The 72,089-nt window shown below is 37.9% G+C and overlaps 1 protein-coding gene, 2 long non-coding RNA genes, 1 other non-coding gene and 1 pseudogene across 8 annotated transcripts in view; 3 read left to right on the top strand and 2 right to left on the bottom strand.

Moving 5' to 3' along the window:
- The window catches only part of LOC148867273 (pyruvate, phosphate dikinase, chloroplastic-like), a 16,129-nt gene extending 5,883 nt beyond the window's left edge, over positions 1-10,246 (top strand). The window contains exons 6-22 of one of the 2 annotated variants that reach the window (XM_088981568.1): positions 38-200; positions 312-547; positions 679-807; positions 2,058-2,237; positions 3,014-3,151; positions 3,585-3,749; positions 3,847-4,008; positions 4,163-4,252; positions 4,924-5,062; positions 5,647-5,824; positions 7,384-7,513; positions 7,897-8,025; positions 8,261-8,398; positions 8,884-8,961; positions 9,475-9,566; positions 9,693-9,783; positions 9,931-10,246. In XM_088981568.1, coding sequence (XP_088837694.1) covers positions 38-200; positions 312-547; positions 679-807; positions 2,058-2,237; positions 3,014-3,151; positions 3,585-3,749; positions 3,847-4,008; positions 4,163-4,252; positions 4,924-5,062; positions 5,647-5,824; positions 7,384-7,513; positions 7,897-8,025; positions 8,261-8,398; positions 8,884-8,961; positions 9,475-9,566; positions 9,693-9,735 — 2,190 coding nt within the window. In that variant the 3' untranslated portion in view covers positions 9,736-9,783; positions 9,931-10,246. Of the gene's footprint in view, positions 1-37; positions 201-311; positions 548-678; positions 808-2,057; positions 2,238-3,013; positions 3,152-3,584; positions 3,750-3,846; positions 4,009-4,162; positions 4,253-4,923; positions 5,063-5,646; positions 5,825-7,383; positions 7,514-7,896; positions 8,026-8,260; positions 8,399-8,883; positions 8,962-9,474; positions 9,567-9,692 lie in introns of both variants that reach the window. The other variant, XM_088981566.1, reaches the window with a different exon arrangement.
- Positions 127-10,090, bottom strand: LOC148867274 (uncharacterized). Of its 4 annotated transcripts, XR_016110909.1 has the most exons (4): positions 9,952-10,090; positions 9,282-9,382; positions 9,075-9,100; positions 8,744-8,980 (listed from the first exon to the last, which is right to left on the bottom strand). It is a non-coding gene; the product is annotated as an uncharacterized LOC148867274 (long non-coding RNA). The 4 variants fall into 4 exon arrangements; XR_016110908.1 differs by lacking the exons at positions 8,744-8,980; positions 9,075-9,100 and adding an exon at positions 127-261; XR_016110907.1 differs by lacking the exon at positions 8,744-8,980 and having other exon boundaries at positions 9,041-9,158.
- A 7,866-nt stretch (positions 10,247-18,112) lies between the features above and the next one.
- LOC148867275 (flowering-promoting factor 1-like protein 2 pseudogene) lies at positions 18,113-18,511 on the bottom strand (annotated as a pseudogene).
- Positions 18,512-37,804: 19,293 nt separating this feature from the next.
- LOC148867276 (uncharacterized) lies at positions 37,805-39,881 on the top strand. The gene is made up of 2 exons (XR_016110841.1): positions 37,805-38,388; positions 39,660-39,881. It is a non-coding gene; the product is annotated as an uncharacterized LOC148867276 (long non-coding RNA).
- Positions 39,882-44,674: 4,793 nt separating this feature from the next.
- On the top strand, positions 44,675-44,756 carry TRNAS-UGA (transfer RNA serine (anticodon UGA)). Its single transcript has one exon. It is a non-coding gene; the product is annotated as a tRNA-Ser (tRNA).
- The last annotated feature ends 27,333 nt before the right edge of the window (positions 44,757-72,089 follow it).

Genomic DNA, 72,089 nt, shown 5'->3' on the forward strand with positions numbered 1-72,089 from the left:
CCTGTCTTAACCTTATCTAATTGTTCCATGATTGGAGGTCATGGGCATTCCACACTCATTATTTGAGGAGAAGTTAGAAAACCTGAAGACTACAAAAGGAGTTCAACTTGACACTGACCTAACAGCTGCTGATCTTAAAGAGGTTGTGGCACAGTACAAGAAAGTCTACCTCGCAGCCAACGGTGAAGAGTTTCCTTCAGGTACCTCTCTCTCAGGCTAATTTCATTCAGCCAAATAGTATTGGTGTAGTTCTATTATTTTCTGTAAGGAGTATGCAAAAACTTATATTAGTTGCTTGCCTGTATCTGCAGACCCAAAAAAGCAGTTACAATTAGCTGTCAAAGCAGTCTTTGATTCTTGGGACAGTCCAAGGGCCATCAAGTATAGGAGCATCAACCAAATAACTGGATTGAAGGGGACTGCTGTCAACATTCAATCTATGGTTTTTGGAAACATGGGGAAAACTTCTGGAACAGGTGTTCTCTTCACTAGGAACCCAAGCACTGGGGAGAAGAAGCTGTATGGTGAATTTCTTATCAATGCTCAGGTGCACAAAATCTTATTTCCATCCTAGCCTTTCTTGTTTATATATATTTAGAGCATCTTTTCCTATTGGATTTATTGTTGAGTCATCTGATAGTTAAACTCATGGGGAAATCGTGGCTTTTATTTATGCAGGGAGAGGATGTAGTTGCTGGAATTCGAACACCGGAGGACCTGGACACCATGAAGCAATGCATGCCTGAAGCTTATAAGGAACTTGTGGAAAACTGTAAAATTCTGGAGAAACACTACAAAGATATGATGGTAAAATATTTCAGTACGAGATCCTTCTTTACTGAGTTGATGGCTTCTTGTTTTAAGTGTTCCATTGGGATCTAAATCACATATTTTCTCTTAGTTTACAGTACATGCCAAACTAGTATTTTAGAGAGGGAATGTGCTTCATGTGTTTCTGAGATTTTGTCAGGACAATACTTCAGAAAAATCATATAGGGTGACATGCAAGCCCACAATTATTTAGGGAACTATGACCCAGGAGGCATATTAATATCAGTTTTGCTTCAAATTACCGCCTTGTGAAAAATAAATAAATAATGGTACCTTGATACTAGGGATCTAAGTCACACTTTTCTTCTCAATTGGAGAAAGGGAACTATGTACTAGCTCCAACATGGCTTTCAAGTTGCTTTTGAAGGAATGAATCTTTTATACTCAGATTTATGGCATAATAATGATTGTGAGCTCAAGGTAAGTTGCAAAAAATTAGATGGCATCCATTACGGGTATCTGAGAAAAAAGTATCAGTTTGCATGCCAAGGTAATAACATAATAAAAAAGATCTTTTTTTTTTTTTGGAAAAACATAATTAACAAATTCGACAACAGAGGAAAAATTCTTTAGTTAAGGTTAACATTTTGATTCATTTACAGTATTTAAAATTGGTTATAATGCTAATAAATGGACCAAAAAAGACATGACATTTACACTGTAGGTTGCAGGCTTTAAAGGAAAGCTTGCTGTGATGGAGACTTACTAACGTTTTAAAATTCCTAAACAATTTGAACATTATAAATAAGTATTAATTTAAATAACTACAAAAAGTATCTATTACTGTTTTTATTTCTTTGACTGAAACGTTGCTGCTGATCAGAAAATCAGGCACATGGGTTCTATATACGGCAAGCCCCAAGGAGTACAATCTGCAATTAATGCATCCTGCATTTTTTGAAACAAGACCAATGGGATTTGGATTTAAGACTGTAAGGAGGTACCTTGACCTTGATGCCAATAAATTTCATGTCCTTCAATTCAGCTTAAGACAAGCCTAAAAGTGTAACTTCATGTCTCTTAAGAAATTGTAGAACATAACAACAGAATTTTATATTTGAAATGCTGCTCCCCTCCCTCCCTTAATTTTTAGTATCTTGATGCTCATCTTCAAATTTTGACATGAAGTCATGTGACTATATTGCTAGGATATTTTTGACTAATTATTTTCCTTTTAGTTTTAGATAGCTTCTACTACTGAGATGGTTTTCCATTTATGATCATAGGATATCGAATTTACAGTTCAAGAAAATAGGCTGTGGATGTTGCAATGCCGATCAGGGAAGAGAACTGGAAGAGGTGCTGTAAAGATTGCAGTTGACATGGTTAAAGAAGATCTTGTTGATATTCGTTCTTCTATTAAGATGGTGGAGCCACAACATCTTGACCAACTTCTTCACCCACAGGTATACATATTAAAGAGAATTGGGCATGATATAAAAATAATAATACTGACATTGACCTTCTAACTTGTTTTAGTGGATACTGACTCCTACCATAATTATCACCTACTTTAGATTACTTGTTCATTTAGGAGGAATTAGTACAGTATTGGTGGAATGTAACTGAACTTCTTGGACTGAGAACACCACCGTAACCCTGGGTGCATGAAGTTTATACACATTACTCTTTTGCATATCTTATTCTGTTTATAAAATCACATTGCATTATAAATTATGATAATCCTATGTTTATATGCATGTTTTGAAACATGAGGTTTCCCAGATGCACTCATGCACATACAGTTAATGATACATTTAGCATCTTTTATTAGTCCCAATGTCCATCCACATGAGTGGCATCTATACACTTGGTTCAGCTGATTAGGCGGCTTATTAGACTTTGGTTAATACCCTGGCCTAACTTCAAAATCTATTTGAGGAGAGTGACCTGAGTCAAATCTCATTCAGAGTGGATTGGGATTCATCGGCTTGGGGTTATGTAGCTATAAAAATTATTTTTTTCGCCAGTGTTAATGAACACAGCCACATGAATCAGAATCTGACACCATGTTTGGGAGTTTGACTCGGCAAGAAGAATTAGGAAGCTTACACCTATTGAGGAGGCTTATGCTTCCTTGTGCTGAAGTAACACCGTTTGCATTCTGAACTACACCTCATACCTTAACATCTGGACAGAAGAATGTGTTCAAATAATCTAATTCTTAATTTTCCTGGATCAGTTTGAAGATCCAACAACTTACAAGGAGCATGTGATTGCCACTGGATTGCCTGCATCACCAGGAGCTGCAGTGGGTCAAGTAGTGTTTAGTGCTGATGATGCTGAAGCATGGCATGCACAAGGAAAGGCAGTTATCTTGGTAAGAACCTGATCCTAGAAGTGTCATCTTAGCTTCTTCTCAGTGGTTTGTCATGCTTGTTTCTAAACTATAGAAAGGAATGTAACATATCAGATGGTCTTGATTAAATGATGGTGATGTTTGTGGTTAGAATTACTTTCTGAGGGGGATCCATCACCACCTGAAATTGTCCATTTGAATTAATAATTATCTTTTATTTCTCTACTTGGAAAAGTTGTCATCTTAATTTCACAAAGCTATATATGTATATCTTTATTTTCACCTACTTTTATTCAGAAAATGATATTGCCTTGAGGAAATTTCTGAATAATCATCTCAAATTTCTTCATCCACGAGTTCTTGTAATGTATGCCATCATGTAGGTCAATTGTCCATTTCCGGTTTATAATTGGAATAATGTCCATAAAATTGAGTGGGTTGCTTGTGGATGAAGGTTCGGACAGAGACCAGCCCAGAGGATGTTGGGGGGATGCATGCAGCCACTGGTATCTTGACAGCTAGAGGTGGCATGACCTCCCATGCAGCTGTTGTAGCTCGTGGATGGGGAAAATGCTGTGTCTCAGGCTGCTCCGATATTCGAGTGAATGACAGTGAGAAGGTGAAATAAATGCTTTTTATTACGAACTGAGTAACTGATGTTAAGTACATAACATCGCACTACTTATAATACATCAATTGTATTATTCATAAAGCAGGTGGTTTTAGTTGGAGATAAGGTTATTAAGGAAGGGGAGTGGATATCACTTAATGGGTCTACAGGAGAAGTGATATTGGGGAAACAGCCACTCGCACCACCAGCCATCAGTGGTGATTTGCAGACATTCATGTCTTGGGTTGATGAAATGCGACGTATAAAGGTAAAGTTTCAATACCAATTTGTACACGTATGTGCATTAATGCACCAGGTTTTGATCTTCTCAAACTTACAATTCAAATGAAGGGATTTGAATTGTGCTTGTATATATGTTTGGGAACTCCAGCTAATGTATGAGGAATATGGTGCTTTGGTAGGTTATGGCAAATGCAGACACACCTGATGATGCACAAACTGCAAGAAACAATGGTGCAGAAGGGATTGGACTTTGTAGGACGGAGCACATGGTAGATGATGAACTTTTGTACTTTTTTTTCTTTCTAGAACTCTAAATTTTATGACAACATTGTTCTCATATCAACAGGAAAGTTGGTATTGTTCTGCCCTCTTAGGGATAGATTTAGGAATTGAAACCCCTCCTAGGATGAGCTGCCCCAGTAGGTAGACACACCTGTACACCTATTATAATTATAGAATGCTTGCCAACTCCCCCGTCCCCCCTCCCCCCTATAAAGCTAAAAAAAGTAGGAAACTGGTTCTTGAGATTGTTGGGTCATTTTGATTTCAAAACATTATGAGAACATTCCTTTGAACACCAATTATAGAATGCATGTCAACAACCCCCCCAACAAAGTTAAAAAAAGTAGAAAATCGGTTCTTGAGATTATTGGTTCATTTTGTTTTCTAAATACTACGAGAACATTCCTTTTAATACTTGTAGGAACATTCCTTTTAATTTTCTCATGGAAAGTTGTGAGTGTATTTACTACTGCAAGACTAATAAAACTTTTTGTTCCTCATAAGAAAGTAAACAACTTAAGAAATGTAGTCTCATGTGTATGCTCTGTCCTCAATTTAAAACAATGCAAATAAATTTTGTAGCTCAATTAAGAAATCTTACATGTTATTTGATACATTTACCTTGAATAACTGTTGAGTTTTGTTTTTTGTATGTCAGTTCTTTGCATCAGATGAGAGGATAAAGGCCGTGAGACAGATGATAATGGCAGCAACGCTTGAACAAAGAAAAGCAGCACTAGATTTGCTTTTGCCTTATCAAAAATCTGACTTTGAAGGCATTTTCCGTGCAATGGATGGTAAATTTTTTCTTTCCTCTATGAAACTATGTTAAGGGAAATTTGTAAGATCTTTTCCTTGTGGACCACTGGATGAGGTACTTACATGCCCAATCACAACAAATTGCTTTATATAGAAGATATCCTACATAAAATGCATTCTGAAAATGATCCAAACAGTCAAGTAGGTTTAACCCCTCCATTCTTCTGACAGTCAATAAACACATTGGAGACCTAAATTTGATTCTATGGGAATGGAGCTTCTCATGAGCCCTACTTAGTATGCTTGAATGTCTTATATCCTTCATGCACCAGTCCACTAACAGACATGGTACTGCATGTGTGGCCCTTGCCTTTCTGTTATTGTATGCCGATTCATGTGGTGCATCTTGATGTCTTTGGTTCTGTTTGTTTAAATATAAATGTGATGGAAAAGTATACATTATGAAATACTTGAAATAAGTAATTTAGTTTTTCATTCTGTAATGTTGTCTCACCACCATATACAGTGTGGTAGTTTTCTTATTACAGTTCCTTGAACATTTCCCTGCTTTTTTTTTGTGTTGCATTTTTAGTTTACATGACACCAGATATTGGTATTACAGGTCTTCCTGTGACAATCAGATTATTAGATCCTCCACTCCATGAATTTCTTCCAGAAGGTGACATAGAAAATATTGTCACTGAACTAATATCTGACACCGGCATGACTGAAGATGAGGTTTTCTCAAGAGTTGAGAAACTTTCAGAAGTAAATCCCATGCTTGGCTTCCGTGGCTGCAGGTTTGATTTCTTACCGAGTTTTGCTTCAACTCATGTCCTCTTTGGTTGTTCCTTGCTCATCTAAAGCCCTCAATTTGCAACAAATTATTCATACCTATTTGCACATTCATTTGTCATACACGCACATAGCTAAACCATCTTAGTTGGCTCTCCCTCGTTTTCTTACCAATTGCAGCTATTCCTAAGTAACTATGAATGTGTTCATTTCCTATTCTTTTCATTTTTAGTGTTACCACTAATCCCATCTATGCTCAACTTATGGGAACATGTTTTTTGGTTATCCAATATTTTAATCCATACACCATTATGGATCTCATAGTCATATTATAAAGCAATCCTTTTATTGCGGTTGCCAATACCAATCATGGGCAGCCCAGTGCACAAGGCTCCCACCAATGTGGGGTCTGGGGAGGGGCAGATGTATGCTTCCATTTCATCCAACCCACTCTAATGCTAAAGAACTGTCTCCTTGTAGTAACAAATATAATTGCTTCAAAATATCTCCCAGTCATCAATTTTGGTTGCAACCCTAAAGTGCTCTAGCTTTTACTGAAAGTGCAATGCATATACTTATTTAGAGGACCTCTACATTTAGTTTGATTTACCTTAAAAATTAAAATCATCAATTCTAGTTTGATTTATCTTACTGCTTGTTTAGCGGACCTCTACGAAGTTAAGATTTTCATTTACCTGTCTGTATCTACGTTAATCCATCAATAGCATATTGCCTACAAATTATAATTTCTCAATCTTGGGTAAACAATTGTCAGGTTGACAGTTGACATGAACACTTTTCCCAAACCCATGTGAATATGAACCTTTATTTTAAGAAATGAAAAGGTTTCCCCTATTTTCTTCATCTGTGCTAATACTCCAATCTATTTGGGCATGGACATCCTAGCCGGCTGATCACATTGTCTAGCATGATGCGCTTGTACACATTGTGGCATGCAACTACAGTATGACTAATAGAGAAAGAAGTGAGGAGATACACTGTTTATTTTATTTGAGGGTTTTTTGGACATATGGTCCTATGTTTGGGTCAACTTCATTTATGAATTTTTGTTATTGAATTTTTATTTATATATCTATAGAATTAGTTATTTACTTTTGTATTATTACTATAAGACAAAGCCTCAAAAGTCGATACTTGTTTGCATCAAGTGTGATGCAAATGACTTAAAAATATAAAGGAAAACAAATATAAAATTTGAAAAACCTAGGGGGATAAATGCAAATCTGATAAAAGACAGGGTTGCAGGTACCACAAAACCTACTTATTGTGGGTAAGTGGCAATTTAGCTTGAAACCTCTTGGTTACGCTATTGTGCTGCAAAATGTAAACTCACTGAACTAAATCTTCCAGCAAATTCACTTCATGTAGTTCAACTGGGATGAATGCTCACCGGTTCACCTCATATTATTTGTTAACGTGCAAGCTCGCATGTGTTCAAATTGATAATGTGCAATTAGATCCTTAACAGAACTTTAGAAGTACATAAAAGGATCTCAAAAGTATTCATTTGTGAACTTATTTTCTCTTGATCATGTGTCACCAGGCTTGGAATCTCGTACCCGGAACTAACTGAAATGCAGGCGAATGCCATCTTTCAGGCTGCCATCTCTATGAGCAACCAGGGTGTTAAAGTTTACCCTGAAATAATGGTTCCCCTTGTTGGAACACCTCAGGCATGAATTTTATTTCTTTTGCTTACTTGCCTTTAATTTTGTCCCCCAATCTCATGAAAGCATTCGATAAATGGTTACTTGTTGGAACACCTCAGGCATGAATTTTATTTCTTTTGCTTACTTGCCTTTCATTTTGTCCCCCAATCTCATGAAAGCATTCGATAAATGGTTACTTGTTGGAACACCTCAGGCATGAATTTTATTTCTTTTGCTTACTTGCCTTTCATTTTGTCCCCCAATCTCATGAAAGCATTCGATAAATCTAATTTATCAACCCTGAGTCCCCAAGCAGCCTCAAGTTTCCAAAGATATGAGATAGGCTTTTTACTATTTAGGAAGGTAATCAAAATTCTGTTTTGAATACTGAAAATTTTGAGTGGCAGGAATTGGGACACCAAATCCATTTAATACGGAATGTCGCAAAGAAAGTGTTCACTGAGATGGGCAGCACCATAAGCTATAAGGTCGGGACAATGATTGAGATTCCTAGAGCTGCTCTAATTGCAGATGAGGTGTGTTGAAATAACAGAACTCCATTTATTGTTTTCACAAGCATATTCTATTACATTTTTCACTAATCCCACTTTGAAAATGTTTATTTATATATTCTCTGGATAGGCTAGCCATACAAAATTTTGATTTCAAAGTTACCTAACAAGTGAACCTTTTTAACCTTCATATGTTCTACCTTTCTATTCTCAATATCCATTTACTTTTTCTAATTTCATGAATGACTTGCACTTATAGATTGCAAAGGAAGCAGAGTTCTTCTCGTTTGGGACGAATGACCTCACACAAATGACATTTGGTTATAGTAGAGATGATGTTGGCAAGTTTCTTCCCATATATCTATCCAAGGGCATCCTACAGCATGATCCTTTTGAGGTAGAGTACATGAATGTTGTAAACTTTTACTGTGATCTCTGTAATCCACTCAAATTTGGTTGAAGCCGCAGTTTTAAAGCCAATAGATCAAGACATGCTTAGTTTTCAGTTGGGATTGCTAGAGACACTTCTGCAGACCAAAAGATGTGCATACCGTCATGCAATGAAGTTTGCCTATACCTCATACGAGTTGCAACTCTGGGTTGCAGGGCCAAGCCCAATTCAAAGGGTTGAAACAATTAAGTTCACACTCACCGGATCTATCCTTTAGAATTGCACCCTCAACTCTTCAATTTTGGGAACTAAGCATACAATGAAAAGAAAATTCTACCTACTGGGGAGTTGTGGTGAAAGGCTAATTTCTGCATTCCTTTTTTCATTCAAATTATCCTACAAAATATAACAAGGAACTCCAAAATATAATGAGACTTCTAAATGGTCTAATATACAACAATGTTCATGATTTAATGGATTTGGGGTTTCAGGTACTTGATCAGAAAGGTGTAGGCCAACTTGTCAAGATTGCCACAGAAAAAGGACGATCAACAAGGCCCAGCTTGAAGGTCGGTATTAGATCTTGACCTGTAAATATTGAATTAGATCGCTTACTTTAGCTATTATGGGATTTTTCCTCTGTCCATGGTTGAAATCTAGCCCCGTAAATCAACATTCTTACCATAATGGTGTTTGGAATTCTGCAAACTTAAAATGCAACTTTTGCCATCAACACACTCAAATCCAATAACATGGAATGCCTCTTCTAATTTGAAGAAGTCAATAAATACACAGTTTAGATTCTGTGTGAGTTAGTGGGAATAAGCATCTTCAGGTCCGATAAAAAGAATCATCCATAAACTTGACATGATCAAATGAGTGTACTCACCTGACTTGCGCCTAGTTGGGTCAAAGTCATTCTGTGTCATACTTGGATCATCTTTGAGACATCTCTGTGCAAGGTTGCCACATGAACAACTAAACCAATTTCTGCAGCACATTATGTATGATCTCAATACGCAGTTTTTTTTCTTTTTTTTCATATGGATTTAATTACATTGTTTGGCAATGCCGATAAACAGGTTGGTATATGTGGAGAACATGGTGGAGAGCCTTCTTCTGTAGCATTCTTTGCAGAAGTTGGACTTGACTACGTCTCATGTTCTCCATTCAGGTATGCAACGATTGGTTGATAAGAGTAAATTTTAGTTTTGTCCATCCAGTCCAGCCATAAGCACCCATGATTGGTTCTGATATCAAATTTTCTGCTCTAATTTTGGTTTCTGAAATCTGATGACAGGGTTCCAATCGCTAGGTTAGCAGCGGCTCAAGTGGCTGTATGACAACAGTTGATGACATAAATTAAGGAGAGCAACCGCTTATCCCTTTAGGTGACTTATGCAGTATTTGTAAAAAAAAAAAAAACCAAAAATTTGGGTTTGCTCTCTTAGGTTTTAACAATCAAGGTTTGATTAAGAAAAACAGAAAAAAAAAATTGATTATATCATGTTCTTCTCTGATTCGAAAAATATGTTCAGAAAGCAGCTCAATCGATATACCTTTCTGTCATTTACTGACTCTCCGGTAAAGGCGAAAGAAGGTTACGAACCTCCCAAAAGCTGGCACCACCACCGCCACTGCCACGGCTGAAGTACGCTCGGATGCATTCCTCTGGAAAGTGTAGAAACAAAGGAGCTGGTGGGAGGCGACTTAAAAGTGAAAACGCGATAGACTACAGGCATTAATTTAGGAGATGTTTGGGATCGGTGCTCATTGCTTTATTAGATTTTTTAAAAACCACTGATTTATTCATCCTATTATATCAGAAATAAGAGCAATTATGTTTGGTAGTAAGCATCAGTAGTAATTTTTGTGTTTATGTATGGCCCCTATCTGCCACGTCATTCAAAAATAATGGGAGATGGCCTGACAAGAGGAATCATCGTTTTTGGTGATTCTTCTTTTCAGCCTGACTTTAATAATCGATTTTCTGACTAATTTACGGATTTTTCAAAAATTGGCCAAATTAAACAGCAAATTAATATGTGATTTTGAAATCATTGATGTGAGAAATGGGCATCAGTACCGAGCACCACCTTAGATTTCATGAGCTAATCCTCAATTGTATACTAAGGGTCCGTTTGGTTGATAGTCAAAATCGGAATTAAAATCAGAATGGTCTATTCCCGTAGTAACAGAAATAGGAATGGAAATTGGAATAAGCAGGAATAAGAATTCATTCCCAAGGAAGAACAGGCCATTTCCATAAATGGAGGAACATTATTCCAACAATAATGAAAATAAGATTTCGATTCCACTCAATCAAATAGTCGGCCCATTTTGATTCTGATTCCAGACCCCTATTAGTGTAAATCAAATGGGGCCTCAAATCTGCCACATTCTATATGCTGAATGCAAAGGTGACTCCGGACCATTTATAAACTAAAATCTCCTTTACTTAAAAGATAATTCTAGTTGGACTAAAATCCGACACTATTTATGAACTCAATATTTCTGTAGACGCTTAAAACTTGAGTCCAAAATTGAAGTGTTCATGTGGCTTCTAATAAAAAATAAAATCCTGACCAAAAATTAACATTGAGATGACGAGGATGAAACTCACCCCTTCATTAAGTTTGGGCTCGCTAAACAAATTTGGATTCTTGTCAACATTGTCGCATGGCTAGAGAGATTAAGGCTGTGTTTGGTTGCAATGCAAATAAATTTGTATTTAACTGTACAAATGATTTGAATGTACATCCACACTTCAATGGAGTTTTCTATACCTGAACATGGTAGGCATGCAATTATTTGAGTGTCCATAACTCTTTTTATAGTTGTTTGACATATAAACTTCATATATTGTTTCCTGTGTAGGTTGTTATTTAAGAGGAGCTTCCCCTGCTCATGTAGGATGTAGCTATAAATCATGAGATGCGCATCCCAAAGGTTGATGTATTGACAAGTCCATTTAATTTTCACAGTCATACTAATCTATTGATGTTGCAGCTTTGTTGGGACTTGGGAAAGAAAATTAAACAAGGAATAAGGTAGAACTTGAAGGAGGAAAGAGGAAAAGAATGGAGTTAGAAGTTTAGAACGTTCATTATAGTTCCATTGGAGAATAAGAAATTACCAAAGAAGAAGAAGAATATTTTTGGTTAATTTAAGAGAGGAAATAAATATTAGAGTGGTGGGGGAGATTGAAGACCTTTTTCCTCTTCTGTTTTTATTTTTTTAATGTAGTATTAAAGTGGGAGAGGAGAAAAATTCAAATGTGAGCATCTTTCATTTTTATATTTTGGTAGATGTCACAAAATATGCCATCTCACACCTCCCCTCCAATCCACCATGGCTGAATATGTAATAATCATATACAAGAAATGTTGTCTATTTGCTACATTGCCCCATTCCTCTCTCTCTCTCTGTGATTAATTTGTTTATATCTTTTTCTCAGTGTTAATAAAGGGTAATTTGGTACTTTTGTTAACATATAAAGATGTACTTTTTTATTTAAGAATAAAAAATTCATTTAAAGTACAAATTGACTAACAATAATTGTTAAAGTTAAATCATTAATAACAATAAGTAATTCATAAACTAAAAAACAAATATATTAGTAATTACCTACATATATTATCTATATAAAACCATATGATTTATTAAATAATAAAAGAATTATTCATTGTTATTATTGATAATAACAATTTTGATATTGATTGTTAATTAATAATTTTAAACCTTTTGCTTCAACTTCTCTTTATCAAAGCTCACTCATCACATGAATCCCTACTAGTATTGTCTTAAATCTGAATGTTGAGTACTAAAACTGAGAAATTAATTGTTTTAACCTTGGAAATGAGAAAGTATCTTTAACAATTTAATAAAACAACTAAAAATTAATTAATAAAAATAAAATGGTTAAAACATAAATAAATTGAACAAAAATTATAAATAATTAAATAAAATTTTTAATAAAATATATATAACTACAAATAATTAATAAAAAATAAAAAATAAATAGGTAGAAATGATTAATTATTTAATAATTAATCAGTAATAAAAATAACTAATTATTAAGTAGTTAAATAATTAATAAAAATAAATCATTATTACAAAACAATTGAGTAATTGAATAGTTAATTAATTATTCTTATTTAATAATTATTAATAAAATAATTAAATAATTAATTATTATGTTAAATTTGCTAATAATTATTAAATTTAAATACTTAAATTTAAATATTAATTAATTTTATTAATCATTTAATTAATAATAATTAGTTATTATTTAAAATATTTAATTTTAATATAATAATTTTTAAAATTATTTTATATTTGATAAAATAATTAATAATATATAGTTATTAATAATCAATTATTTAAAAAGTAATTAAATTTTTACTATTTAATATATAGTTAGGTATTAATTAAATATTGCTCTATTAATTAATTAAAAAACTAACTTAGAGGTTCAATTGGTTTTGCCTCTATGTTGTAGGCCAATAGTTCAACTATATAGGTTGGATGGGTTAGACCTTGATATATATATATATAAGGAGTAAATGGGGGTATTTTTGGAAAGTAAATAAAGATTTTATGACATCATTTGGTACATTAAGGCTGACTAAAAAGTGGCAACTGAACACCCCCTCTCTTTGTGAAAGTGATACAATGCCATTTTAGAGATAAGAGTTAAGAGGATATGAATAGGCCCTAAAAGAGTCCAACAAGGTGAAAAAGTTTATATTGAATAACAAGTTTGCTATATTCTATGGAATATGTGAAAATATAGAAATTGTTGTGTTTTCAAGCAAACTTGGTACTAAACTCTTTCTTAACTCAATTGGTAGCAAACTTGAAATTGGATTTGCTCCTCACAAAGCGTGCCTCACACCAACCTCACATCACATTGCAGCCATGCATTGGGAATATCTCCCCATGAATGACAGCACACAAGTACACATAATATTTGTTAGTGCCATTCGGGGAAGCCAGTGATAGGAAAGATGGGTTTTGGTAGTGGGAATGCATGTGATAGAAGAGATGAGTTTCAGTAATTAGAAATGTTGAAGAAGAAAGAGGAAAAAATTGGGTTTTTAAAATATTATAGCAGTCATGTGATGTCACATGTGAATGGAATGTAACAGAGAACTAATGGATGGGAGGTATTTGTCCTATTGTCAGAAAACTTAGTGGGGTACTTTAATGGTTTTTGCAAACAATAGGGGACGTTTTAATATATTCCTAAAACTTAAGGGTAGTTTAAGAGATTTACCCTAATGAATTTTAGGCAATTTAATGAAATAATGAAGATGAGAGAGAATTGGTGTCATGAGTTATTGAAGGAGAGAGTGTTAATGGCATAATATATGAGAAACAGGAAAGAAACTTAATGCCCATTGGGGACTTTTAGGATACTGCTTCTGGTGATTCCTGAATGAACAACATAATGTTGTGGGCCCAAATATGAAAATCAAAGTATCTAAAAAATGTAGGTAGTTTCCCCTATTTCGTCAAGCAATCTAGCTCGCTCCATTGGATGGTAGTTGCATCTATGCTTTAGGATCTTTTTCATGAAGTGGGGTACTTGATAACCTCCATTCAAACACCCCAATTGGGCATGTTCCTTGGATTCAAGATAATAACAAGTTCCAAATGAGAAGCCCCAAGTACTCCCATCCTTCCTGGAGTTACCCTCACCTCTTGGATTTGGCTACTTCATCCCTCAGGGAAATTCTTAACTAAATAGATCTATGTCAAGATTAACCATACCAATTCTCAATCCATCTCAGAGCCCTAGAAGAATTGTTATAAAAGGATTTGGAAACTTCCCATACCATCGAGATATCAATTACTTCTTTGGAGAATCATCAACAATTATATTCTTGTGAAAGAAAAAATTTTCACTAAGGAAATCCTCAGGATAAACAATGTGGCCTTTGTGTTTAGGACTTTGAATCAATGAATCATCTTTTTTACACAAAGGCCAAGACTCGTGGCTCCAGTGCATTAATTCTCTCCTCAATTCTATCCCATATAATAATCTAACCAACTTGATTTTAAGTTGGTATGCATTAGCCTTTTACTATATCTGGTATGCTTGCGATAAAAAAATGTTTCAAGGATCACCAAATTTCTGTGCATTGGATCTTAATGAAAGTGAATAATCTTTGAAGGCCATGTTTGGGAATTCTCATATTATAAATAAGTGCTTAAAATCAAGTGCGTATTTCAATTATCACTTATTTACATTTGGCACCCAACTTTTTCAAGTGCTTCAAAAAATAAGCACATATTTCATATTGGGAGTTTGATAGTCTTTAATTTTCTCCCATAAGCACTTAAATAAGCATGTGTCTATTTTTTCCTTCATTTTCTTTTAAATTTTACAAAAGCAGAAAGCACTTTTATGAAAGCATTTTACGAAAGTACTTTTATAAAAATATTTTTATGAAAGCACTTTTATGAAAGTACTCTATGAAAATACTTTATAAAAGTATTTTTATGAAAGCACTTTAATAAAAGCACTTCTATAAAATTCAACTAGGGATAGTTTTATAAGTGGTATTTCACAATTCAACTAGGGATACTTTTGGAAGAAAAAAATTGAATAAGTGCTTATTGTATAAGAACTTAAAAAAAAAAGCTAGAAATTTGGGCTTACAAGATAAGCCTTTATTTTTTAAATAAGCACTTATTTCAGGTTTATTTCACAAACACCAATAAGTGATTAATGCATGGTACGGTCTCGACCCAAATAAGCACTTATTTTTAAACACTCCCAAGCCTTGATCTTATACAAAATCTTGCAGCTTAGAACTTCATATACAAATTATCATATTTAGTGGATGGAAAGGCTCAAAGTCGAGGATTTGCAGCCGAAGATGAGCTATTGGCAATTTTCCAAGGCGTCCAATTTGCAAAGCAGTTTTCTCAAGGACATATTCTCATTTGCTTGGACTCCCTTTTGGTGTTGCAAGCACTAAGCTGCTCTCCTTGGTCTTACCTCTGGCTTTTATAGAAGACTGAAAATTTGCTTAACAGTTTCAATTCCTTCTCTTTTTGTTTTGTAATTAAATTGGAGATATAATCTCCAAGCCCACACACAATAGCTCAGAAAGCAAAAACTCTGAACCAGGATCTTTTTACTTTTACTAATTACCATCCATGGGCTCCTAATGTAAAGGACTTTGTTACTTTATCAACATTATAATATGTTTCAGTTAGGAAGAATGCAAAAATTAGATAGTATAGAAAAAAAGGATTTTCTCTCGCGAGATTGATTGTAATTGAAACCAAATATATACAATTGTCATTTACAATACCAATTTGAATTTCAAAAAAAGATACAGGGTAAATTTGGTTAGTTATAAAATAATTAAGTAATTAATAGGAGAATTAGTGAGTGACTGAGTTAGTAATTGTCGAGCTGTACATGTGCTAACATGCCCCCGCAAATTGAGCTCACTCTCAGTGATGTTCGGTTTTAATTGCATGGAGAATAACTAATAAGAGAGTATGGTTCTAAAAAACGACCTGGAAATAGAATCGTTCTAGTCGTCGGTTTTCAGATTGATGGCTCCACACTTCGGTTCGAAAAGACGGCCCATTCTAACAAAAAAATTAAGGTAAATTACAAAGACTCCCCCGTACTATGGGGTCTGTGACAAAGACCCCCTGTACTTTGTTTTGGGACAAAAAACCTCTGTACTATGACCGTGAGACAAAGACCCCTTCCGTTAGCCTTCCATCCAAAAAGGTCATTGTAATATTTTTTAATCCCCATATTACCCTTGGACGAGAAAATATTGTTCATCTTCCCCAACCTCACACTCTCTCTCTCTCTCTTCTCTCTCTCCTCTCTCTCTACCCTAAGCGAATATTAACTTCCGACTGTCCTTCATGGCTAACAGAACCGAGACCCTTGCATAATTCCATGAACGGTACGAGCATTTCTCCTCGCCTCGAAGATGAAACAAGAGGAGAGTGCTTATTGGCTACCATCAGCCACCATTGGTTTATGGTTTAAAGTAAATTTCGACGCTTAATTTGTTTAGAGAGAGCGATGACAAGGCAAGATTAGAATGGAATTGGATCATGTTATAAGAACCCAGCCGGGAGTGTTGTTACTCAGAGGGGCCAGCGCTCGCTCTGTTCTTCAGAGAAATTGGGTCAGGCGTTAGCTATCAGGATTATGGAAGCTTACTACAAGGCAAGATTAGACTGGAATTGGATCATGTTATAAGAACCCAGCCGGGAGTGTTGTTACTCAGAGGAGTCAACGCTCGCTCTGTTCTGCAGAAAAATTGGGCCAGGCGTTAGCTATCAGGATTACGGAAGATTACTAATGGAATCCAACTGCTAGGACCAAGGACCAGGAGCTGATCTTCATATTCAATGTTCAGAATGTTTGAACTACTCAATCCGCTTCCCATCTTTCCCCTTCCCATAGAATATTACCCAGTTGTCTAATAGACGAATACAATTATTTTTTGCTTCTTAATGGGTCTGGGTTGGGGTAGACCCGGTGCCTAGCTGATAAGTTAATAAGACCAGTCCCAAACAAGATTGTCTCAGCAATCTTCGCTGAATTTGTAGTTTCTGATTTGGGTTCCCCCTAACTCACCGTGTCTTGTACCTCTCACTCTCCGAGGTTAGAGCATCTCTGTAGGCAGAAGAAGAGCGGCATGGGTTTGGAGGGGATGAGCAGAGAATCCCTTCTCATGGCGTTGGGTGAGAGTTGGGAGAGAGAAAGAATGAGAGAGAATGGTAAGGGAGGGGGAAAGAAGTGAAGAAAGGGAAAGCAATAGGTTGAATAGGTTTTAAGAGAAAAAAAAGGCAGGGTTATTTTGATAATTTAACGTATTCCATCATTTGACTTAACAAAACAAAGAATTGGAGGGTCTTTGTCACAGACCCCATAGTATAGTACAGGGGGGGTTTTGTAATTTAAAAAAAAAAAAACTAAAAATAACAAAACAAAGAATTGATGGTTTGATTGCTTGGTTCAATGATTTTTAGCAGGGTAAAACAGAACTGATTGCATGTACGATTCCCCCAAGCCAAATGACCCAGGAACAGTCTGGGTCAATAGCAGTTCGAAAACCATGCAAGAGAATCTAGATCTTCTGCACAATTTCGCTACAACTATTTTTACACTTCAATTTATCGAAAAACCTGTAAAAACCTGAATGGAACTGCGTTATGTGAACAATACCAGGATCGTCTGGGTTTTCTTGTTCTTCAGCTATTTGGATGGACAGAATTATCTCTTAATTATTCCTACTTTTTTATAAATGTAAAGTTCAAATATGTTAATAGATCTTAAGACTCAGGTGGCCATTAATTGAATCAATTTGGAAAGTCTTTGGACGATGATTTCTGCTTTGGCTTTGGGGCCATCCGCCTGATTGTATAGAACCTCCCTTTTTGTTATAGTGTTGTCTTAATTTCTAGTTAATTTATCCATCCAAAAAAAACAAAAATCCGTAGGCATATAATACAAGAGATCGATGTTCCCATTTCCCAATACAGGCTACAAAGTAAATTAATAAACCTTTTATTGGATAATCACTTAAAAGTAAACGGAAACTTTGAAACTGTTGAATAATTAAGCAGTTAATCAGACACAAATAAGTGCTTATTGGTGCACTCCCAAACATAGCCTGAAGACTGGAAGAATAAGGGAGATGGGAGGGCCCGCACGTAGATATAGGATCATAGGAGACGGACCTGAAAGTAGGAGGGGTTCTTGACGACGATGTCGTACATGTGGATGGAGCTGAAGTTGTTGAAGTTGGTGGGGAGAGAAATAAGATGGGCTGAAGCATCAGAGCGGTGATACTGGATGAGGTCGGAACTCCGGCTCCGTCCGTTGTGGTAGCGCGTCCAGCCGAGTTCCTGGAGGCGTTGCTCCAGCTCAGCGTAGGATTTGATAGCATGGTTCGAAGGGACATACACCAACACTCGTGGACGGGCGCCTGGTGCCGTTGCCGTTCCTCCTCCAACCCCAAAATAAGTTGATTCTGCCTCTGCTTCCTGCTGGAATGATTCCTTGGTTGGATTGGAGATGAACTGCACCACGCCGTTCTTTCTGAATATCAACACCCCCGACATCGTTACATGCATAAAGTACAACTCATCAACTTCTCCAACTCCTCTCCGTCTATATCTGATATTGATCTCTGGTGGTCGTTTAATTATATATACATGTTCATTAGAGAGAGAGAGAGAGAGAGGGAGGTACAATTTACCCGAATAAGCTAAGTACCAAGCTTAATCAAATGTTTGCACCAATAAAGAGATCAATTAAAACTGCATTAAGTTAAGGCCAAGCTTAATTACTTATTTGGATCTTTAATTTCTATTCTTTGACTCTTCAAAAGAGAACAGCATAAATTGTTTTTGGGGGGTTATTCCCTCTTCATCTGCAATCTGTCTTTCAATTTGAATTTAGTGAGAATGACTGAATTTTTTATCCCCACCCGTACAGAGAATGAATCCAGTAACAAACTTTAATGTGATGGTAAATAAATTCTATTGAATATAAAATTATAGAGACCGATTCAGTTCCCCACAAATATCCCAACGATAATATCAGGATTGATGATGTCATCATTGGGAGATGTTCCCAATACATGGCAGGGATGTGCTTTGTAGGGCTGTTAATAAGAAGGCCCAATCTGACCAAACCGATCAATCTGGACCAACCCAACCCGATTCGGCCAGGTTTTCATCAGCATGGGTCAGTTTCGGGTTGTGCAAATTCCTAAACCGATGATTCGGGTCGGTTTTAGTTTTCACACAAGAAAACCGAAGCCAACTCGAACCAAACCGACTTAGTCCCTAGTTCAAACATGAAGTTCCAAAGCCCATTAGGCCACCTAGTTTTTGAATGGTTGCAAGAAACTTTGGATTAGTGAATAGTGATTAATGAACAATTTTTGTGATTAATTTTTCATTTAAATTTTATCATAGGAGATGGCTGAAATGATGTTCAATTTATGACTATTTTTAAAATTAGCCAAGATTTTATCACAGGGATGAACTTAGAACCAAAACCGACCCAAACCAACCCAACCCGACTCAAACCGACCAGGTCGGTTTTGCTTAACACTAGATCGGTTTCGGTTTTTATGTCAGGTAACCCGATCAGGTCGGGTCGGTTAGAAAAACCACAATAAACCGATCCAACCCGACCCGTAAACAGCCCTAATGCTGTGAGACGTTGTGGGGGCTGATTTGAACTCAAAAGTATAATTTATAAAACGTGAACTAAGAAAAAATAATAAACAGGCTTTAACGTAATTGGTTTAGATATAGATTTATTAACATGCAACCAATATCAATGAATGCACCATAACTGAACACCTAATTTTATTGATTAGATACATAGTGAATATTAGAAATTGAATTTGGTTCCATATCTAACTGACCATGGATACAAAAGGTTAAAATAATAACCTTACAATATATAATTTATGGGTATTAATTTTCTTCTAACTAAAAACATTTAAATCTCTTTAATTAATTTTCTCCTCCCACTTTTTTGTTTCATACACTAAAATCCATTGCACTCTCCCGATTATTAATAGGAGCAAATAATTTCCCCCCAAGTTTCTGATGACACTTTTGAGCCTAGATCTATTCTTCACAAATCACTCCTCATACTAACTTTACAGCATGCTACTGATTGTATTTATTATTCATAGGGAGATGTTTTTAATATACGGTGGGATGTGGCTATGAGGTCAATGTGAGGAGCGTTGTATGAAGAATAGATCCTGATTCAAGAATTTCCTGGTGTTATATTGGTATACCATTTATTTTCTTCTTTATTTGTTGAATAGATCATTGGTATAACTTTTGTCAAACAAAAATAAAATTTCATTTCGTCTTCCTCCTCCCCTTTATGATACCAGATTGCAAGGTTTTTAAAATCGATCTGGAGAACGGACCGGTCAGGAGTCCAGTTCTCAAGTCGAACAATTGTCCCATTCTAACAAAAAAATTAAAAAAATAAAAAAACAGTCAAAACCGTTTGAATAATTAATTGCCCAGGTCAATGGTTTGCTGACCAAAATCAATGGTTTTTGGAAAAAATCCGATTTAAAAAAAAAACGAAACCAATCACCTAACCGGTTCTCGATTTTTCCAGGCCAACTGCCCGATCTGATTCGGTTTCAAAAACCATACCAAATTGCAATCAATCAACCATATCATAAAATTGGATAACCAGTCACTTGGTATTGGGACTGTTCTACATCGGTGAAAGCTCTTTCTATATCATACCTTTCTAGCAACATAGATTTATTCCCTTTTTTCACATCCAAATACTTTAAACAAAAAATGGCATGAGACTTATTAATTGTATTGTCTTGATTCATTGAGAACTACTTTAGCAGTGCTTTCGTTTTTGTTTTATTCAAAGGATAAAGTTCCAACACTAATTACTAGAACATAACCTCCATTTCAATGCATTTGAGATATCAGCCATGGGTGCTGTTTGATAGGTTTGTATTTGATTTCCTCCTAAATTTGGTATTTCAAATTTGCTTTAAGGCCTTAGAAGTTTACAGTTTAATTTCATTTGCACTGGTACAAAAGTATGTAGTACAAATAGGTTTAGTGCAAATTTTGGTTTAGGTTAATCTTGGGTTTTAGTTTGTTTTGCTTATTTAATAAAATAAAATAAAACTTGAAGGAATAGTGAATTAAAAGTTGCTTTTTTTTTCATTTGTATTCGCATACATTTGTTCTAATGCAAATGAAATTGCATTGCAAATAAATTAAAAAAAATCTAAAATAAATAATGCAATAAATTATACTACCACAAAATCAATTTAATAAATATTAAAATTGATTCTTCTCCTTTATCTTTTGTAGTTCAAATTTACCTTAAAGTAATAAGAAAACACTTTTTTAAAGTAAAAAACACTTACAAGTCTCATATTTATAACATTTTTTTCATCTTAGTAATTCCCCATTTTGTCTCACCTTCTATTAGTGGATAGTTTAATTTTAAAATTGTTTTGGGCTTTGTATTTTCATATGAGTTGACTGGATCACTGGACGTCTTCAGGGTTATGGGCTTTTCCTGGACCACAGAATTTTGAATCTAGCACGAGAGGATAAGACTGGGAGCAGGTTGTGTTTGGATTTTATTGCAGTAATGAGACAACCCCTAACGTCTCATTCAAGCACTAGCCAGAGCTACAGAGAGTGGAATCATTGATTGGATGAACGCGCTCTCGTTGGGTCAGACATGAGAGCGCTGCGTTGTCGATCATTCAAGCATTAGCCAGAGAGCCACAGAGAGTGGAATCATTGATTCGATGAACGCACTCTCCTTGGGTCAGTCATGAGAGCGCGGTGTTGTCGATCATTCATACATTATAATAAAACTCAACAAATTAAATGTTGATGTCATGATGGGAAGATGTTTATAGGGGATGATTTGAACTGGAATACTCGGTTCTATAGGCTAATGCCCGCTATTAAATTGACATCAATTCCAAACGGGCACCTACCCCAAATATACTTTGGGCCTAAAGATTCTTCCCGACTGAACCGTTATGTTATTTTCTCGTTATTAAAAGGGAGCATGCTCATTGGAGCACTGGATCTGCTCCTTACATAGGGCGCCTCACATGCACATCATACCATACATTGAGAATATCTTTCATATTTAGAAGTTATTATTCACGGAAGATGTTTTCAATGCACCATGGATGTGTATGCAAGGAGCCCATGTGTGAGGAGGAGATCTCATAAGAGGTTCTAATAGATAAAGGCAACTTTTCGCCCCTAATAATAATAAAAATAATAATTAGAAAAATTACAATTTCGAGATAACTTTTTTCTGAAAAATATCAAACAAGAGCACTTAAATACGAGGTCTTTATATGTATGTGATACAAATTGTATTCGTATTTTTTTGGACAAAATTACTCTTCTCATTCGAAAACGCTCTCCCTCTCTTTGTCTTTCTTTCTCTTGCTCAAAATGAGATGACCTTGGTCATCATTCATCTTTCTCTCTGTTATAGAGAAAAACAAAAACAGGGACTAACTCTCTCTGTCTCTGTTATGGAGAAAAACAAAAACATGGCAACTTCTTTTGGAAAATGGAGTCATTGTAACTTTGGAGGAGAAGTTTTGAGGCACATCTGAAGACATTGTCTACATAAATGCAAGCGAAATGTGGCTCATTGTGTATGCGTGTATTGCACGGTATCAAACCCCCATACTCTCATCTTCTATTTCTAAGGAGTGTAAATCAACTCTTATTAAAATATTGAAAACAAATCTTATAATTTTTCAATGTAGAACAAATTCAAAATTGGATTTATAAGAGAAAAGCTAATTTTCCAATCAAATGTGCAAGTATAATTTCTCATTTAATTGATCAATCAAATCTATTAAATTTAATTTCTTATGAGATTAAAATCCAACAGCTTCACTCACTTAGACGGTTCTTCTCCATCTTCAGTTGCACCATGGTCTATATCCAACAAAAAAAAGACCCTTCAAACTCTATATTACTGGTGCCACCACCAGCGGGTTCCTCCAAATGCGTCATGGTTTGGTAAAGTGGTAAAGCATCGAGGTCTGCGTTGTTTGGTGGGGTGTTGCCTGCTTTGATCTGTGCTTGTCTGACTTTTCCTCCCCTTGAGGGAGCCATTATCTAGTGCGTCCCTGTGTATCCTGTGCCAAGTTTTCGAATCAAAAACCGACACCGACTCCTATTCTTGAAGCTTCAGCAGAGGGAGAGAGAAAGACAGGAGAGAAAGTTCAATTTATATACTATACCGTGTCCTCATTTTCCTTCATATATCGCTGCTCCTAAATGATATTTTTCGTAAAAAGTTACCTTAACGTTGTAATTCTTCCAAAAGTGTTACTTTAGTTGATATTAGAAGCAAAAAGTTCCCCTTATCGATTATACTAACCCCATTAGTCAATCACCAACTGTACGAAGGAATCAATATCCTCATCTCCTCATAGAGCGCACCTCACACCGATTTCACAATATGTCTTAACTGCACATTCCGATCATCTTTCATATTTGATTTTATTATTTTCATGGGAAGATAAAAATAATAAATTCCAATTCTCGGTGACTAGCAGTAACACACTAACATCGGAAGAGACGTATTAATTATACCTGATTGAATTGGATTAATTATGGGAACTAAGGCCATTAATAAAGGGAAAATAAGATACCGGAAAGGCTTTCATAGGGATGGTAATTTCCTCGTAAACAAAGGCCCCACCCTGCCCCGCCCTGTTCAGGGGGTTTTCCCCGACCCTAAATAGGGACGGGGCGGGGATGGGGAAAATATTTTTCTCTAAATAGTGGGGACAGGTTTTGTGTATAATTCGTCAAGTCTAAAGGTAAATTAATAAAATATCTCTAAGTTTAATATTAATATTTAAAATATTTTTAAGCTTTTCCTAAGTTCTTAAAATCCCATAATTTCATTTTGAATTACCCCTAAAATATTATAATTCAATTCCTAAAATACCCCCAAATTTCTATATCTTATATGTAAATTGTTCACAAAATAGATAATTTTTAAGTAATTGCCTTAGAGCAGGGAAAATTCGGGGGTTCCCCATCCTCGATGAGGAGTGGATGCCCGGCCCCACCACCAGGGACTAAGCATGAACGAGGCAAAGTATCTTGACTACCAGGCGGGAATGGGGAGAGGGTGCCCTACCCCAAACCCGCCCCGTTGCCATTCCTAGTCTTTCATCAATCTTAACCCCTCACCTGATTGGTTATCACTTTTATCATATAAATTGATTGTTTGTAAATTTTTTTAAGTATATATATAGTCTAACATTTGAATGTATATGAAATTGTAATAATTATTTTTAGAGGTGTATTGGAGTTGATCTTTTCCTAATTAATGCAAAGAAAATTATTCTGATACCTGATACATCTTTCTGGATCATAGTCATTGCCCATATCAAAATTTTTATCTATCTATCTATCTATACTACTATTAAAAGTATTGAGAGTGTAAATCTCTCATTAAGTCTTATATTTAAGGTACTAGTAAGTGTGTACGTACTTTGCATGTGACAATTTTTTATGATGATGATGATGCTACTAGTAAATAATATATTTTCAAAATTTTCTACATTTTTATTATTATTTATCACAATTTGTTTAATATGATAAATATACGATATAAGAAATGTTCTCAAATGTCTTTTACAATTTATTTTTGTATTTTTTATACTTTTGTTTGTTTTCATCCTTAAAAATGACATTTTCAGAATATGAAACCAATTCAGGAATATCATTCTCAAAAAACAATAACAGAATTTCAGATAAGAAAATAAGAGATAACAGAATTCCTGAAAAATAAAAGTTTTCCCTTTTCAAACTTCAAACTTGAAGCTCCAATCATCCAAAGCCCAAAGGATTGCCGACTTGTAGGCTTGCAGCTGTTAATTGATTAAATCAATAAGGGATAATAGAAAATTTGGAAAAAAAAATATAGGTTAGAATGAAAGGCTATTGTTTGAATTTAAATTGCAACAGATTAGAATTAGAATCTGAGAGTTTTGAGTATTGAAAAAAAAAAAAACGAAAACGAAATTATAAGTTAAAACTTGCCCGACGAAAAGGGTAAAACAATGAACGTAAATCATGCAAAACTCAAGATTTGTCGCCGGAGATAACTACCTGATGTATCAATTTTTGGTGATGGCTAATTTTTTTTGCTAAGTATCTTGTTATCCAGTCTGCTTCCAAGTGGCCGATGACTCTGGCTGAAGTGGAGAATTTTGGTTGCACATTGTAGTGTTTCCCACTGACAGCACTAAATGATGTAGCACAATCTGGCTGCTCCTTGCAGGAGATGATCTGGCTACCAGCAATGACGGGCTTGATGAACCTGCAAGAAATGAACCAAAGAACCTGGGGTTATTTACCCGACAGGGTCACTCCGATGCTTAAGTTAGCACTTGGTTGCGAGCTGAAAATGATATTAGATTGTGAGAGAGCTAGAGAGCAGAGATTACGCCTCTTTCTTTCACCCCTAGAGGGTGAAGCCTTTATATACTGGAGTCCTTGTGGGTTCGGTGGAGTAGTTCCATAATTCTCACTGCGACAGAATCCATTTCCATGTTAGTTGGGGATAACGCTACCAATCGGTAAGGCTGACCATTTCTGCCTGAATCAAGGAGTGGGGAGATGATATTTAACCGTTACAAGGTACGATCTCGTAAGATGCAGAGTACGGTGACGAGATCTCCGGGGTTGCCATGCGGTGGTCGGTCAGCATTGCCTGAGCTCGTGCTCTTTAGATCCAACCTGATATAAATGCCGAAGTGCCTTGGGACCGAGGTGGTCCTGATGTGACCTTGCACCGAGGTATACTCGTCCCGAGGTAGACTTGTCCGAGGTGGACTTGTCCCGAGCTGGTCTTATTCCGAGGTGGTCTGTTTATCCGAGCTCGATCCATTGCGAACTTGGCATGTCAGGCTGAGTTGTTATCCTACTAGCTAGGTCACTAGTTCAACATAAAGGTTGGTCGCCAGGTCGGCGTCAATGCCAGGTCGCCAGGCCGGCGCCTGTACCAGGTCGCCAGTTCGGAACACCATCAACTTGGAAAGTTGTTGCCTGAGTGGTTCCGGTTGTCACCTAGTGTTCTGAGATGCCATGTGTCACAATGTCATTGGAGGGCCAAATCTGCCCTCATCATTTGTCCCCCACTCCCGAGTTGAAAGTAACTCGACGAAGGGAGTAGATTTCTCCTTTTGGCCCGGAATGAATAATTTGATGAGCTCGTAAGTGTGGATTCAATTCCTTAGGCTCTGGGAGCGACTCGCAGTCTGCTCCTTGATTTTGCCCATGCCGAAGAGGCGACTGGGTCTTATGTGGTGAGGAGGTCTTCGCTAGTTCGGTATTTTGGCCCTTAGGCTCTCGGAGCGACTCGCAGTCCACTATCCTTGATATTGCCCATGCCGAAGAGGCAACTGGGTATTATGTGGTGAGGAGGTCTTCACTAGTTCGGTATTTTGGCCATCAGGCTCTAGGAGTGACTCGTAGTCCACTCTCCTTGATCTTGCCCATGCCGAAGACGCGACTGGGTCTTATATGGTATTTTAGCCCTTTGGCTTTGGGAGCGACTTGTAGTCCACTCTCCTTGATATTTGATTTTGCTCATGCCGAAGGGGTGACTAGGTCTTATCTGCACATGCCAAGGAGGTGATTAGGACTTATCGTTGTGCCGAGGTCTTTTATTAGTTCACCAGTTCGCGCTTGGGCTAGGCTGCCAGGTCGTGCCAGGGCCAGGCCACCAGGTCGCGTCTGGACTAAAGTCACTCGGCGAAGGGAGTAGATTGCTCCTTTCGGCCCAGAATGAATAATTCAATGAGCTCGTAATCGTCGATTCAATTCCTTAGGCTTTGGGAGCGACTCGTAGTCTGCTCCTTGATTTTTCCCATGCCGAAGAGGTGACTAGGTCCTATGTGGTGAGGAGGTCTTTGCTAGTTTGGTATTTTGGCCCTTAGGCTCTAAGAGCAACTCACAGTCCACTTTCCTTGATCTTGCCCATGTCGATTAGGTGACTGGGTCTTATGTGGTGAGGAGGTCTTCGCTAGTTCGGTATTTTGGCTCTTAGGCTTTGGGAGCGACTCACAGTCCACTCTTCTTGATCTTGCCCATGCCGAAGAGGTGACTAGGTCTTATGTGGTAAGGAGGTCTTTGCTAGTTCGGTATTTTTGCCCTTAGGCTCTAGGAGCGATTCGCAGTCCACTCTCCTTGATCTTGCCCATGCCGAAGAGGTGACTGGGTCTTATGTGGTGAGGAGGTCTTTGCTAGTTCGGTATTTTGGCTCTTAGGCTTTGGGAGCGACTCACAGTCCACTCTTCTTGATCTTGCCCATGCCGAAGAGGTGACTAGGTCTTATGTGGTAAGGAGGTCTTTGCTAGTTCGGTATTTTTGCCCTTAGGCTCTAGGAGCGATTCGCAGTCCACTCTCCTTGATCTTGCCCATGCCGAAGAGGTGACTGGGTCTTATGTGGTATTTTAGCCCTTAGGCTCTAGGAGCGACTCGTAGTCACTCTCCTTGATCTTTGATTTTGCCCATGACAAAGGGGTGAATGGGTCTTATCAGCCCATGTCGAGGAGGCAACTGGGACTTATCGTAGTGTCGAGGTCTTTTATTAGTTTGCCAGTTCGTGCCAGGGCCAGGCCGCTAAGTCACGTTTGGACCAAAGTAACTCGGCGAAGGGAGTAGATTGCTACTTTTGGCCCATAATGAATAATTCGATGAGCTTGTAAGCGTCGATTCAATTCCTTAGGCTCTGGGAGTGACTCACAGTCTGCTCCTTGATTTTGCCCATGTCGAAGAGACGACTGGGTCTTATGTGGTGAGGAGGTCTTCGCTAGTTCGGTAATTTGACCCTTAGGCTCTAGGAGCGACTCGCAGTCCACTCTCCTTGATCTTGCCCATGTCAAAGAGGCAACTGGGTCTTATATGGTGACAAAGTCTTTTATTAGCTCAGCACCTTAAAGCTACGGCTGCGCTGCATCAGCCTCATTAGTGACATCGGTTACCCACTCCTACAAGAAGCTACTAGGAGCTCGACTTACGAGGGCAGCACTACTGACTTTAGGGTGCCAGCTCGCACGAGATCCTTGATAGGCTCGACCAGCAAGTGTGTCAATGCAGTCTATTGGCCGCCAACTCCTGCGGAAGCCACGAAGAGCTCATCTTTGTAGAGGGGACCTCGCGAAGAGGACTGATGAAGCTTTATCCAAGTTGAAATAAAAATGGTAGAGGTGCTTAATCTATTAGCTATCAACTTCCTGCATAGTCTTTGAGTTCATAAAAAATGGAAACCATAAAGCGAGTGCTTTAGTTTCTAAAAGTGAGGACGTAAGAATAGGATTTAGCCTTTTAGAGGATGAGAAATTAGATTTTTGTAGTGTTTCCCACAAACGGCGCCAAATGATGTATCAATTTTTTGTGATGGCCAATTTTTTGTGCTAAGTACCTCGTCATTCAGTCTGCTTCCAAGTGGCAAATGACTCAGGCCGAAGTGGAGAACTTTGGCTGCACGTTGTAGCATTGTAACGTTTCCCACAGACGGCGCCAAATGATGTAGCGCAATCCGATTGCTCCCTGCAGGAGATGATCTGGCTACCAGCAACGACGGGCTCGATGAACCTACAAGAGACGAACCAGAGAACTTGGGATTGTTTACTCGGCAAGGTTGCTCTTATGCTTAAGTTAGCACTTGGTTGCGAGCTAAAAATGATATTAGATTGTGAGAGAGCAAGAGAGCAGAGATTACACCTCTTTCTTTCACCCTTGGGGGGTGAAACCTTTATATACTGGAGTCCTTGCAGGTTCGGTGTAGTAGTTCTGGAATTCTCGCTGCGACAGAATCCATTTCCGTATTAGTTGGGGATAACGCTACCAACCAGTAAGGCTGACCATTTTTGCCTAAATCGGGGAGTGGGGAGATGATATTTAGCCATTACAAGGTACGATCCCGTAAGACGTAGAGCACGGTGATGAGACCTCCGGGGTTGCCATGCGGTGGTCGGTCAGCATTGCCTGAGCTCGTGCTCTTTAGATCCAACCTGATATGAATGCTGAAGTGCCTTGGAACCGAGGTGGTCCTGATGTAAACTTGCACCGAGGTATACTCATCCAGAGGTAGACTTGTCCCGATGTGGTCCTATTCCGAGGTGGTCTGGTTATCCGAGTTCAATCCATTGCGGACTTGGCGTGTCAGGCTGAGCTGTTATCCTACAAGTTAGGTCGCTGGTTCGGCATAAAGGCTGGTTGCCAAGTTGGCATCAGTGCCAAGTCGCCAGGTCAGCACCTATACTAGGTCGCCAATTCGGGACACCATCAACTTGACAAGTTGTTGCTTGAGTGGTTCCGGGTGTCACCTAGTGTTCTGAGATGCCATGTTTCACAATGTCATTGGAGGGCCAAATTCGCCCTCATTAGTTTCCAATGCTAAATCTCTCATTCAACAATGGTGGGGTTCACTTCTTCTACAAAGATTGAAACTCCTCTTCCGTTTCTTCTCAACAAACCCCTCCGAAATCCAAATCCGATTGCAAATCACCGGAGAAAATCACTGCATTTGTCAAAGCCAAATCTCTCATTCAAAGATGGTGGGATCTCTGTTCTCTTCTTCTAAAAGACAAAAATTCCTCCTTCATTTCTTCTTAGCAAAACCCTAAAATGAAAAAAAGAAAGTAAAAGGAGAATGAAAATAAAAGAGGGTTGGGGTCGGGCAAAGGGTTAGGACACGTCCGGCATTTTAAAAATTTTTAAGCCTAATCGTCATCTGCTAACCTGGTCGTCTGGGTTGACGGTTCAACCGTCCAGGTCGATGATTTATTAACTTGGTCAACGGTTTTTCATTAATAAACTGTCTGGGTGACAGTGCGGACGGTGCGACCGTATGGGTTAACGGTGGGTTAAAAACATTGGTTAAAAGATGTCCATAAGGGAGTAAATAGATTCAGTTTCCTAATTAATTGTCATTGAGTTTAAATAGCCTTAATCCTTATGTCTGTTGCTTTTTTTTTTTTTCCATAAATTTAAAGATACCAAAGGATTTTGAGGGATTTGAAAAGCAAAAAAATAAAAATAAGGAAGGGAGAGAATTGTAGGGAAGCCAATGAATCTAGGGCCTTTTTGGTTCATGGGAATAGGGGTTTGGAATTGGACTTAGAATAGATTTTTCCGATTCCAACTGTTTAGTTGGATGGAATTGGATTCCCATTCTCATTTCTGCTGGAGTGGCATTCTCCCATTTGGGAAAATGTTCATTCCCTCCCCCACTCTTGAGAATGAAATCTCATTTCAGTCTAATCCAATTTCAATTTCAATTACTGTTTGAATCAAACAGTCCATTTCGATTCCGACTCAGAGACTTTGATTCCAATTCTAATTCTGATTTGACTACGAACCAAAAAAGACCCCTAGTTGAATGATAAACCCTTCTTTAACTGGTCCCTATTAGATCAAATTGGGTGAACAGATTGGAAGCAATCGGCCATATACTGAGCAGCCCTGGCACCTATCTTTTCCTTTTAAACATGCTGGCATCTGAGCCCCTCTAAAGCAAGCCAAAGAACAGCAAACAAAGGAAAGAAGACGTCCAAGTATTATATATTATGTAAACTGTAAAATCCAGGTTAAACTGAGAGTTCTAGTATTAGGTCCAATCCTTGGACGAAACCTATCTATGGGCCCAAAAAATTTCTGATCCGGGCAATGTCAAATTTGTGAAATTGGGAAAGTTGGTTTTGGTCATCGCTACTCGCTAGTGAATGCCTCCTAATTTGTCCATATTCTCTTTCAGGCAGGCTTTAACATCAGCCATCAGGTGTATGATTGATCCAGTCTTGTCATGGCCCAGTCCACCAACCTCACGTACAGGTCCATTGGGCCCTAACTTGGGTCTGGATCAATCCACCAGGCTAGCAAACCAAACCTTCACCAGTACTAAGTACATTTATTATCAATTATGTAATTATCTATAAGCTTTCATGCTTTAATTTAGGATTGTTTCTCTACCCATGTCCAACATCAATAGGATTGTTTCTTATCGTCACTTTGGCCCACATAGAAGAATGTCACTGCCTGTTATAGGATTATAGATTTGAAGCCCATGGGTTAGTGAATATGAGATCCACTAGCTTGTGAGTCCAGATATATAAGAATCTAAGAAGTACAATAATGAAAAAAATACAAGTACTAAATATGCTTGAGATTTACAGGTATGTGATAGTCGCGTCTTGTCGGTAGGGGATGCGGGCTCCTACCTTACACAATGCAAAGTCTCCCCACCAGCTAGGAGTTCGGATGGACAACATCTCCCCATGACAAGTACAAGAAATGTTTACAATAGACGCTGAGATGCGCATGTGGTGGATTTTAGTGATGAAGTGACATTAAGGTGGGGCATAAAAACTACATGTGTGAGGAAAGGAAGGAAAAATAGGTCTATATGAGCTTTTAGGTGAGAGGACTTTTTGACCCCTCTCTTTCTTTTCTTGTATATATCTGTATCTATACTATTTTAAAAAGCAAGAATTGATTCAAGAATATTTCTGAAATTTTTTGATGACCTCTAAATTTAAATTTTTTGATAAAAATGAGATCAGATATGATATTTGGTTATTGATATTAAATGAGTTGAAAAGATGTAATTTTAAGATATTTAATGCACTCAATTCCTTCTCATTAAATCCAATATTTAAGTTATTAACTTACATTTATGTTCATTGAATCATATATGTAAACCATTTTGTTTCTTCTCATCATTAAGTTCTATTAATTAAATCCACACTTAATAAATTAATAATTTCAATAACATAAATGCTTCAACTTTTAAAATCTATCTAAAAAAAATAGTGTTTTCATCTAGGTGGTGGTAAGAAATTAAACCATTTTGGATCAAATGGGTTAATCCATGTTGCCATGATTAAATAGTGAAATTCAAAAATAGATAAAATGAAAAAATTAGAAATTAAAAAAATTTGGGAACATTTTAATATAAATATTAAACAATAATAAGTATGATAAATAAGAAATGTTTTTATTAATGATGTAAAAGGAATGTTGTTGCCCCGATTAAATAATAAAAAAAAAATTGGTAACATTTTTAAAATACATATTAAACAATAATAAGCATGATAAATAAGAAATGTTTTTATTAATGATGAAAATAAAATGTAAATTTTAAAACCAATTGGAAATAAAAATAGTTTCTTATTCTCTTTCATTAAATCCTATATTTAAAATATACTTTTCTCTTCGTTTAATTATTGTAATTAAATCCACAATATTAATTTTAATAGTATAAAAATAAATATTTTGAAAACAAAACCATTTTCTTCCCTCACGGTGGTAGACAAGCAATTCGATTAATAAATAATATCATAATTAAATAATAAAAAATAAAATAAATAAGCATGAAATGTAAGAAGTATTTTTATTAATTATGAAAATCGAACGCCAAATTTAAAATCTACCTAGAAATAAAATGGTTCCATAATCAAATAATAAAATTTGTAAAAATAAAAAATACAAAGAATCACAAAAAACAAAGATAGAGAAAATTTTGGGCACATATTTAATGTTTTATGTTTATAAAAAATAAAACATTGGGTACATTTATGATATTATGCATTCATTATATTGAACAAAAATAAGTATTATACATAAGAAATAATTTTATCAATGATGGAAATGTAATACAAAATTTAATATCAACCTAGAAATCAAACTATTTTTCTTTTTGGGTGGTGGGTTAGTGGTTTGGGTCAAATGATATCATTGACAAATAAATATTAAGTGCGATAAGTAAAAATTATTTTATATAATGTAAATGAATATATAATTTAAAGGGAAAATTATAATCAAAGCCAGTTGTACATTTTAAGTTCGGTTACAGGTTGGTACAAAAACCAACAAAACTTTGACAACCAGTTTTACATTTCAAATTATAAAAACCCCACCATGTCATCAAATGCTTATGTGGCTATTACCAACATGGGACTCTTAATCCATATTAGACATAGCAAAACGCCTATACTGAAAATAAGTTTTTAGTTTCTCTCCCACTCCCTTTGTCTCTCGATCTCCCTCCCTTCTCTGATTTCTCTCACTCTTATAGTCATCTCTTAATATCCTGCTCCCTCTATCTCTCCCACTCTCTCAGCTTCAATTTGTAACCAAATCAAAACCCCTCTCTCTCTCTCTCTCTCCCCCCCCCCCCTTAGTCTTTCTCCCACTCCCTCTTTCTTTCTTTCTTTTTTTTTTTTTTTTTTCTTACAAACTTATACAATATTAATAAGATTGTATAAAAGAACTTAAGGGACCAACCATTTCTACAATCAAATTTTAAATTTCTATCAAGTTGGTGTAAATTTCATAATCAAGAGTTTCTTGTGAATTTTTATCAAATTGATGTAATGATTTTTGAACCATACCAAACTAGTCTCATGTTCTTTTATACGATCTTATTAATACCATATAAGTGTTAAGAAAAATTAAAAAAAAAGAATGAGGGAACAAGAGTTTCTTGTGAATTTTTATCAAATTGGTGTAATGATTTTTGAACCATACCAAACTAGTCTCATGTTCTTTTATACGATCTTATTAATACCATATAAGTGTTAAGAAAAATTAAAAAAAAAAAGAATGAGGGAACAAGAGAGAAAGAGAATAAGAGAAATTGAGGAAAAACGATAGGTAGAGAGAATAAGAGAAATTGATAAAAAGAATGTAAATACAGAAACAAAAAACCCATTTTTATTTATTTTCAAATCACACAGTTGTTGAGCAGAGAGACAATTGTGAGAATGAGAGAGAGAGAGAGAGAGAGAGAGCGTGAGATAAATTAAAATACCTATTTTATTTTTCAATCATCCAACATTAAAGGGCAATTTTGATATTAGCTCTTTGTTGTGTCCAACATGAATTAAGTCCCACGTTGGCAACAACCACATAAGCCTTCGGTGACATGACAAGGGTTTTTATTATTTGAAATATAGAGGCAGTTGTCAGAGTTTTGTTAGTTTTTGGACCAACCTGTAGCCTAATTTTAAATGTACAACCGGCTCTGACTATAATTTCCCTAATTCAAAACTAATCTAAAAGCAAAGTTAATTTCTTATCTAGATGGTGGGTAAATGACGGAACTTTTCAAAGAAACCCATGATGTCGTAATTGAATATTAAATATTTAAAAAAAAAGATAGAACATCAAAAATGAAAATGTATAGAATTTTGTCGAAAACATTTGAGAACTTTTCTAATGTTATATTTCACCATATTAAATAAAAATAATTGTTAAAATAAAAGTCATTTTTATTTATGACATAAATGGAATACAAAATTTAATAATAATAATAATAATAATAAATAGATATACAAAAGTTATATATCTATTGATAGATAGATAGAGATGTGCCCTAAGGAAAATTAGATTTGCTCCTCATAGAAGTCGCATAACACCAACTCCACATTACATTGCATCCAAGAACCATGCATTGGGGACATCTTCCTAGGAATGACAACATCAAGTACAAGATATATTCTTAATTTGTGGCTAAAAGTGCTATAAGGTTTGTGTGAGATGCATGCTCTAGGGAGAAAATCTGGATTTTCTCTAACCACCTCTTTTCTAAGGCAAACATATTATGAGAATCCCTAAGTAAATACAAATTTTATTCAATTTTGTTTTTCTTCTTACCCTAAATGCATGGTTTAACCAAGTAATAAATAAATAAATAAATAAATAAAAATACATGCACTTGATAATTTAGGATGAACTCGTCATTTCTTACTACTTTCAGTATAAGGTAATTATAAATTTATATATACTCTAAGGTGGCATTTGATAACACATTTCAAACGGCTGAAGTTTGAAAACTTTGTTTTTCAGATGCCACTAGTGTTTGGGATTAGGTTTGATTAGAGGCTATGAAACACAAATTCATATCTCAATTGATAAGACTTGGTTTCATGTCTTACCAAAATCATACACATTTTGGATGTGATAAAAAGGCACTAATGCCCTCATTATTTATTATTATTGTTATTGTTGTTGTTGTTATTGTTGTTGTTGTTGTTGTTGTTGTTGTTGTTATTATTATTATTATTATTATTATTATTATTATCATTATTATTACTTTTTAAATAATATTATTTCATAATATTAAAAAATATATTAAACATTTTTATAATATTTATTAATTAAATATTTAATACTCTTTATATTATTTATAATATTATCAAACAGTCTATTTCTAAGGGTATAAACTTTACAATTTCATATGTTGGAGAGTTATTCCAACTCAAATTATCTTATCTTTTTAGAACCTCTAAAAAGAAGAAAATCATTTACTTCTTTTTTAGATTTTAGACTCATCAAACCTATACACCTTAGTGTAAGCATATTTGTGGTTGCACTGCATCAAAAATTTGATTAAAATGAAATATCCATTTTTGCCCTTTGTTTTGGCAATTAAGGGCAACTTTTTGCCCTTAATATCAATAAAAAATACTATTTTTATGTAATAACCAAAACGAGGTATTTTTTGGGGAAAATATCAAATAAAGGTAGTAGCATTGCTCATCGTCTTCCTCTGCCTCTCTCCGACGATGGCCTACCACCCTATTAACCAAAACTGTGTAAATTCTCTTCCTTGACATTCGTATACCAGATACAGAGAAATATGATCATAAACTTTAGGTTCATGGACCTCCTCACGGCAATGGCCTACAGTTTACAAATATGTACTTTAGATGTAGACAACGTGGTACACTGGTACTTGTCGTTGCGGGAATTGCAGCGAATCCAATAGGGAAGACGGTGTACGCCGGTACTTCCTCCAACGTCGGTAGTTCTGCTAGGTTCACATCAGTGGATGTATTCTAGGTTTCTTCTTCAAGTGTGCAAGATAGGGATGTGTAGTATAATATAGCCTCGATGGATGGGTATTTCCATTTCAACGCTAATGGAAGTTGAGTTGTGCAGTTCTTCAGAGCTGGATGCAGAGGCAGAGCAGTCGATGGGAATGCCTCCTCTGCCCCCTCCTACGCCGTCGAAGCGGATGAATATAGAGGCAGAGGAGGAAGATGAGCGACTGCGCTTTTTTTATATTTTTCTAATAAAAGTTATCCCATTATTATTATTATGTAAAAATATTATATTTTATTGATATTAAGGGCAAAAAGTTGTCATTATTTGTTAGAATCCCTTATTCGAATTACAGTAATGTGCATGCATGCATCAACACCCATTTACTAGGAATTTTGCCATATAAAAATGGCTTTCTCATTTTTGGACCCTATATTTGTTCGCTAAGACCCGCTATCCCACAAAATCTACTTTTCAATGTTTGGTTCATGAGAAAATTTTGCAAAATGTTTGATTTCATTCCACATTGATAAATGTGGTGGCATGGCATAGTAGTATTTGAATCTTGCCCTGTGGCATGTTGACATGGCGATATTAAAAAATTCATGGATATTGAAAATATAACATATTCATAGTATTTTAAGTTAACAAAAGTAGCTCTCAAAGTCATAAATTATCATATCATATATAGTTTTCCTATGTTCATAACAAGCACATACTTGCAACTATCATTTAAGCAAGTATAAAATTGACATAACCACCAAACTAACTACCGTAACAAAATGACTATTGGTTGTGAATGGGGTTCTTTCAATGCCTTCACCTCTGTGTCAATATCCTTTATGTAGGTCCTAGAAGTGTTCTAAACTATAGGGTGTTAGGGTATTGGATATAAATTATGTTGACACCATTGCAATTGAAATATGACTTCTTCATACGTGCTATACTTGCAAAAATTGCTCTGCTAAATCTATGCACTTGGGCATTGCACTCTGTCCATGTGAAATAAATTCTTGGTTGGCGCACTTTGAACACAATGTAATATTTTTTCATTTTAGTACGTATAAACACAGAAACACGTATTCCATCAAAATTATATCTAATATCATATTGGCAAGAGCATTTATTCACAAGAAAAAGTATCTAATATCATAACCAACACATTGGAAAAAATAACCACACAATGCAGTAGTGGATTAAACCCAATGCATACATAACCTACAATATGACCGTGACAATGAGGAAAAAAGACAACCACGTTATGTTGTGGATCAATTAAGTGCATATATAACCTGTAGTAAAACTTGCAAATAAATCAATCATCAAATCCAACACTTGCTATATATGGGTACTTGCGAATATCATATAATGAGTTCAACCTGTTAATCAAAGAGTTGAACACATGTTGAAGCTAAACGTTTAACCATCTACATTGTTCAAGAAATCCACTCATACTAAACTGGAGGAAGAAAACCCCGTTTAAATTCATCAATTCAAGTAATATATCATTCATCTGCATGGAAACCTGTGAATCCAAATACTGAGTAAGAACTTGATCATTGTATTCATTTAAGTCATATCATACATCAATTCAAGTAAACAATCATTCATCCACATAGGGACTTGTGAAACCCATATAATGAGTAAAAACCTATTAAGCAAAAAGATTAGAAATTGATCATAGTATTCATTTAACCATTCAAGTAATGTTCAAGTCTTCCATCAAAGCAAGGCCGAATCCATTGATTGATCAAAACATAGCCAATAAAAGTATGTTTCAATCATCTATCAAAACAAGTAATGTTTAAATCATGGTTTTCAAAACCGGACCGGACCGGAAAAACCGGTAACTGTTCAGCCACCTAGGTCCGGTTATACTATAAACGGGTAAATCCTCAAAACCTATTGAAAAAGTCAGAAAACCGCTGACCCGGGCGGTCGAACCGCTAAATCGTTTGACTTGGGCAGCGGTTCGTGGGTTACAAATTTTATTTTTGCCAATATAAATAAAATAATAAAAACAAAAATAAAATGACATATATTCCCGATCTCCCTCTTACGAATGTTTAGGGTTAGAACCCTTCCCTCATCTCAGCCCTCACACCCAACCGATCACCTGCGGCGGCCATGACCTACGACGTCTGACGATGATACATAGTGACTGACAATGATTCACGGTGACCGACGATGGCGATGAGCTTCATCTAAGACGGTCAGCATGGATTTTGCAGCAGGTCCAGCAGTAACCTAAAGTCTTAACGACTTGCAGCGGCTGCCAATGATTTTGTAACGGTAGAAAACGGGATGCCCAGGCTCCGGAGGCAATGGTGGCTGAGTAGGCGATGGAAAGCGGCGGCCAGCGATTTTGTAGTTGTGGGATACGAGATACCCAGACTCTAGAGGCAGCAACAATTGATGGCTGAGCAGGCGATGGACAACGACAGTCGACGATTTTGCAACGATGGGATACAGGATACCCAAGCTCCAAAGAAGGCAGTAGTTGGTGGCTGAGTAGGCGGTGGATTTTGGACGGTTATGTTGTCGTCGACACATTGATCCGGTGGAGATAGGTGAGTCGACATTCCTACAGAAATGTGCATCTACATCTTCAGAGTTCAGATACACACTGTGCTGCTGAGTGTTGACTACTATCAATTAGTACTCCAGAGTCCGGATGCCGGACATATGTGATACGGGTCCAACTGTAACCTTTGTGTATTTCTCCATTTTTTTTTACAAATTTTTTGTGTTTTTATGTAGTTTTTTGGATTTTTTTATATTTTCTGCACATTTATGAGTATGATTAAATACAATATAATTTATTTTTATTTATTTTTATTTTTTTTGTATTTTTTGGTTTTTTTTTGTAATTTTTAGAATGTTTTTATAGTTTTGTTGTATTTTGTATTTTCTATGTATTTTGTTATTTTTTTATTTAGATAGTTTTGTTTTTCTGTATTTTTTGAATTTTTTTTGTATTTTTTCTATATTTTATTTTTATATTTTTTTGGTAAGAATATTTTATTTTTATATTTTTATGTGTTTTGTACTGTATTATTTTTGTATTTAGATAGTTTTATTTTTTTATTTTTCTGTATTAGTTTCTATTTTTTATTTGATTTTATGTTATTTTTATTATTTATAAATATATATATATATTTAATTTTTAATTTATTTATGATGTCACGGATCAAACCATTCAACCTGGACGATTGAACCACTTAACCGGAAATCGGTCCCCTGATGGTTCTATTTTCGATTTGCTTTTAAAAACCTTGGTTCAAATCTTCCAAAATATTTAACCATAGCTAAGGAACAACCAATAAAACATAACAAAAAGTGTAGTATTAGTAAACCAAGTATTCAACAATGTATCCAAGAAAGGGGTATTACAAAATAAGTTCAATGAAGTAGGCCCAACTTCAAATCCTGCCATGCCTTCCTCAATTCCAGGGCCAAGGCATAAAATGCTATTTCTTGGTTTTTAGACTCAGACAAGTAACCAATTGCCCTTATGATGAAGGAGGGATTGTAATCCCCTAAGCTCAACACATCCTCATAAAATTTTTCCTTCTTGAGGAGCCTAATTCCCTTTTCAACAATGGAAGTCAATGTCTTAATGTTGGATGCAATCTCATGTACTTCTTCAGCAACAACAACTGCATACAACTTTCTCTTCCCTAGACTCCACTTAATTGAGCCATCCTCAAGTGGCTTAGCTTGAAGAGTTGAACCACTGACATTGTCTCCTTCAACCTCATCGAATACATGCTCTTGCATTGTTGGCATGCTAGTGGTTTCATTCAACAATGTTGCCTTACGCCTGTTTAGTTTCCTACAGTGAATGCCCCGGCTCCAATTACTACTTGATCATTTTCACATACTATGGCTAGTCATAGTTACGGATGGATTTTCTTCTAAGTTGCTTTGCTTCTAGATGTCCCTGTTTAGTTGTAATGGATCAATTGTAATAATGTCATATCTTATTTGTTTATTGTAATACTTAGGCTACATATCATATTGAAGGTTACCTAAATATACTCATTCCATACACGAAGCTCTACATCAATTGTTTTAATGATGTCTTTCCAAGGAAAACCACTAGAATTGATGATGTTCGTTTTTGTAGAGAAGTTCTTCTTTATGGCCTTCATGCAATTCGTACAGTGGTTCTACGTACACCCCACTTCAAATTTAGAGCTTATGGCTCTCACAGTTGTAATGTATAGTGGAAACTTAAAGATTTTGTCCACCTTGTTACCAAGGGTGACTTGCTCTAATAGAATCTCAATTTATGTGTTACCCATTTTAATTGTCCACTCGTGTTAGTCTTATTAGCTCTACCATCAGTTTCACTAGATTGAGTAACCATGTCTAATAAAACCAAACAACAATAGCTCAGGTTACATAATGAACATAACAATATCCAAACATCTAGTGTGCCACCTCAACTAGTTCATATCAATACTTCAACCATTCAACCGAATTTATATTAAGTACCTTCATTTCAATCAACAAAAGCACACATACTACAATTAATACTACTAAGAGCCAACACATGAAAGTTGTGTTCTTAACACAAACTACTTAAAGAAAATAAGATAAAAATGGTAATAGTTCAATCAAGAGTACAAGTCCATGATGATGTCAAACATAGAAATCCGTACGAAGATCAAACACAGAGATTCAATGTCGATGCCTAGATCAAGTTAATAGTTTGCCTACATTTGGTTTGCTATCTCCTCTATAAGATGGTGTCCTTCTCTGACACTCATTTTTACTATTGCGTTGAGATGGTTGTGATACCTAAAGTATCATCAACCACATTATCAACCACTTCTCCATCATCTGCATCAATCTCTGCACCTTCAACTACCTTGTGATCATACTGAGACATGATCTGAACATATGGATCCACTCCCATAACATGTAGTTTCTGTTCCCTTGTCGGTGCACTACTTAATATGTAAGATTCCGATGAAACAGCCTCCCATCCAAGTAGTACATAAGTGAAAAGCAAGTCAAAAGAACATGAAACAATGATATTTTCTGTTGGGTAGGACTTACAACTGCAAAATCTAGCTACATCTACCAGTGAACCTTCATAGGTATGTGCATCCTATGAATTGCCCCAACACAATCCTACCAAACAAGTCATATTGATTGTACTATGTGATTCATTACCTAAATAAATATAGATAATTGACCTATGTAATATTGACACTATCGTTGCCTTAAAATGTGACCAAAAGTCTTGTTGGTTTCTAATCTTTGGTGGTGTGTTAGTGCTAGTTGGTTGGACCAAGTATCTATCTTCTAAACTCAAAATTGCATCTAACAAGGAGTTGAAGTAGAGACTAAGGTGGCGTTTGATAAATCTGAAATCTGAAAAGTTAAAAAGATAATTAATGGCGTTTGAAATCTAAAAAGAGAAATAGATGCTTTTCAACTATTTAGAGGCTTTGAAAAGAGAAGGTTGTTTGTGTTGGATCAAATGTTCAACATAGTATTTGGTAATTTTGAGTTCAATTTGTACTATTTCATAAAATATAATTTATTAAATTCAAAATAATATTGAAAAATATGAACAAATTATGATAAATTACAAAAAAAAATTAAAAATTATTAAAATAAGAATAAAATTGAAAAATGTGTATATATAAATTAAAAATAAATTATTAAAAGTTAAAATAATAACAAAAATAGTAATAAAGTCCATTAAGAAATGAAAAAATATTTAATAATTATCAAATTATTAAGTTAAACCTATTAAACTATTAAATAATTAATAATTAATACAAATAAAATTATAAAAAATAATTTATTAAAATAAGAATAAATTTAGAAATACGTATGATTTTATAAATTAAGAATAAATTATAAATAATTAAAATAATAATAAATTATTAAGAATAAAATTCGAACGCCATTGCTGAGAGTTGTAGCGACGATGGTGGGGAGACAAGGGAGAGAGAGAGGGAGAGGGAGAGGGAACCTAAACATTGTAGCTAAGAGTTGCAACGACGATGACGGGAAGACATGGGAGAGAGAGAGGGAGAAGGAGAGGGTAAGGGAAATCGAATGCCGTTGCAACTCTTTGCAACGACGGTGGCGAGAAGATAGGGAGAGAGAGAGAGAGAGAGAGAGAGGGTAAGGGAAATTGAAGGTGGGCATTTTTGTCTTTTAATGCAGTCTGAAAAACAGCTGAGTTCATAAAGTCATTAGCTTGCCTCTTACAAATTCAGATCTAAAAATGCATTTCATATCTGAATTTTCAGACTCAACCCAAACATAGGTAGCATCTAAAAAGCAACATTTTAAGACTTCAGATGTCTAAAAAGTGTTATCAAACGCCACCTAATAGTCTCTCTAGATCTACTAAAATGAAATCCCATAGTCATATTCCAAACATTGTGTGCCAAAATGCACAAGAATCTAGCAACTTGTTCTTTTACACTAGTCCTTAGTGTATCGTAGAGTCGTCTCGTCTTCCGTAGAAATTTTACAAAGCTTGAATAAGGCTTCATTTCCCATTCATAATTGGTTTAACAATCAATTTATCACCCCCTATACAACTGATCCAATAGATCCTTTCTTTTTAAGTTTCAATTGACAAAAGACTCCCTATCAACATAGTCCAACTATTCTTCTACAGTCATCAATGCAATTACAACTCCACTAATTATAGCTCTAACAATCGCAATTAGTATTTCATTATCCATCTGTGGGATATAAAGCAGATGATCCAACACATAAGACAAAATTTCAACGTCCATAATTAGATGACATTGTAAAAGCATCCTATAATTATCAACTTATTATTAGATCATTTGTAACATGTTGGTATTTATTTTTTTAATGGAAGGATAGAACAACCCTTTCTTTCTGTTAATACAAATATTACTTTTTGTGAGTGCTACTATCATTTTGTGAAGCAAGAATATGAATTTTGTACAGGAGGATTCAAAATATCTAATCACGATACATGAAGGAAATTAGACTATTAAGATTTATGACTACAGTTTAAGTAAACATAAGGAAAAAAAAAATATAACATATATCATTCACCACACCATGTATTGAGAGGGTAATGCTAAAAGTATTTTTAGCTCTAACCTAATATTCCAAGGTTATGCTTGTTTGTATGATATAAGCCATGCAACAACAATATCTTATCTCCTTCATAATGACTAAACCCAATTTCAAGAACTAGGACTTCCATCAAATAGAGTAGAATATTATGATTTTAAGTGTCATCCATCTTAGTTGTGTAATCCACATAGATAAATGATAATCTCTTTTCTTGTGGAATAAGATGGGCCTTTACTTAGCCAGTAGGGCTAACATTTTGTTAGAACTTGGCTAGAAAATCCTCCTAGGTGGCATATTTTTAACGACTTTCATCTTTGTCAGTTGAATATTTCAGTGATCAGAAGTAAAGTTAAACCTATGTAGCTCAATAATACATCACAAAAGGTATACTGAAGACTGAAGTTATTCAAACAAGGATCCTAATTGGGTAATCTATTAACAGGAGGGTACTAAGACTCGTCCAGAACAACCTTCTAATAATTGTACCTGTACCAACACTATGCCTGATAATGTGCCAAAACAAATGGAATCCAAAATAGTTCTTAAGCATACCTAACCCCTACAATCATTAGCATTTATTTTCTTCAGTTGAACTTTGATGGGATGGAGGGTGTTTAAAGAAAGTTGGGACCCAAGTTCTCAAACAGTCAATGAAGCATTAGGTGAATTTCTCAAGGAGGAACTTATCTATTGTTCCACTAGGTCTGAGAGGAAGGGTAAAATATCAAGATACGGTTGAGTCATGGCTGGAAATTGCATTTATCTAGTCATGAGTATCATAAACTCTAGGGTACCTTTTCTTATAATAGTGGTGCTACCCAGAATTTCCACAGTTCTTAATTGAGCAATTAAAATGATAAATATGTGTACAGTATGAGTTAATGAACTTCATATTAACATGGTAATTAATGAAATTGGGCCATCAATGTAAGCAAGGCAACTCTAATTAAGAAAAAAAACTTGTATTAGTATAAAAAAAAATGATAATTCTCAGTCTCAAGTTTCAACTAACATCCTTTTGCGGTGGAACAGATAAAGCTTCTACTAGACAAGTGCTAATCTAATCTTTTTATAAAGTTTAGTATTAATTGGTTAGAAAGTCTAAAGATCACCCTCCCCAAAATCTATATTCTAGGTTCAGACGAGAATATTTAATTCATCATTTGAATTCTTGGGTTCAAGATACATGGATGTGAAGTACAGATGGTCTGACCTCTGAACTCATTCACCACCAGATATTGCTTAAATGCTTTTGATGTACTTCACTATATTTTGCTTATTAAAATGGAGAAGATTTGATGCTAATTTCATTTCACCCTATTTGTTCTTTTCTTCCTCCATGAAAAGAACTATACTAATATCTAGTTTTCATTTCGTTTACTATAGGTTGGTGGTTACAGTGTTGTGTACCAGGGTGGACTAGCACATATCAATTATTTCCTAGTTGGCCATCCCTTCCCAGATTAATGGGTTAACTTTTCTTTTTGCAAATCGAGTCTGAGCCAAAAGAATCTTCAAAAGATGAGTAGATTATTGAAATAATCTCTTTGGTTTTGCATAGCAATAGAGAAATAATTTTGGGATACAAGAAAAAAAAATATGAATATTTTTTGCCTCATCAGAAAAACTAGGTGAAACACACATTTGAACTTTATTTTTGTTTGCCTAACCTAAGTATTTCTTCATGATAGATGGGCTTTAACTGCTTTCAAGTTCCACGGTTCTACGATAAGGAAACTGAAACTTGCCTACAAATAAGCAAATGTCGATATGTCCGAGTGGTTAAGGAGACAGACTTGAAATCTGTTGGGCTCCGCCCGCGCAGGTTCGAACCCTGCTGTCGACGATTCAGTTTTCCTTTCGTTTTGTTTTATCACTTTTGAGTTCACTCGTAATCTCGCATCCTCGCTGCCTGAAATTGAAATTGGAGAGATCCATGGACCGTAGTAACGAACACCAGGCGGCCACTGACCCACTACTATTGTTTTGGGGGGTTGCTGCTGTAACTGTTGGTTGCCGGCGGCAAGGATCCGACGGTAGATAGCTTTGTGTTAATGCGCAACATAGCTTAGACTAAGAGGCACGGACGTGTTGATGCACCAGTTTTTTTCAAATACCCATTTTACCCTTTTATAAATTATTTTGCATACAAAATTACTGAATTAACCCCTTTTTAATTCAATCAAACCCACTTTTAATGATCATTTTAGTAATTTTACATACAAAATTACTGAAATATGTTTTTTGTTGAGTTAAAATGAGATTATTTCAGTAATTTTGTATGTAAAATAATTTATAAAAGGGTAGAGTTGATATTGGGAAAAAACTGGTGCATCAATCAACATTTTCTGTTTGAGACAATGACAGAGGGGAGGTTTTGGTTGAGTTTCTCAAAAGTTCAGGAAAGATATTTGTTAAAATGAAACTATAGGGGAGGTTTTTATGATTGCTAGAAACTTCAGGGGAGGTTTTTGTATTTTACCGTTTCTTTCTTCTATATTTGGTTTAACAGTTTGTACTTGGCCCTCTTCTCTCTTTCTCCTCAAAATTTGCATGGTTCTCATTGATAATGTTGTATTGTTAGGGGACTGGTCTTTCAACTAAGGAATGTGAGATATGTGACTTCTTTGTTTACATTCCACAATATGGGTTTGGCACTACATCATTGAATGTCACTGTAGCAGCTTCAACTGTTCTACACAATTTTGGAGGTAATTTGAAGATACTATCTGTAATTTTAATTCAATGTAGATGATGAGAATTTTTTATCAAGTTTTTTTCTTGCATGGTTAAACAAAATTGCAAAGTAGTATGTTGTAAAGACTCTTATGGTAACAACTTTAAAGATAATGATTTTTTTTTAAATTATTATCTTTTGGTGCGAGGTTGATCGTTGATGTTTTAACGGTTACGATTCGATAAGGTGTGATCAAGAGGCACTATTCAAAGTTAACAATCATTAATTGTTAACTACCTTTTTAACAGTCACAATGTTTGAAATTGTGAATGTTCAAGGAGTCTTTTTATGAACTAGCACCTTCTTCTACTCCATAACTCTTAAAAATTATTTAAGGAGCGTGAATCAAGTAAATACACGCACAAGCTTTTCAAAAATCACTCTTGACTCTCTCTATTTGATCTGCTACTGTCTCACAAAAGGTTCATTCGGAGAATTTTCAACTTTGCTAGTTGCAGGCCCTCGCCCAAGGCTTTGTTGTGTCTTGGGAATGGATTTGCTTGTAACCCAACAACAAACTTGGTAAATCTAAGTGGGGGCAAATAATGTTCTAAAGACAGTGTCTTTAGGCATGCCTCAGAGCTCCTCCTCCAAGTTCCCGTGACCCCATATTTCCAACATAGTTTTTATTGTTAACACATGGCCAGTGGGTCCCCTACCTAACGGAGAGTCTAGGTTTGCCATAGGATTCAGCTTGTGGCAGAAATATGTGGGATTGTTAAGGGAATTGCCTTACTTGACCCACAGAGTTATTTTTTCGAGATAGTGGAAGCAAAGTAGGACCGACCAAGAGAATTTGTTAAGTTGTATATCATAGGACTATGGGAGGAGAGTAACCAAAGATGTTGGAGATCCTATATCGAGTTACGAGCTTGACAATGTTCTCATCTGTCAGTTCTGTTGGCATGATTTCTAACTTGGTCTTGGGTGGTTGTCGGGAGGTTGAGGTCCTTTATGTGAGCTTTGCTATTCCTAAGCCGAGGACCCCTCCTTGGCATGGATGGCACAGTCCTCCTCCCCCTCGGACTCACTATAGGACAAAATTAAAAAGAGAAGGAAAGCTACTAAACCAACCTCGTCGACCTCACTAACAACTTCGACCATGCCAAGCTTTGCAACCTCAAAGTGCTCCGCCTCCACTCAACTCAAGGACAAGTGCAAATAAGACCCTCAAGGGTCCCTATTTATAGACGGGTAAGTCGACCTACAAATGGCTAAGATCGATCTGATCCAATGGCTCAGGAGGGCACGATACTTCATATTTTGAGACGAAATGAGTTTAGCACATTTTTTACATCCACAGAACCTAATATTCATGTGATGTCCGCACGTGCCCAAGAGGCGACCTGTCAGTCAACCCAAACTGGATGAACTAGTTCAATCTCGAATCGCCACCACCAACGCGTATCCAATGTTAGAGAGGTCAAGATAAAACCACCCCAGATTGGACTACTCCCTTACTAAGCTTTTCACCTTGGCCTCGAGAGTGGAGGACAATTTATGAGGAATAGTTGGGCCGACCAACCACAAGGGAACACATGATGAGTCCAAATTGTCTGACGACACCTCAGCACCATGTGACACAGGGTGGATGAAGCCATGACAACTTGAACCAACCAGCCTAGCTTGAATCCCGATCTCTGTGAGAGGCTAGCAGGTCGTTCATCAATAGGGCGACACACACCACCTTGGGAAGACAAGCCAAGGACCTCAGAGGTAGGCATGATCTCCCCAACCTAGGAAAACGAAAACTCAAGTAGTGAGATCCGAGGTACCGACCCATCGACCTACATGGCAGAACGTCCTTATCCAGAATGGCACACCTATTGGTTCCTAGTTAGGCAGCAACATGTCACCTACCTAGTACACATATCTCTGGTTCCTACATGATTCAGGGAGTTCAGGTATGGATCACTACCAATGTGGAAGAAACATACTTTGAAGATAATGAACCGATAAGGCCATCCATTCTCGGGTTTCTAGAACACAGAATACGGACCATGAAACCTATAAAAGGACCTCATTATTCTGCCAAAAGGTATCCACAATTTGTGCAAACTACTCACCTTTTGCTCTCTCAAGCTCTCTAATCTCATTATTCACATCGCTAATTTAAGCATCGGAGTGCCTAGCCTAGGTTCAACACCAAGGGTACTCTGATTCTTTATTTCTTGCAATTCAGTGGACCAACCTCATAAGTCTGTCCATCCGAGTTGTCCTCTAACAGGGAGATTGGTATTTCCTAATACAACATATATGAAGGAAAGGATAGACGTGGCCCTAGCTAATAGTGATTGGCTTGGTTTGTTTCATGAAGCTAGAGTAATCCACTTAACTATAGGAGGGCTAGATCATATTCCTATGGTGTTAGGTACTTTCCCAAAGTTGGGTATACATAGGATACCATTCAAGTTCAAAAACATTTGGGTTAGTCATGAAGACTATGTTAATGTGATTAAGAATGTTTAGTGATGAGGGGAATTTTGGTCAACCTAATTGATGGTGGACACGTGGACGCTATCAACAACACAACATCCCACTTAGCAAGATGGCTCGTCAGCTCAACACAGGGCAGTCAACATTAGGTACACGGCCGAGCTAGAGCAAGCTCAGCCCATAGCGTCCAGCATAGCAGAGCAGCTCACCAAAGTGACACATGGCAGTTAGTATCTGGTATGCGGCCAAGCTAGGGCGAGATCAATCCTCTGACAGCCCCAACCCACCCAAAACAATCCCAAAGGCAACACCCACGTAAGTGTTGTAGCCGCAACACAGGGAGCGGTCCACCGAGTTAACCGCCTAAAAACCAGCAGACGACCTGTAACCGCCGCACAGATCTAGCAATCAACTGACCAGTACACCCCAGAATTTAGGAAACAGCTCCGTACAAGGCCTAGAGACATTACCCAACAGCACATGAACCTCAGGTAGATATAAAAAGACCTCAGGACCACTTCAAAAGGTATACACATATAAGCTCTCACTCTCTCCCAATTTCTTTGATAGAACCACTCACTTACTTAAGCATCAGAGTGTCCTCCTGGGTAAAATTTACCCATGCACTCTAACCTCTCTTTCGTTTCTACAAATTTCAGCTTGGGCCCTCAGCTCGGTTTCATAGCTCGGCACAATATCTCGGCTCACCGCAGACTGAACCCGGTTCGAGCCACATCATCATACATGAGGGAGTGAAACAGATTCTATGCTTCATCCATTGGTGGGCATATTTTGTAACTCATCAAAATCTATGTTATTCTTGTTTTGTTAATTAATTTTTTTCTATACTAGTTTAGCATAGATGAAGGGATGAGAGGTCCATCAAATGGATGGCCGAACCCTGCAGGTAGGTAGGGTGAAATTTCAAAAAATTCTCTCTCTCCCATCTGGGAAACACATTTCATGTTTTAGAAAATCTGTATTTTTAAGGATCAATCTTGAACCAAGAACCGAATCAGATCTAAAACCAAAAGGTAGAAGAGGGATATATCTGATACGAAGTAGCAGTAACTCCCAACAAAGGTATTCACGCCCAACAAAAACTCCAAAGGTTGCTCCCACTGAATATGACATAGTGTAGGTTGAACCAGAATCAGCAGATTCTTCACAAGAACCGAATCCTTCAACAAGAATTCGATGGATGGAGTGTGAGCACGACTTTAGATCAGCCTTTCTCCAAAGACTGATATCAAAAACACTTCTTGATCACTCCTACAATGGATATCGAACTGGCAATGGTGGTAGCAGCAGGAGGGCGCAAGAGCAGAAGATGGTGCAATTTTACTATAGTTGTCTTCTCTCTTTCTGTGATCTGAAATCTGATCTTGATGTTGTGCGTAGAATGGTCCATCCCCTCCTCCTTTTATAGCCTTAAAGAGAGCTCCTAATCTCATTAGGAGTTTCCTAATCCAAATCTGTATTTGGATCAGGAGTTCTCTTTAAGAGATAAGGATAAGCCCTTATCTTATTTGCAGATTAGATCAGCCCTCCTAATCTTATTAGGAGTTTCCAAATCCAAATCTGTATTTGGATCTAGACTCTCTGAGTGAATAGGGATAACTTCCTATCTTATCTACTTATTCCAATCCCAGATTCGCACCTCTCTTAAACTAATCAAATTAGAACAGTTCAAAATGAGCTTTAGGCCCAGTAAGTCCATGTGTTCACTTACCTTCCAATCTGCTGCCCAGTTGGGTTTCCTTGTATGGCGTGAGACCCAAACATTGATCTACACATCAGCCACATGGGTTCAACCAAGCCTCTATTACAAGGCCTAGCCGAATTCACTGTTATGGGCAGTGAACCCCTAAGCCCATCACCATTGGCTCTTAATGGGCCCAACACTTACACTAAGTGGTCCCTGGACCAAACTACCTTATAAAAACACAGAGATTGTGGGCAGATGCAAGATTAGCCCATCAGATATTACCCTCAATGGTCTTACACTTAACCTCTCAGCCCATAATGATCAAACACTGTCCGACAAGAGAAGATCTCTCCCTCAACTACAAGGAACAATGTTGCACTCTCTACTCACATGGATCTTGGGAATTTAAACCTTTTGCAAACATTTTGAAACCATAATTATATGTATATCTTTATATAAATATATTTTGCAAAAACAAATTTCAATGATTGAAATCGGCTACCAGCAGCTTTGGTTTCCATTAGAGAGAGTACATCCCCGATCATTACCTATGTCCGACAAAGGGGCTGATCCTGTCACTATGATCACCCACTCAGATGAATTCTCAGACTGTCCCAACATACCCAGGTTTTGACCCCCTATAAGGATCTCACTGATTGGCATATCAAAGACAGCCCAATCCGACACCTAGTGCAGTATCATAATCGAGTATAGGGGTTAGGTGTAATATTCCAGTTTTGCCCATCAATCTCCAAGGTCCAGGGCAATACTGGAATTCTGGTCCGATTCAGGGTTTCAATAAAACACACACTGCATGTACCTTAGGTCTCACCCTAGCAGATGAGACAAGCCACCTCAACCAACTTGGTGGCACATTAGTGTCAGCCTTGGCAGGATAAATCTCCCTAGATCTATCCAACGATTGTGAAGATTCTAAACTAACACAAGTCTCATATATGTCCAGTTTAAGGGTAATTCACAGAAATACACCATAATAACATGAATCAAATATGTACTTTATTCATTTACATTAATTGTCATAATGTACATCATTTTGATTGGAGCTAAGGGAATACACTATCTAATAGCTCCCACTTGCACTTAGGTCCAATTTGGTATAAGCCGAAGTCCCATACTTTCCACGTGTTTCTCAAACACTTTCTGTGTTAGTGGCCTAGTTAATAGGTCTACTACATTCTTCGTTGATGCTACCTTTTGAATCAGGACGTCCCTCTTCCAACTATCTCCTGCAGTACATGTTACCTCCTCTCGATGTGCTTCAACTTCGAGTGGGCTCGTGGCTCCTTAGCCTAAGCAATAGCTCAATTGTTGTCACACAACAATGGAGTGAGTGATGTGCTGGATGGAACTACTCACAATTCATGAATGAACTTCTTCATCCATACGGCTTCTTTGGCAGCTTCACTTGCGGCAATGTATTCGGCTTCGGTTGTGGAATCTGTAGTGGACCCCTATTTGTTGCTTTTCCAGCAAACAACACACGATCCTATCGTGAAAACATACCCAGATGTAGACTTTCTATCATCTGGATCTGACTGGAAATCGGCATCAGTATACCCTTGGATCTGTAGTGAGCTACCATCGAATACTAGACAAAACTCTTTTGTCCTTTGAAGGTACTTAAGTATATTTTTCACAGCAGTCTAGTGCTCCTGTCCTGGGTTGGCCTAGAATCTACTTACCACACTCACTGCTTGAGCAATGTCAGGATGAGTGCACAGCATGGCATACATGATGCTCCCTACGGTTGAGGCATAGGGAATGTTCTTCATGCCCTCAATCTCCTCGGGAGTCCTGGGAGACATCCCCTTGGAGAGAGTGACTCTGTGCCTGAAAGGAACATTTCTTTTCTTGGAATTCTCCATGTTGTATCTCTTGACTATCTTGTCAATGTAAGTAGATTGGGATAATCTTGTTATCCCTTCGATCTATCTCTATAGAGTTGAAGGCCCCATATATAGGAGGCTTCTCCAAGATCTTTCATGGAGAATTGCTATGAAAGTCATACTTTCATCGTAGTCAACATTCCTACATCATTCCCAATGAGCAGAATGTCATCTACATATAGAATCAAGAATATAACCTTATCCCCACTGGATTTCCTGTAAACAAAGGGTTCATTCGAATTCTGCTCGAATTCAAACTTTTTGACAATAGAGTCAAACCGGATGTTCCAACTCATAGAAGCTTGCTTAAGTCCATATATGGATCTATTTAATTTGCATACCATGTGTTTCTGACCCGCAACTATAAAAACCTTACAGTTGTTGCATATAGATATCTTCAATAAGATCTCCATTCAGAAATGCAGTTTTGACATCCATTTGCCAAATCTCGTAGTCATGGTATGTTGCTACAGTTTGCAAGATCCTAATGGATTTAAGCATGGCCATCGGCGAAAAGGTCTCCTCATAATTGATGCCCTCTTTCTGAGTATACCCTTTCGCCACAATACGAGCCTTGTAGGTCTTAACCTTACCATTGGGGCCCTTCTTCCTCTTGTAGATCCATTTGCAACCAATTGCTTTTACCCCAGGGGCGGATCTACCAGAGTCCAGACTCCATTGATCTCCATCGAGTCCATCTTAGCTCTCATGTGATCTACCCATTTCAAGGAATCTATGTCCAACATAGCTTCTGTATAAGTCACGGGATCCTTCTCACTAGTCGTAGCTTCCACCAGGTAACTATCCTAGTCACAGCCGAGACGAACTGGAGGCTTGGATACCTGGGTAGATCTTCTAGGTTGGTCATTACCTAGAACTTGTGGGACACCTCCCACTGACCCTGAGCTCTCTTCATCAAGAACAACTTCCTGACGATGATTGTTCAGGATATAGTCTTCCTCCAAGAAATGGGCATTTCGGCTACAGAACACCTTCTATTCTCCCGGATCATAGAATAGGTAACCCACAGAGCCCTTGGGGTAGCCTACGAATAGGCAACGACTGGTCTTGGTGAAAGAATGGTAGGATCCATCGTATGGACGCCAAAACTGTTACGGAATGGGTGGGCGAATTTCAAAAATTTCCTACCTTTCTTCCAACTGGGAATCGCATTCCCTGATTTTAGAATCAAAATTCAAAGATCCTACTTGAACCAAACCAGACCAGAATTGAACCAAAAGAGAAGGGAGGGATTATACCTGATCCAGAGAAGCAATATCTCCCAACGTTGGTGTTCACACCCAAAGAAGATCCAAGATCAGCTCCCACTGAAGATGACACAGTGATGATGGAGCTGAACCAACAGTGTTCATCCCATGAACTAGGTTCTTCTGAAGAACTTGAGGGAAGGTTGTGATTACCACACAAACAATCAAGAACCTTTCTTGATTTTCTCGAACTGGAAGAAAAGGTGCCGGCGGCTGCTGGAGGAGAATGCTAGAGAAGAAGGTGGTGAACTGCTATTTTCTTCTCTAGGGTTACCTGAGATCTTATCTCAAGAATGTAGAGTGGTCTACTGAAAACACCTAGGGTTCAAATTCAAGTAATTCAAAATTAGGGTTTTCCTCCTCTTTCTTAGTGATTAAGAAAACCTCATAATCATATTAGGAGTTGCCCTTATCCAAATCAGTATTTGGATTAAGACTCCTCTTAATCTTATCTGCAGATTAGATCAGCTTTTGGGCTTAACCTAATCTCAGATCCGCCCCTTTAAGTGACTGATCAAATCAGCCCAGATCAAAATGGGCTTTAGGTTCAATATGTATTAAGTGCTCAATAATCTTCTAATCTGCTGCCCAGTTGGGTTTCTTTGTATGGTGTGGGACCCAAGCATTGATCTACACATCAACCACATGGGTTCGGCCCAGCCTCTGTTACAAGGCATAGCCGAATTCACTAGGAAGCCCAATGAACCCCCTGAGCCCATCACATGGACCCTTTGGGCCCAACACTTACACTAAATGGTCCGTAGGCCAAGCCATCTTATAAAACCCAAGGACTGTGGGCAGATGCAAGATTATCCCATCAGGTATTATCCTAAATGGCCTTACACTTAACCTCTCAATCCATAATGATCAAGCATTACCCGACAAGAGAGGACATCTCCCTCGGCTGCAAGGAACAGTGCTGCACTCTATACTCACATGGACCCCAGGAATTAAAACCATTTGCAAACATTTTGAAACTATACATAAGTATATATCATATATATAAATTTTGCAAAACAAAATTCCAATGATTGAAATCAACTACCGGTAGTTTGGTTTCCATCAGAGAGAGTGCATCCCCGATCATTACCTTTGTCCGACAAAGGGGTTGAGCCTGCCACTATGATCACCCATTCAGATGAATTCTCAGGTTGTCCCAACATACCCAGGTTTTGACCCCCACTAAGGATCTCACTGATTGGCATATCAAAGATAACCCAATCCAACACCTAGTGCAGTACCATAATCGGGTCTAGGGGTCAGGTGTAACTTTCCAGTTTTGCTTATCAATCTCTAAGGCCCAAGGCAATACTGGAAATCTTCCTAGGCGGCTGAGACAAGCCACCCAGGCGGCTGAGACAAGCCACCCCAACAGTTGGCAGCACACTAGTGTCAGCCTTGGCAGGATAAATCTCCCTAGACTTATCCAACGACTGTGAACATTTAAAACTAACACAAGTCTCATTAAGTGTCCAGTTTTAGGGTCTTACACAGAAGCATACCACACAACATGAATCAAACATGCAGTTTATTTATTTACATTAAATATCAAAAGTACATCAAGACTGGTTGAAGCTAAGGGCATACAAAACTGTCTAACAACTCTCACTTGCACTTAGGTCCAATCTGGTACAAGTCAGAGTCCCATACTTTCCACGTGTTTCTCAAACACCTTATGTGTGAGTGGCTTAGTTAATGGGTCTACCACACTATCTACTTATGCTACATTCTGAATCAAGATGTCCCCTCTACCAATGATCTCTCACAGTACATGGTACTTCCTCTTGATGTGCTTCGACTTCGAGTGGGCCCAAGGCTCCTTAGCCTGGGCAATCGCTCCACTATTGTCACACAATAACGGGATGGGTGATGCGTTGGATGAAACCACTCCTAATTTGTGAACAAACTTCTTCATCAACACAGCTTCCTCGGTAGCTTCAATTGCAGCAATGTACTCGGCTTCGCTTGTGGAGTCTACCGTGGACCCCTGTTTGCTGCTTTTTCAGCAAATAGCACACAATCCTATCATGAAAACATACCCAGGCGTAGACTTTCTATCATCTGGATCCGACTGAAAATCAGCATCAGTATACCCTAGAATTTATAGTGAACTACCATCGAATACCAAACAAAACTCTTTTTTTTCCTTCGAAGGTATTTGAGTATGTTCTTCACAGCAGTCCAATGCTCCTGCCTTGGGTTGGCCTGGAACCTGCTTACGACACTCACCGCTTGAGCAATGTCAGGGTGAGTGCACATCATGACATACATGATGCTCCCTATGGCTGAGGCATAGGGAACGTCTTTCATGCCCTCAATCTCCTCAAAAGTCTTGGGAGACATCTTCTTGGAGAGAGTGACTCCGTGCCTGAAAGGAACATTTCCTTTCTTGGAGTTCTCCATGCTGTATCTTTTGACAATTTCGTCAATGTAAGCAGCCTGAGATAATCCAATTATCCGCTTTGACCAATCTCTATAGAGTCGAAGACCCAGTATATAGGAAGCTTCTCCAAGATCTTTCATAGAGAATTGCTACGAAAGCCATACCTTGACCAAAGTCAACATTCCTACATCATTCTCAATGAGTAGGATATCATCCACATACAACACCAAGAAGGTGACCTTATCCCCATTGGACTTCTTGTAAACACAAGGCTCATCCGGATTCTGCTCAAAGTCAAACGATTTGACGGGAGAGTCAAAATGGATGTTCCAACTCCTAGAAGCTTGCTTAAGTCCATAAATGGATCTATTAAGTTTACATACCATGTGTCCCTGACCAGCAACAATGAAGCCTTGCAGCTGCTGCATGTAGATATCTTCACTAAGATCTCCATTCAGGAATGCGGTTTTGACACCCATTTTCCAAATCTCGTAGTCATGGTATGCCGCTACCGCAAGCAAGATCCTAATGGATTTAAGCATGGCCACGGGCAAAAAGGTTTCCTCATAGTCGATGCCTTTTTTTCTGAGTATACCCTTTTGCCACCAAACGAGCTTTGTAGGTTTCAATCTTGCCATCGGGGCCCTTCTTCCTCTTATAGATCCATTTGCAACCAATTGCTTTTACCCTAGAGGGCGGATCTACTAGAGTCCAAATTCCATTGGCTCCATCGAGTCCATCTCAGCTCTCATGGCCTCCACCCACTTCTGGGAATCTATGTCCAACATAGCTTCCGCGTAAGTCACGAGATCCTCCTCACTAGTCAAGGCTTCCACCAAGTAATTGTCTTGGTCATAACCATAACGTACTAGTGGCCCGAATACCCGGGTGGATCTTCTAGGTTGGTCACTACCTGGAACTTGTGGAACATCTCTCACTGCTCCTAAGCTCTCATCATCAAGAACTCTTTCCTGACGATGGGTGTCCAGGATGTAATCAGTTTCTAAGAACTGGGCATTTCGACTGCAGAACACTTTCTGCTCACTTGGGTCATAGAAAAGATAACCCACTGAATCCTTTGGGTAGCCTACAAATAGGCAACGACTGATCTTGGATTCCAACTTGTCCACACTCGTTTTTTTAATGTGCGCAGGACAACCCCAAATCTTCAAGTGTCTAACACTTGGTTTCTTTCCGATCCATAGCTCGTATGAAGTTTTTGGAACTGATTTGGTTGGAACCCAATTCAGCACATAGATTGCGGTCACTAACGCATATCCCCAAAAGGACGTGGGCAATTCCGAGCGTGTGAGAAGTGACCGGACCATGTCTAACAATGTCCTATTCCTCCTCTCTAAAACACCATTAAGCTGCAGCGTTGCCAGAGAAGCCAACTACGATATTATCTCATTGGCCTTCAAATAGTCCCTGAATTCGTCAGAGAGATACTCACCACCTCGATCTAATCGAAGAGCCTTAATTTCTCTCCCTAACTGTTTCTCGACTTCTTGTCTGAACTCCTTGAACTTTTCAAAGGATTTGGACTTCTGTCTCATTAGGTACACGTAACCATATCGTGAGTAGCCACCGATGAATGTGATGAAATACACGTGTTGGTTACGAGTCCTAATACTCAGGGGACCACATACATCAATATGTATAAGGTGAAGTGTGCCTGTACATCTTTTAGGCTTACCGTTAAATGGTCATTCATCATCTTGCCTTGGAGGCAAGGCTCACAAGTGGGAAGATCTTCTACGATTAGAAAATCCAAAAGACCATCCTTTACCAGTCTTGTGATTCGATCAATACCGATATGGCAAAGTCGGTAATGCCACAAGCATGTAGGACTGACTATATCACGAGTCATTTTCTTGGGAATTTGGACCGACGTAGTTTCGGTTAAGTTAGTTTCTAGAGAAGGATGTAGAACATAGAGACCGTTCTCCAGTTCCCCGCATGCGATGAATTTATTATTTCATTTAACAGTAATCATATTACTAAAGTAAACAGTATATCCATCAGCGCAAAGTTTAGAAACAAAAATCAAATTTCTTCTCAAATTCTGTACATAAAGACAATCTTTAAGTACAATAATTCCTTCTGTAAAAACTAATTCTATGGTTTCAATTGCCGTAGCTGCAACACTTGCAGTCGTTCCCAAGAAAAGTGTCACTTCCCCTTCACTCAGCCTTCTGCTTACTTTGAACCCCTACAGTGAATTACACGCATGAGTTAAAGCCCCGGAGTCAACACCCAAGGACATAGAAGTGACTAACAAATTAGTCTCAATGACACAAGTTTCGAAAGTACCTTTCTTAGATTCCAGGTAGGCAAGACAATTCATTTTTTAGTGGTCGGCCTGCTTGTAGAAGTGATAGGCATCGGATGCCTTGTCTTTCTTTTGTTTCCTCTTTGCCCTCCTCTTCTTGCTAGATTTGTCAGCTTCAATAAGCATGGCTATCGGCTCTTCCTTTCTAATCAGTTCCTCAGCCCGTTGCAACATGTTGCTGAGTCTTGAACATTGACATTCAACTTGTTCATATTGTAATTCATTATGAATGGATTGAAGGACAGAGGCAAAGAATTAAGAATGGCATCTATTTATGTGACCAAATCTAGCCCGGACCCAAGGGCCTCCAGCTCATTAATGTAACCCATCATCCGGAGACAATGGTCATGAACTTGCTGCCCCTTGGTCATCTGCGCAGTCATGAACTACTTCAGAACCTTCTAGTGAGTAGAACGGTTCTGCTCTTCGTACATAGTCTTCAGACTATCCAATATGTCCTTGGCGAGTTCGGTCTGATCGAACTGCCTCTATATCGGATTATCCAAAGAGTATGATATAGCAGCGGGCTAAGGAGTTTTTCTCCTCCCACTCTTGGTATTCCCTCTTGCGGGCTTCTGAAGCCCTGTCTCCTGGATGATCTGGTGTAGGATTCTTTGTCACCTTATCTAGTTTTTCTGAAGTCAGGACCAGCATAAGGTTTTTGTACCAGTCGACATAGTTTGGGCCCTTAAGCTTGTTGTCGTCAATCAACTTAGCAAATTGTCTGTTTGCATTTTTTGATAAAACAACAAAACGTTAGTCCACAACCTTAGTTTGATTCAAGTTACCTACATAGATAAGGCTTTTAATCTATGTTCCATTTCCATTTGTTCATCTCTGAGATTTCCCTCCTATCTCAGTGATGGAAATGGTGAAATGTCTCTGAAAACATGGGAAATCACATAGGGTGCGTGGAGCCAACTGTGTTCAGTTGTACAACCCCACCACCTTTCTGTGACGGATCATATCCATTCATAATATGAGTTTCCCTTTGGCCTCTATCAGAAAAGGTTCAGAGCCATTTTTAAGTAAACCTTTCTATCCAGTGAGTGCTCACCCATCATATTCAGGTTACACCAAGGTACCGTGAGAGAGTTCCCATTTTCTGGTGAAGTCCCTCCCACATCAGTCTATGACGCCCCTATCATCTTATGAAATACTCTGACAGACTCAATAGCAAATGGATAGCCCAATTTTATGGTAAATTTCCTCATTAGTAAAGGACCCATCATATGGATTTCCCTATCACATGCACTCATATTTGCTGGAGGGAACAAAAATTACGCCATAGTTAATTTAGGTCAAACCAGAGTGACTCCCACTGATTTTCATAAAGTCAGATTTATTCAAATCGGGTAGGGTTTCTACACACGTCCCTTTTTCAGGGTTGTGGGGCCCACCATGACAAGAAGGGGTCATCCAATGACCGTAAGGGACACCATGGCAATGATGTGCATTCAGCCATGGTGTGTGCAAGAGCCACAAATGAATCATCATGGGCCAAGTGCTTATGGCCCATGGACGCAACACATCAAACATCCACACATCACATGATATGGAAGAATTGATCCAATCAATTAACTATTGTAAAGCCCATTAATCAGCCTATTTAAAGTCCATAGTATTAACCATTAATATCATTTAGGTATATGGGCTGAATCGCAGTTAGCAGTTCGGCCCATATAGCTTTTATGCAAAACTGGGCTTTTGCAGTTTTAACCCCTTAAAATTGGGCTTTACAGGTTGGGCCGAATTGGTTCTTCCAATTAAAAATTGATTTCAGACTTGAAAGTGGGAAATAACAAGACTGAATACAGCCCCTTTCGGTCCAAACAACTTTGGTCCAATCTAGTCCGAAATGGTCCAAAACCAATCTTTAATTCAAGAAGCAATTCGATGAAAGAACTGAAAATTCAAATTCTAAATTTTGACAAACACAAAACAGATTTGAACTGTTCATACAACCTGCAAAACAAAGGTTAGTAATCAAGGTTGTGGTTTCCCAAACTACAAAACGCAAATAGTGAACTCTTCATCTGCGAATCTCCAGTGTTGCCGCCTTCTCAAATCAAGAAAATAAAAAGAAAACAGAAATCCTATTTCTATTAAATAATTACATTCTTGATTGAGTCCTATACATTCAGTCTAGAAAAATAAAAAATATATATTTTACAGACCGAATAGAATAGAAACTACCAATAAAGGTTACGCAGACAATCTGTAGCAATTCTGCACTTCGATCTCCATGTACAAACAATCCATTAATTCAAGAAATAAATTAAGAATAGTTCTAAATTAATTTCCAAATTAACAAAATTAATTTCAGATCAATCGCCCAAAACAAGAAATAATTTCTTGAAGCAAAACTGCAATCTACGCAATACCCGGATAGAACAACATCTACCGAATTGTGTAGGTTCAGATATGATCTTTTGGTTCAAGATTCGAACCTGTGGCTCTGATACCACTGAAAGAATGGTTGGATCCATCGTATGGATGACAAAATTGTTGCGGAATGGGTGGGCGAATTTCAAAAATTTCCTACCTTTCTTCCAACTGGTAATCACATTCCCTGATTTTAGAATCAAAATTCAAGGATCCTACTTGAACCAAACCAGACCAGATTTTAACCAAAAGAGAAGGGAGGGATTATACCTGATCCAAAGAAGTAGTATCTCCCAACGTTGGTGTTCACGCCCAAAGAAGATCCAAGATCAGCTCCCACTGAAGATGACACAGTGATGATGGAGCCAAACCAGCAGTGTTCGTCCCACAAACTAGGTTCTTCTAAAAACTCGATGGAAGACTATGAGCACCACACGAACAATCAAGAACCTTTCTTGATTTTCTCTAACTGAGAACTCGAACTGGCAAAAAAGGTGACAGCGACTGCTAGAGGAGAATGCTAGAGAAGAAGGTGGCGAACTGCTATTTTCTTCTCTAGGGTTACCTGAGATCTTATCTCAAGAATGTAGAGTGGTCTACTGAAAACACCTAGGCTTCGAATTCAAGTAATTCGAAATTAGGGTTTTCCTCTTCTTTCTTGTGATTAAGAAAACCTCCTAATCATATTAGGAGTTGTCCTTATCCAAATTAGTATTTGGATTAAGACTCCTCTTAATCTTATCTGCATATTAGATCAGCTTTTGGTCTTAACCTATTCTCAAATCCACCCCTTTAAGTGACTGATCAAATCAGCCTAGATCGAAATGGGCTTTAGGCTCAATATGTATTAAGTGCTCAATAGTCTTCCAATCTGCTGCCTAGTTGGGCTTCTTTGTTAGGCATGGGACCCAAGCATTGATTTACACATCAGCCACATGGGTTCGGCTCAGCCTCTGTTACAAGGCCTAGCCGAATTCACTAGGAAGCCCAGTGAACCCCCTAAGCCCATCGCATGGAACCTATGGGCCCAACACTTCCACTAAGTGGTCCCTGGGCCAAGCCATCTTATAAAAACCCAGGGACTGTGGGCAGATGCAAGATTAGCCCATCAGGTATTGTCCCAAATGGCCTTACCCTTAACCTCTTAGCCCATAATGATCAAGCACTGCCCAACAAGAGAGAACCTCTCCCTCGGCTACAAGGAACAGTGCTGCACTCTCTACTCACATTGATCCCGGAACTTAAAACCATTTGCAAACATTTTGAAACCGAACATAAGTATATATCAAATATATAAATTTTGCAAAACAAAATTCTAATGATTGAAATCAACTGCAGGCAGTTTGGTTTCCATAAGAGAGAGTGCATCCCCGATCATTACCTTTTTCCGACAAAGGGGCTGATCCTGTCACTATGATCACCTACTCAGATGAATTCTCAGACTATCCAACATACCCAGGTTTTGACCCCCGCTAAGGATCTCACTGATTAGCATATCAAAGACAGCCCAACCCCAAATCTTCAAGTGTATAACACTTGGTTTGTTTTTGGTCAAATGTTCATATGAAGTCTTCGGAACTGATTTGGTTAGAACCCGGTTCAGCACATATATCGCAGTCTCCAATGTGAAAATCCAAAAGGATGTGGGCAACTCTGAGTGTACGAGAAGTGACCGGACCATATCCAATAAGATCCTATTCTTTCTCGCTGAAACACCGTTTAGTTGTGGTGTAGCAAGAGGAGCTAACTGTGATACTATCCTGTTGACCTCCAAGTAGTCATTGAATTCGTCAAAGAGATACTCGCCACATCGATCCGATCGAAGGGTTTTAATTTCTCTCCCTAACTACTTCTCGACCTCTTGTCTGAACTCTTTGAACTTTTCAAATGATTTAGACTTGTGTCTCATTAGGTACACGAAACTTTATCGTGAATAATCATCGGTGAATGTAATAAAATACACGTACTGGTTATGAGTCCTAACACTCATGGGAGCACATACTTCAGTGTGTATAAGGTTAAGCGTGCCTGTACATCTTTCAGGCTTACCGTTAAATGGCGTTTCATTATCTTACCCTGAAGGCAAGGTTCACAAGTGGGAAGATCTTCTACAGTTAGAAAATCCAAAGGACCATCCTTTACCAATCTTGTGATATGATCTATATTAATATGGCCAAGTCGGTAATGCCACAGACACGTGGGATTAACTATATCATGGGTTCTTTTCTTGGGAATATCAACCGACGTAGTTTCGGCTATGTTAGTTTCCAGAGAAGGATGGAGAACATAGAGACCATTCTCAACTTCTCTCTATGCGATGAATTTGTTATTTTTTTTAAAAGTAATCGTATTACCAAAAGGAAGAGAATATCCATCCGCACACAATTTTGAAACAAAAATCAAATTTCTTCTCAAATTTTGTATATAAAGACAATATTTTAGTACAATTGATCATTCTCTAAAAAATAACTCTACGGTTCCTATAGCTGTAGCTGCAACACTTGTAGAAGTCCCCAAGTAAAGAGTTACTTCTTCGTCACTCAGTCTTCTATCTATCCTGAAGCCCTACAGTGAGTTACACGCATGAGTCGATGCACCGGAGTCAATACACCAGGAAGCAAAAGTTACCAACAAATTGGTTTCTAAGACACAGGATTTGAAATTACCTTGTTTCTTGGATTCCAGGTATTGAGGACAATTCCTCTTCCAGTGGCCGGTCTGTTTGCAGAAGTGACAAGCATCCGATGCTCTATCATTCTTTTGCTTCTTGGACTTGGTGGTTTTCTTCTAGGGCTTCTTCTTTGCCTTCCTCTTTTTCTTGTCTGACTTGCTAGCTTCAACAAGCATAGCAAGAGGCCCATCCATCTTAATCAGTTCTTCAGCCCTTTGCAACATATTGTTGAGTTCATGAATGCTAACATTCAGCTTGTTCACATTGTAATTCATGATGAACGAATTGAAGGAATGAGGCAAAAAATTTAGGATGGCGTCTACCTTAGTGACATGGTCCAGCCCGGATCCAAGAGCCTCAAGTTCATTGATATAGCCCATCATCCGAAGACAATGGTCATGAACCTGCTAGCCCTTGAACATCTGTGCGGTCATGAACTGTTTTAGGACCTTTTTCCAAGTAGAACGATTCCGCTCTTCGTACATTGTCTTTAGACTGTCCAATATGTCCTTGGCAAGATCGATCTGATTGAACTGCCTCTGTATTGGATTATCTAGGGAAGCAATGATATAGCACCAGGCCAGGGAATTTTTCTCTTCCCACTCAAGGTATTCCCTCCTATGGGCCTCAGAAGCTTTATCTCCCAGACGCTCCTAGGCAAGGCTTTTTGCCACCTTGTCCAACTTCTCAAAATTCAGGACCAGCATAAGGTTACGGTACCAGTCGGCATAGTTTGGTCCTTTAAGTTTGTTGTCATCCAACAGTTTTGCAAATTGTTCGTTTGCCATTTCTGGTAAAAAGCAAACATCAGTCCACAACCTAATTTGATTCATGTCACCTACATAGATATGGCTTTTAATCTATGTTTCATTCCCATTTGTTCATCTATAAGATTTCCCTCCTATCTCAGTGACGGAGATGGCGACTTATGTCATTGGAAATGTGGGAAATCACATAGGGTGCATGAAGCCAACTGTTTCAGTTACATAACTCCACCACCTTTCTGTGAAGGATCATATCCACTCATAATATGAGTTTTCCCTTTGGCCCCTGTCATACAAGGTTCATTGCCATGTTAGGTTAAACCTTTCTGTCCAGTGAGTGCTCACCCATCATATTCATGAACGCCAAGGTACCGTGAGAGAGTCTTCCATTTTAGAATAGGCCCCTCCCACATCGGTCTATGACACCCCTATCATCTTATGAAACATTCCGACAAATCCAACAATAAATGGATAGCCTAATTTTATGGTGCGTTTCCTCATTACTAAAGGACCCATCTTCATGCTAATGATGGAAGGCCTTTAGAGAGTTCATCATATGAACTTCCCTATCACATGCACTCATATTTCAGGATGGAACAAAAGTTATGCCCTAGTTTAATTTAAGTCATACCAAAGTGGCTCCCACTGACTTTCATAAAGCCATATTTAGGTGGGCCCTAAACGGATAGGGTTCCGCATGGATCATTTTCAGGGGTGTGGGGCCCACCACGAAGGGAGATCATCCAATGATCTTTTAGGGACACCATGGCAATGATGTGCATTCATCCAAGGTGTGCGCAAGAGCCACTATCGTATCTGCATGGGCCAAGTACTTATGGCCCATGTACGTTGCACATCACACATCCATACATCACATGCAAGGATAGAATTGAACCAATCAATTAATATTTGTAAAGCATATTATTAAAGCCAAATTTAATCCATAATATTACTGATTAATATTATCTAGGTATATGGGCTGAATAGCAGTTAGTAGTTCGGCCCATATAGCTTTTCTATAGTTGGTGGGCTTTAGCAGTTTTAACTCCTTAAAACTAGGTCGTACAGGTGTGGGCTGAAATAAGTCTCACAATTAAACATCAATCCCTTGACCCAAAAATGGGAAATTAGGGTAGAGAATAGCCCCCATCGAACCACAGATTCAGTCCAACCAGTTTGTTCCAATCTGGTTCGAATGGGTCTAGGGTTTGATTTTTAATTCAAAAATTAATTCAAGAAAACGATATGAAATTAATTACTGATCAAAGACAATCATAAATCAATAATAGGGTTGTTTGTACATCTCAAACCTGCAAAACAGATGTTAGATCATAGTTTGCAATTTCACAAACTGTAAATCACAGATAGCTATTTCTCCATCTACGAAATCTCCTTCTCCTACGCATCCAGCTTCGATCTTGAAATAAAATAAATAGAAAACCCTAATTTTTCTATGAATATTACATAAGATCGAATTCCTATACATTCAGTCTAGAAATTAAAAAAAAATTAATTACAGACAAAAAATAATAGAACTGCAAAATCACAGATATCCTATGCCAATAAAGAATTCAATCTCCTTTGTACGAATAGCCCATAAATCAAGAAAAATATAAAAAACAATTCTAAATAAAATTCAGATTTATAAAGAATTAATTTCAGATGATTCACCCTTGATCTAGGAAATAATTTCCCAGAAAAACCACAATCTGTGCAAATCGGGTAGAATGCTTTCTGCCCATTTGCGCAGGTTCAGATCTGATTTATTTCTGTTCAAGATTTGAACCATGACTCTGATACCAGTGAAAGGGTGAGAGATTCATCATATGGATGGCCGGACCCTACAGGTAGGTTGGGCAAAATTTCAAAAAAATTTCTCTCTCCCATCTGGGAATCACATTCCCTGTTTTAGAAAATCTGTATTTTTAAGGATCAATCTTGAACCAAGAACCGAATCAGATCTAAAACCAAAAGGTAGAAGAGGGATATATCTGATACGAAGTAGCAGTAACTCCCAACAAAGGTATTCACGCCCAACAAAAACTCCAAAGGTTGCTCCCACTGAATATGACATAGTGTAGGTTGAACCAGAATCAGCAGGTTCTTCATAAGAACTGAGTCCTTCAACAAGAATTCGATGGATGGAGTGTGAGCATGACTTCAGATTAGCCTTTCTCCAAAGACTGATATCAAGAACACTTCTTGACCACTCCTACAGTGGAGATCGAACTGGCAATGGCGGCAACAGGAGGAGGGCGCAAGAGCAAAAGATGGCGCAGTCTTACTGTAGTTGTCTTCTCTCTTTCTATGATCTGAAATCTAATCTTGATGTTGTGTGTAGAATGGTTTGCCCCCTCCTCCTTTTATAGTCTTAAAGAGAGCTCCTAATCTCATTAGGAATTTCCTAATCCAAATCTATATTTGGATCAGGAGTTCTCTTTAAAAGATAAGGATAAGCCCTTATCTTATCTGCATATTAGATCGGCCCTCCTAATCTTATTAGGAGTTTCCAAATCCAAATATGTATTTGGATCTAAACTCTTTGAATGGATAGGGATAACTCCATATCCTATTTGTTGATCTCGATTCCAGATCCGCCCCTCTCTTTAACTAATCAAATTAAACCAGTTCGAATTGGGATTTAGGCCCATTAAGTCCATGTGCTCACTTACCTTACAATCTGATTCCTAGTTAGGTTTCCTTATATAGCGTGGGACCCAAACATTGATCTACACATCAGCCACATGGGTTCAGCCAAGCCTCTGTTACAAGGCCTAGCTGAATTCACTATTATGGGCAGTGAACCCCTGAGCCCATCACCATTGGCTCTTAATAGGCCCAACACTTACACTAAGTGGTCCCTGGGCCAAACCACCTTATAAAAACACAGAGACTATGGGCAGATGCAAGATTAGCCCATTAAGTATTACCCTCAATGGTCTTACACTTAACTTCTCAGCACATAATGATCAAACACTATCCGACAAGAGAGGATCTCTCCCTCGGCTACAAGGAATAGTGTTGCACTCTCTACTCACATGGATCCTGGGAATTAAAACCTTTTGCAAACATTTTGAAATCATAATTATATGTATATTTTTATATAAATGTATTTTGCAAAAACAAATTTCAACGATTGAAATTGGCTGCCGACAGCTTTGGTTTCCATTAGAGAGAGTGCATCCCCGATCATTACCTATGTCCGACAAAGGGGCTGATCTTGTCACTATGATCACCCACTCAGATGGATTCTCGGACTATCCCAGTATACCCAGTTTTGACCCCTATAAGGATCTCACTGATTGGCATATCAAAGACAACCCAATCCGACACATAGTGCATTATCATAATCGAGTATAGGGGTCAGGTGTAACATTACAGCTTTGCCCATCAATCTCCAAGGTCTAGGGAAATAGTAGAATTCTGGTTCGGTTCAGGATTTCAAGAAAACCCACACTGCATGTACCTCAAGTCTCACCCTGGTAGTTGAGACAATCCACCCAACCAACTTGGTGGTACATCAGTGTTAGTCTTGACAGGATAAATCTCCCTAGATCTATCCAACGACTGTGAAGATTCTAAACTAACACGAGTCTCATATGTGTCCAGTTTAAGGGTATTACACAGAAACACACCATAATAACATGAATCAAATATGTACTTTATTCATTTACATTAAATGTCATAATGTACATCATTCTGATTGGAGGTAAGGGCATACACTATCTAACAATAGAATGGTGCAAAGTCCCCAAATTGTATTAAAAACCACACCAAGCCATAATAAAATGGCTTGGTTTCTATGCCAAAATGGTTTGGAGAGATTCACCTTTTGGCCTGAGACTTCCTTCATATTACTTCAAGAATTCTAAGATTGATCCTCCTTTTGCAATGTTTGCTCTTTAAAATATGTACAAGTCAGATGCAAAAAAATAAATGAGTGTTGGCTGGGCGTACTATAGATAAACACCAAAAGTGTACAAATTTTGCAAGGACAAATATAAAACTTCAAAGCAGATTAGGAATAAGTAAGGTGACAATGGATCTCTTTGTCTCAAACCCTTGGATGGAAAGATTTTGACACTTGTATTACCATTGACCAGAATTTGATAAGAAACTGTAGAAACGCATTGCATGTTCCACCCTATGAATTTTTATCTAAACCTCATCTTCTCTATGACTACTTTGATTAAAACCCACTCTACCAGTTTGCCTTATCATAAGCCTCATTCATGTCCAACTTAATGACCATAAAAATTTGCTTTTGTCTAAAAGTTTCCATAAAATGGATAATCTCGTACAAAATCAACACATTATTAAATAGCATTTTTCGAAGCACAAACACACTTTGGTTTAAACGAATAATTTTTTTTAAAGAATGGGCTTTAGTCTGTTGACTAAAATCTAGGCAATTGTTTTATAAAAGGTGTTGCAAAGACTTATTGTAAAACATTGGAATGCATTCTTAGGATTTTTACATTTTGGGACAAGAGCAACAAATGTTTTTCTTAAATCCCTATGTAGGTGACCATTTTGGAAGAGATCCTTCATTGCAAGTCTGATGCTACTCCCTACAATGTCCTAGTACATTTGGAAGAAAGAATTTGGAAATCCATGTGGACCTAGGGCCTTTTGAGGGCTCATTTGAAAGAGTGCAACTTCGATTTTCTCATCGTCTACCTTTCTTTGCAACAAGGAGTTATCCTCATCATTGATCACCCTATTTACAACCTCCAAGATTCCATTTTCTTTCCTTGGATCGGAATTCCTAAAAAGGCTTTCAATGTGCTTAATTAAATCCTTGATAAGCTGCTCTTGGCCCATGAACCAACAATCATTCTCATCCTTCAAAGAGACTATTCGATTTATATCCTCCTTAATGTAGCTTGATGAAAGAATTTGGTGTTCTTATCATTTAAATTCAGCCAATCTTTTCTCGACTTCTAAGCCCAGAGGATATCTTCTCTTTTTAATTCTTTATCCAATTAATTCTCTCATAAACCTTACCAAAAACCTTTTTATTCCATTTGGATCCATTAGATTTCAGTTTTCTCCGGTTCTTAATTATATTGTTTTGGTAATTACCCTCCAAGCCTATAAACTAAGTGACGAGGAACAAAATATGCCCACCAATAGATGAAGCATAGAATCTGTTCACTCCCTCGAGTCTGATGAGTTGGCTCAGACCAGGTTCAATCTGCGGTGAGCCAAGCTATGAAGTCGAGCTGAGGGCCTGAGCTGAAATCTATAGAAATGAAAGAGAGGTTATAGTGATTGGGTAAATTTTACCCAAGAGGACACTCTGATGCTTAAGTCAGTGAGTGGTTCTACCAAAGAAATTGGGAGAGAGTGAGAGCTTATGTGTTCATACCTTTTGAAGTGGTCTTGGGGTCTTTTTATAGCTACCTGAGGTTCAGATGCTGTTGGGTAACGTCCCTGAGCCTTGTACGAAACTGTTTCCTAAATTCTGGGGTATAATGGTCAGTTGATTGCTAGATCCGTGCGGCGGTTATAGGTTGCCTGCTGGTCTTGAGGCGGTTAACTCGGTAGACCGCTCCCTGTGTTGCGGCTACAACGCTTATGCAGGCGTTACCTTTAGAACTATTTCGGGCGAGCTGGGGCTGTTGGAGGATTGAGCTCGCCCTAGCTCGGCCGCATACCAGATACTAACTGCCACGTGTTACTTTGGTGAGTTGCTCTGCTATGCTGGACGCTGTGGGCTGAGCTTGCTTTAGCTTGGCCGTGTACTTGATGCTGACTGCCATGTGTTGAGTTGGCAAGCTGTCTTGCTAAGTGGGATAATGTGGTGTTGACAACGTCCACATGTCCACCATCAATTAGATATGAAAATGCAGTAAAATCCACACGTCCACACGTCCACATTGCCACCGAATGGCCTGACCTTGTAATAGTACAGGCTTGTCTCGGTGGTAAATGCAGTCTTCTCTCGATCTTTAGGGTTCATCAGGATCTGGTTGTAGCCTGAAGAGGCGTCCATAAAGCTGAGTAGTTTGAATCCTAAGATTACGTCTACCAAGTGATCTATGATAGGTAGGGGGAAGCTGTCTTTTGGGCAGGCACGATTTAGGTCTGTAAAATCTATACGCATCCGCCATTTGCCATTTTTTTTTCACTAAGACTAGGTTTGCCACCCAGCTCGGGTACTGGACTTCCTCTATGAAGTTTGCAGCTAGCACCTTCCCCACTTCTTCATTCACTACGTTCCACCTTTCTGGGGCAAGGTTTTTCTTCCTTTGCCAGACTGGTCTAACTGTAGGATCCACATTAAGTTTATGAGTTATTAGATTAGGGTCTATACCATGTATTTCAGTAGCTGACCAAGTGAAGGCATCTAGATTTTTTAATAAAAAGCTTACCAATTCAAATTGCAAAGGATCTTTCAGGTGGGCTCCTATCCATAGGACCTTCTTGGGGTCGGTTTTGGAGACCTATACTGCTACTATATCCTCGGTCAGGAAAGCTCTTTCTTTAGTGTTTTCTAGTGGAGGATCCAGGTCGATATCGACTATCATTTTACCTTTGGATTTCAGCGAGGCCACATAGCATTTTCGAGACTCTATCTGATCATTGCGTAGCACTCCCACCCTAGTGTCTGATGAGTAATTTTACCTTAAAATCATTGATGAGTAATTTTACAACCAAAGTGTCATCATTGATGAGTAATTTTACAACCAAAGCATCATCATGAGGGTATTGGATTCCTCGCATGTCATTTTTAGTGAAATAAATGACTTCTTCTGTTCGGGGGAGCTTGTGTAGCTGGTTATCTTCCTGTTCCAGTTCATGTATTGCATTCCTCCCAACAGATGAGGTTCATCCTGCTATAATCGAGCCCCCTGTGATCACGTTGATAGTTCCTCTAACCTGTTTCTCTAGTGCTTGTTGGTTTTTTGCAGGTGGTTCCTACTATTTGCTACTCTGCGGTGCTTCCCTGTTAGCTTCCGCTTCATGAGTTTGCTCATCCTTGATAAAACATTTCAAGTAACCTCACTTAATGAGGTCCACGATTTCATTCTTCAAGTTCTCACTTCACAGTATCATGTCCGAAGTCTTTGTGGAAATGGCAATACTTGTTTGGGTTTCTAGTGTTGGGGTCCTCCCCATCTTGGGAGGCCATTTCACATAATCATTGGACTGAATATGCATGAGAATCTCCTTTCTGCGAGTGTTCTACGGCGTAAATACCCTGTTATATGCGGGTGGTGTTTCCAGTCGTTGCCCTACTCTTCTGTTTGGCGATCTTCTTTTTCGGCGTGGCGAGCTGTTACGCCTTCTCCTTGGGGATCTACTTTTACGATGTGACATTTTCCTTTGACTGGTTCGACTTGTGCTTGTTTCTTCATATGTCTGCTTCCTTTTTCCTAACGTTTCAATCTCTGCTCCTACTACTTCTTTTGCCTTAATGAATTCATGGGCAACCGTGAGGAACCTTTCCATGGTAGCTGGAGGGTGGAGTTCTAGTTCCCATTTTAGCTTGCGATGCTTGATGCCCTTTTTGGCTACTATCAGTTGTACAGAGGGATCTAAATTAGGAATGTACAACCGTTCCATGTTGAAGCGTCGGATGTATTCTCTAAGTGGTTCATTGGGCTTCTAGACTATGTTAAATAGGCATATAGCTTATTTTGAATGTGACGTGCTAGTGATAAATTGGTTAATGAAGAGTCAGGTGAACTGGTCCCAATTTTTTATGGATCCTAGGGCCAGTCCCGAATACCATAGCCAGGCTTTTTCTTTTATGGTAGTGGAGAATGCTATACACATACTAGCATCATTTGCTCCATGAAGGAGCATTAGAGCTTGAAACCTGTTAGCATGTTTTACCAGGTCTGATTTCCCTTGGTAGGATTCCAAGGTGGGTGCCTAGAAGTTTTTAAGGCGTGGAGCTCTAAGGATTTTCGACACGAGAGGGGTTTCCTAGTCAAGTCGGGTTGTTCTGATAAGGTAATTATTCTTCCTGTTGACATGCTACCTTATCCCAGACGAGCATCGCCCCCTACTCGGGTGAGTTGTATCTTCGTTCCTGCATGGTGTGCTCTTTTCCTTTTTTTTGGTGCCTTTGGTAGAGCTGGCTGCATTAGATTCAGCAGGGGCTTCCGTCTGGTTCTCTTCTGGTTCTTGCTCATTCAGAGTTGTAGTATCTTTTCTATTTGGTGCATGGATTTGGCTACGCACTCGTGGTTGGGGTAAACCTTCTTGATTCAAATGGTTGGATTGTGGGGGTTGTTGGTTGTTATGAGGCTAACTGTCCTTTGGTGCTGGTTGTCCAAACATCACCGGATGCTATGGTTGACACCACTGTTGAGATTGCTGTTGAAGTTGTTGAGACAACTGATGAAGCTGCTGCTGAGACTGTTGTTGGTGTGGTTGTTGCTGATGTGGCTACTGCTGAGACAGCCACTGCTATTATCCAACGATAAACACAAACCTATTCTCCCACGACCACATTTGTTCAGTAATGGTATTGACACACCGTACTATGTCATTAAACTATCACGCATCCACTGTCGCGGGAGGTGATGCTAGTTCCATAGATGGGGGGGCATATTCACATTCTCCGTTTGTGG

This window comes from Nelumbo lutea, chromosome 3 (genome assembly GCF_056320005.1).
Source record: "Nelumbo lutea isolate HS-2025 chromosome 3, American lotus-T2T, whole genome shotgun sequence".
In the NCBI taxonomy this organism is placed as follows: domain Eukaryota; kingdom Viridiplantae; phylum Streptophyta; class Magnoliopsida; order Proteales; family Nelumbonaceae; genus Nelumbo; species Nelumbo lutea.